At 55.6% G+C, this 68,020-nt stretch overlaps 3 protein-coding genes and 1 long non-coding RNA gene across 8 annotated transcripts; 1 reads left to right on the forward strand and 3 right to left on the reverse strand.

Moving 5' to 3' along the window:
• Positions 1-3,261: 3,261 nt before the first annotated feature.
• CPLX3 (complexin 3) lies at positions 3,262-7,574 on the reverse strand. The gene is made up of 3 exons (XM_003986946.5): positions 7,300-7,574; positions 6,035-6,122; positions 3,262-4,364 (listed from the first exon to the last, which is right to left on the reverse strand). Exons 1-3 carry the CDS (start codon positions 7,461-7,463, stop codon positions 4,140-4,142), a joined length of 477 nt encoding a protein of 158 aa, XP_003986995.1. The 5' UTR covers positions 7,464-7,574; the 3' UTR covers positions 3,262-4,139.
• A 526-nt stretch (positions 7,575-8,100) lies between these two features.
• On the reverse strand, positions 8,101-24,289 carry LMAN1L (lectin, mannose binding 1 like). Of its 5 annotated transcripts, XR_006599004.1 has the most exons (14): positions 20,054-24,289; positions 17,081-17,235; positions 16,856-16,963; positions 16,696-16,754; positions 15,244-15,343; positions 14,729-14,849; positions 13,825-13,880; positions 13,091-13,223; positions 12,635-12,786; positions 11,452-11,519; positions 10,477-10,600; positions 9,724-9,851; positions 8,474-8,659; positions 8,161-8,295 (listed from the first exon to the last, which is right to left on the reverse strand). XR_006599004.1 is itself a non-coding variant. In XM_045059019.1 (13 exons), the coding sequence occupies exons 1-13, from the start codon at positions 20,457-20,459 to the stop codon at positions 8,101-8,103; spliced, it is 1,836 nt and encodes a 611-aa protein (XP_044914954.1). In that variant the 5' UTR covers positions 20,460-24,289. The 5 variants fall into 5 exon arrangements, 4 of the variants coding, with proteins under 4 accessions (XP_044914954.1, XP_044914956.1, XP_044914955.1 ...); XM_045059019.1 differs by lacking the exon at positions 12,635-12,786 and having other exon boundaries at positions 8,101-8,295; positions 8,474-8,656; XM_045059021.1 differs by lacking the exon at positions 8,161-8,295 and having other exon boundaries at positions 8,371-8,656.
• Positions 8,384-14,521, forward strand: LOC123385855. Its single transcript, XR_006599005.1, has 2 exons — positions 8,384-8,521; positions 11,466-14,521. It is a non-coding gene; the product is annotated as an uncharacterized LOC123385855 (long non-coding RNA).
• A 1,170-nt stretch (positions 24,290-25,459) lies between the features above and the next one.
• On the reverse strand, positions 25,460-43,821 carry CSK (C-terminal Src kinase). Its single transcript, XM_003986947.5, has 13 exons — positions 43,564-43,821; positions 30,487-30,566; positions 30,032-30,145; positions 29,797-29,909; positions 29,202-29,421; positions 28,248-28,341; positions 27,995-28,060; positions 27,812-27,911; positions 27,620-27,710; positions 27,086-27,159; positions 26,795-26,990; positions 26,596-26,682; positions 25,460-26,332 (listed from the first exon to the last, which is right to left on the reverse strand). Exons 2-13 carry the CDS (start codon positions 30,499-30,501, stop codon positions 26,150-26,152), a joined length of 1,353 nt encoding a protein of 450 aa, XP_003986996.1. The 5' UTR covers positions 30,502-30,566; positions 43,564-43,821; the 3' UTR covers positions 25,460-26,149.
• Positions 43,822-68,020: the final 24,199 nt, after the last annotated feature.

The raw sequence follows: 68,020 nt of genomic DNA on the forward strand, positions 1-68,020 counted from the left end.
TTTAGAGGGAGACCAGAGGGGGAGACACACAATACATATGTATATATGTGTGTATATATATATATATATATATATAATTTTTTTTTCCTCCTAGGAGCAAGTTTCCACTTCTCACCTTTATCAGTTTGAAAGTGTGCAAAGCAGGGCAGACATGCGCCAGTGTCTGCGTGCCTCACTTTGCCCTGTCCTCCCACCTCCACTTAGTCCCCCGAGCCCAGAGCCAGCACCAGGCCAAGCTGGGGGAGCACCTGAGCCTGGACCCCTGTTTCCCAAGGAACCAGCCCTGGGAGAAGCAGGTGGGCCACTGGAGCAGACTGAGGGACCCAGGTGTCCCTGGGCCCAGCCTGCCCTGTCTTTTGTTAAGCAGGGACATAGGGCAGGACATCGAACCTTGGTCCTTGCAGGAGGTCATCGAGAAAAGCTCTTGTCCCCAGAAGCCAGCTGCTGTCCCAGCCGCCCTCCCCCCTCCCCACCTGGGAGATAGCCCAACCCTAAGGCTGCTACATGAGGGAAGGGCCATATCACTTTCTCTACAGTAACTCATACCCACACTTGAAATCCCACAGACACACAAACACACACAGACCCTAACAGGCCACAGGCAGCATACAAAAATAACAAAGCCATGTTCAGGTTAACAGAACCATGCAGACCCGACATGGATTTATGCTCATGATCACGCACACAGAGGCATAGTTCCTGCTGAATAAGGCTGAGGCAGCCTCAGTGCCACTGCTCCCCCAGATCAGCCCACCCTGGCCCCCTTGCTCTCCCTGTCTTGCCCCATAGGATTCTGGGAACAGCTAGGCCTGGCAGGCACAGGGTGAGAGGGAGGGGAGCAGGCTCTGTGGCTCCCTCCTGCTCCCCTTGCACAGCTCTCCACCCCCAACCCAGCCTCAGGCATCAGCTGGGTCAGTAGGCACGGCCAGCCTCTCAGGCTCAGCAAGTGAACATTCCCCCAGATGTCCCCAGTGCGTGCCCGGGGGCCTCCATGTCTGAGGAGGTACCATCTGGCCAATGGGGGAAGGGGAGGTCCTCTGAACTCCAAATCCCCTCACCCTCCCAACTTCTCCCTGGAGACCAGCTGGCCTCTGGAAAGTCACTGCTTCCCTCTGTACCACTCTCCCTCTGAGAGCTAGGCCTGAGCTGTCTGGGTGGGTAGAAGGCAGAAGAAAGGGACTGGAGTTGGTCAGGGATCACCAATCTTCCTGAAATCTCCAGTATTATGGGGCCAGAATCAGGAGTCAGGGTGAGGGGAGCAGGCCGGCCATCTTTGCCATTGCTTTCTTCCTGAAAGCGTGCAGGGGGGTGGCAGGGGCTGTCTCGTCCCCTTTCAACATCTCCTGTATCCTCAGACTGCCTACAAGCATGAGAGGAAAGAAGGAGGGAAGAAAAACAGGAGAAAGAAAAAGGCCCAGAGAGGTAAATGGTTTACTCTAAATGGTGGTGCCGTAATGGCAGGGTTTTGCTTGCTATGAACAGGGAAGTTTGGGGGCAAGTGGCTTTCTTTGTGGCCCTCACATGACACCAGGTGGGCAGACCGGTCATGGACCAAGTGACTGAACAAGTGGAAGCAGAAGCAGGCTGGGAAGGGAGTAGTCACGTAGACAGGCGCTGAGGGCTTGGGAGTGCCGGCAGGTACAGAGGAGGCCCCAGTGTGGCTGTTAGCCCCCAGCTGAGGGCATGGGTATAGACAGGTATGAGCCAGGGACGAGGCAGAAGATGGGGAAGACAGAAATGACAGGGACATGGAACTAACAGAGAAACCCTGAGAGCAGGGGAGGGAAAGTGGGGAGGCAGGGAGAGGCCAGCAGTGCCTGGGGGCCCCTTAGCCTGTCCTCCTCGTCTGTCTCTGCCTGAGCCCCAGAGCTGGCTCCTTTAGCTCCAGAGCCTTCTGCCCCCATTCCAGGGACACACAGATACATCAGGGCTTCCTGGGGTTCCCAGGCGTGAGGAAGAAACCAGTGTGAGGGCTGAGCCCCCTCCCGCTCCCTGACCCTAGGCCCCAACCAGCTCATTTTGTGAGGGTTCAGTGAGTGCTAACTGCCCACCTCCGCAAGGCCTGCCTCCCTGCCTCTTTCATTCTGGGTCCTGGAAACCACTGAGGGAAAAGGGGTCTGTCCAATCCCATTAGGCAGAAGGCCCCTGGAGGGTGGAGTGCTGACGTGGGCCTGGCTGCTGATGCTGCTGAGGAGGCCCCCCCCCCACCCCGCCCTACATCCAGCCTGGGGCCCCAGCTTGGGTCTCCTCCAGCTCTCGGAAGGTCAGGATCGGTTTTTATCCAGAGACTACCCCCGGGGCCCAGGCCCCTTACCCGGAGATGCTCAGGAGGGAAGGCCCAGCGTGACAGCCCAAGCCTTCCTGTCCTGAGCCTGCGTCCCTCCCTCCCCCACCCTCCTAATTCCTCATCCTCCCTTTCTTCTCTCTCTCCCACCTGCTTCTCCCCACATTACCTACTGAACAGGCTTTATGTTTCTTGTCCTTATTTTACAAAGGACACCTAATGGAAACTGCCCTTGAAACCAAACCCTCAGACGGCTGTTCGGTCTCTAAATCTTGACTAGCTTCCCCACGGGCTGGTGCAAGCAGGGGCACCTGGGGCTAGCCTGGAGCATGTTGGGGCTCAGGCCCCTTGGGCGGTCTGCTTGTGGGGCCTCCTGGTTGGTTTCCTGGACCCCCCACACGTAAGTAGCATGAGATTTGGGCTCCTCATTTCTTTGTTAAGGAATGAGTTGTCATTTATTGATGGTCTGCCATGTGCCAAAGGCTTTCCAGACGGCTTTACAACATGTATTATTATTTAGGGAGGCGGTGGTTCTTCATGTCACAGCAGGGACAATAGGCTCCGAGAGGGAAAGGGGCCTACTCTAAGTCACACAGCAGTGCCAGGACTGGAAAGCGGTTGCCCTGCCTTCTTTTTGTTATACCTTCCATCTCCGAGGTGAGAAGGGGGTATAGGCGCAGGCGCCAGAGACAGCTGTGATTGAGCCACAGCCCCTCCTGTGGTTCCAAGTAGTGGCCCGGAGGCCTGACCTTCTCCAGGTGCATCCCCATCCGGCTGGCTGCCACATCCTCCTCAAAGCCCAGACCTATTCTGGCCCCGGGCTGGACTTGGTGCTTGGGCAGTGTGGGGACCCCGCTCTTGCCCAGGGCCCCCAGAGGGTAGAGCTTGCTGGCATTCCTATGAAGCTATGGTTGAGGAGGGTTGTGGGGCTGTGAACCCCAAGACTCCTGGAGGTCCATAAGAAGTGGGAGGATAGGTACATCTTTTCAAATTTTTATTTTTCGCTGAGTGGAGAGAAGAGATCCAGCTATGGAATCCGGAGAGAGTTCTATGGGAACAGAACAGAAATTGCCTGGGCCTGGGTCCAGAAAAGGCCTAGAGCCGCCTGGGCTACCGTTCAGTGCCAGCTTCGTCCTTGGCACTCGGCCCCTCACACAGCATCGCTCAGCTCCTGAGAGCCAGAGCCCACAGTACAACAGCAGCCACTAGAGGCTACGGCTACAGCTGCTGTCCTGCCCAAGGAGTGGTGTGGGGTTGGCTCCGAAGGCCAGGGAGGCCAAGCCAGAAAGTCTTAGAAGTGAGCCAGTCCATCGCCATTTTAGAGATGATGAAATGAGACCCAGAAAGAGCAGTGGCTTTCAAGGAGAATGAACGTGGAGGCTCAACCTTGGGCCTCTTGTCTCCTGAGGGTATCTGCCCACAGACCCTGTGTATGTGCGTCTGTGCCAGGGTGTGCCAGGGTGTGCCAGGATGCAGCTGTGGCATACGCCTCTGCACATACCACAGCTTCTATGTCCCTCTGTGGGTCTCTCTATGCATGATCCTGTGTGCAGGAACTTAGGGCAATGGCCAGAGAGGGATGGGCCTATTCCTACAATCTTAGGAGGCCTCTCCAGGCTGAGTAGAGAGGGTGGGTCCTGAGGAGAAGGGTGAGGAATGGGGACTTTGTTCCTAGTGGAAAGAGAAAGACCGGAAGGCAGACTTGGGCCACAGAGGGGAAGGGTCCTGAGCTAGCATGGGACAGGGGGAACAAAACTAAGATGGGGTATGGGTCCCTGAACACTGGGACATGCTCTTAGCCCTCATGTGGGCCCAGCCCTCTGGTCACCCCAGCGGGCAGCCCCAGAGGAAGTAGTCACATGATGTAGCACTTCTCAGCTGATTGCTTGAGGTCCCCCAATGTGGCCTGGGCCTTGTCCTTGAGTGAGCCGAGGTCTAGGCCAGGGAGACTGGCCAACTGCCCGAGGACGGAGGCCTTCTCCTCCTCCTCCTCTGTGTCCTCCTCAATCATCTTGGCCAGCTCCCGGGGCAGCTCCACGTCTCCACCTGCCATCTGAATCTGGCTCTCATCCGTCTCGTTCTGAAGGGAAGAGGGGAGGGTGGAGTGTGGTTGGAGGTCCATGAAGACCCAAAGTTGAAGGGACAGGGAGGAGGCCTGGACTGGGCTCCCAGCCCCTAGATTCTCGAGCCACATGAGAACTCACTCTGGTGAGTTCAGCCACCCACTCCCCCACCCCCATCCCAGGATCAAGCTTTTGACACTTGGACATGGAGACCTTGCACTTTTATACCACCTTACTTCACTCTGAGATATTGAAGACACCAGCATAGTGAATAAAGCAAAATGAAAATACTTAGGAGTCAAACTGTGCTAATCAGCCAAGTCACATGCTGACTATCATTAACTACACTGGAGGACGTTACTGATAATAGTGATGGGTACCATTTATCAAATGCCTACTGTATGGCTGACATTCAAAATAACCCTGTGAGGTGGGTATTTTTATCTGTATTTTACAAGTAAGGAAATTGAGGTGCAGTTTAAGTAAATTACTCAAGTAAGCAACTTGGGCAAGGTCACACAACTAGGAAGCACAGACGCTGGTTTTAAACCTACATCGTGGATTCCAACATCTGTGCTCTCTTTGCACAACACCTACTGACTGCCATTGCATTTCTCTTTCCCTTTGGGAACCCTGGGGCTTTCCACTTTATGTCCTACTCAGTTACCGCCAAGTCTTCCCTCTTCTACTAGACTCAGAGTTTCCTGGTGGCAGGAGTTGTTTCTCTTAATGTGGCTCGTGCAAGCATTTGAGGAATGACTCCATTCCTGTTTTTTTTTTTTTTTTGTTTTGTTTTTTTTATGACTCCATTCTTAGCTGGGTTTAACTCAGTAGCTTTCTAGGCTTTCTGGAGTGGTTTTCCCTCTGAGAGACTTCCAGAAGGCTGGTGCCCTGTGGAACGTCAGAGGCAGCCAGGGGATCAGTAAACATTTGTTGAATGAGTGAATGTAATGTTCACATGTCTGATCTTTCAATTCAGGTGGAAGATTCTAGGCACTGGGAGTAGCTTGTGCCTCAGTTCTCTCCTTAGGCAACACTTACATGCCCATGTACTGCTGTAGTGCCTATGGGAGACGTCTTCCTGGCTGCTTGGCCAACCAAGGGGCATTTTGCTCTCTGCAGACACCACACCCTGGAAGCTAGCCAGGAGTCCTGGAGCAAGCTGAGGTTCAGTATTCACAGGCTTGAGCTCTGACCCCAGCTCCATTACTAGCTGGTTGTATGGCCTTGACAAGTCCCTCAACCTCTCTGAGTCTCAGTTTCCTTATTTGTAGTGTGGGTGATAGCTACCTGGAAGTGTTATTGAGGGGTTACATAAGGGCATGAAGGTCAAGGGCCTGGCACACAGAGGGTGTGCCTTCTCTACCCCACCCTCCATGGGTGTTCAGGAGCTCGGAGTGTACTCAACCCTGGGGTAAAATCTACTGCCTTCCACTTCTTCATCTGCCTGGGCTTGACTGGGGGTTGGGAGAGTGGTAGGTGGGGGAGAGAAGGGGCCTGAACTGGCTCCAGAAACACAAACCTATCAGCCTTGGGAAGACTGGGCTTTGAGTCCGAGAACGAAGAACTCGTCTCCATGAGTTTTAGGAGCTGAAAGTTGTGGTGCCCAGCTGTGCTGGGAGAAAGAGTGGGGAGCCCCAAGCTCAGAATCCCAGATGTACTTGCCAGCCCAGGCTCGTAAGCTTACCTTGGGCAGTCGGTATTTATCTCGGAAGTGGCTCCGCAGCGTGGCCCGCTCTGCCTTCCTCTGCGTGAACTGCGCATCCCGCTCCATCCTGCGGGGGCACCGGGGCGGAGTCATCTCAAGGGCTGAGAGAATGGGCGGGGTCTGCGAGGAAAGGGCCGGCGGGGTCTCCGTGTCCCGGCGCCGACCGCTTTGCTCCAGCCTGTTAGCCTGTGTGTCTGACCTGGCGGGCCTCCGTCAGTGTTTGCTGCCTCTCTCCCATCGTAACTGTCCTTTGTTGCCTCTGCACCGGCCACTGGACTATGGGGCTGGAGAGTCAGCTGGTCTGGCTCACTCTGCAGACCCTAATGGGTGTCTCTCGCGGCCTCCAACTCCGTCTTGTCTTTTCCCTTCCTGATAGATTGTGTCTTGTGGGGGAAAGTATTCGGGGCAGACTTGGGTTTGCGTCCTGGCTGCACTACCACTTTCGGTATGTCTTTGGATAAGTCACTTATTTTCCTCTTTTGCAACTTACAAAAAAACTGTTATCAGGAGTAAGCAAAATAATAGCTAATATTTAATGCTTTACTATGTTCCAGGCACTGTGCTATGAAGTTAACATGCGTTAAATAATTTAATTCTTATACATATATAAGGCATGCTTTATGATTACCATCACCATTTTACAGAAGAGGAAACTGAGGCACAGAAAGGTTTAAGTAACTGGCTTAAAGTCATCTAGCTAAACAGACACAAAACCTGGATCTAAACCTAAGCAACCTAACTCTGGGGTCCAGCTCCTTATCCCACCCCAGCTGCCTCTCTGTCCCAGCACTGCCTGCACACAAGAAGACACTGAGGCTCAGTATCTATGAGTGCCCCATCTCAAGATCTGTCTCCGTGATTTTGAGCCCCCTCAGATTCATTACTTTTCTCGGAGCCTCAGGCTTAGAGGAGCTCCAGTTGGAAGATGCAGACGGTTAGGACCAGATCGGATTAAGGGATTACTTGTTTCGTCAGAAATGCACGTGCCCCCACCCCATCCCAGGTCCCTATTGCCCCTGCCCCCACTCCCTCTGAGCCCTGAGTGCGAAGCTGGGGCCGGGTCCTGGGTCTGAGATGGGGAGGCTCTGGGGGCAGCCTAGAAAGCACAACCCAGCCTCCTACCGCATCTAGAAAAGTAGGGTGAGAGGGCTCGGGGTCTGAAACCGCCCTAGAGGTGGCCCAGGTAGCTGGAGGGGGTGGGGGTGGGGGGAAGGTCGTTGGAGCCAGGAAGGGATCCCACTCACTTCTCTTCCACCAGTTGCTTCTGATACTCCTCATACTCTTCTCGGCTCATGCCTTGCGCTTCGGCCGCCGATTTGTCCCCGTCCCCCTTGTCCTCGCCGCCCCCCAGGCTCCCGGTGAGGTTCTTCAGCTGGCCGCCCACCATAGTCTTCACCATGAACGCCATGGTCTTCGCTGGCCCTGGCACCGGGCGCCGGGCGCCAGGCACGTCCGCACCTACTTCAGCACTAGGTCTCGCGGACAGCTCCTGCCGCCGGCCCGCGCCCCACGCTCTGAGCCTCCCGCCGCCCGCCCCCGCCCAGGCCCGCCCCCACCTCCCCAAACCCCTCCTCACGGGGGGCGGGGGGCTTGCACGGGGCTGAGGAGGCTGGACCACGTGCCCGCTCCGCACTCCCGCCTCCCCCACGTGCCTCCTTCAACGCCAAGCTCCGCCTGGGCATTGCTAACAACGGATTAGGGCCTGCGCGGGGTGGGGTCGCTCCCCAGGGAAAGGGGCTGCACTGATGCGCGTCCAGACCCTGTTTCCTACTCTCCCCCCACTTCCTCCTCTCCCAGGTCGCTGATAGCCAGGATTTCAGCTGGCAGATCCAAGTGGCAGCAGGGGGCAAAGATCCAGCCCTGGGCCCTATACCATCCTCCCCACCCCGCTGCCCCAGCAGCTGCCCAAAGAGCTGGACGCTGGGAAAGGGAGACCAGAAAGCGGGAATCCCAGTTATGTCTCCATGGGTTGCCTCAGAGTTCTCCCTCATATGCCAGCTCTGCTGACCCCTAGAGCTACAGGAAGTGGGGAGGGAGAGAGTTGTTCATGGTGATGCTGGCTGGGCTGGGCCAAGAGGGGCACCTGGAGATTCCACTCTTTGTTCTGGGGACAGAATTACCACAGTTGTGACTCCCTCTCGATCCATAGTCCAGGGCTCGAGGCTTGTGGGGTATCTGGTCTTTTGGCAATCAGACCAGTCCTTGATGTCCTTGCCCGCTTGGAGCCCACTCCCAGCTACCTATCCAGAGAAGGTGAAAACCTTCAGAGAAATTAAGGTAAAGCCAGAAGGTAAACGAGCATATCAAACAAAACGTGGGGAGATGGAAATCACCTTTAATAAGATTGGAGCTACCCAAAAGCTAAGGTGTGGGCAGGAGCTGGGAACCCAGAAGGAGAAGTACGGGCCAAACCCTCACCCCCTGGACACCATCCACTTCCTGGGGAGATTCCTTCAGGGCTTTGAGGTGAGTCATGCGTGTATGCTGGAGGAGAGAGGCTGCCTCCTCAGAATCCCCAGGGCGCCAGGAATGCGTGGTGCAGGACACAGAGGAGGGCTGCCTGTGGACAAACAGTCCTGAAGGCTCTTGTCCAGCTCCTGCCTACTGCCAGGGAAAGGAGAAGAAGGTTACTTGGATCTCTTCCTTCAGGGCTCTTGAGACCAGGCTTCTACATTCACCTCTCTACCATCTCTCCATTACAGCCTCCCTTGTTCTAAGACCTTCTATGGCTCCCTTGGCCTGCCCCATCAGGACCAGACTCTTTCCTTGGCATTCAAGGCCTGTCTAGGTGGCTCCAGCCTTATGTCCACCATCGAACTCGTACATAATGCATAAGCTTGTCATCATTTCCACTTGGTACCTTTGCTATTTTTACCTGGAGGCTGTCCCTCCTTCTACTCTGCTTTTAAAGCTCAGCACGCTTCACTCCTCCAGGAGCATCCCAGACCACACTGATTCTTCTTGTCTTAACATTCCACCAATAAGGACTGTCAGTCCGATTTCTGAGCACCTTAGCACACTCACCATCTCTAAATGTTTCATTCATTCAACAAACACCCGTCAAGCAGAATTAGTGACCTCCTTTTTATCCTCTTTTAAATTCTCTTTTAAATTCTCCTTGCCCAGTTTCACAAACTGGTCCCACCTTTTGCTTTGACACTGAACTTGACACTTTTTCTCCAGAATATTGTGCTTTTTTTCATGCTTCCATGCCTTTTCTTATCCTGTTCCTCTGTATTGATGCCTTGACTTATCTTGTCAGGCTAGAAAACTCCTAGTTATCTTGACCCACATCCAATGTCCCTTCTAGTCAATTCCTTGATCTCCCTAAGCTGGGTCAAGTGCTTTTTTCCCATACTGTTACAGCCCCTGAGCTCCCTGCCATTGTGGCACTGACCAGATAGGGTGTGACTATCAGTTACTCATCGGTTTCTCACATTAGCAAGTGAGTTTTGTGAGGGCAGGACTTAGATGGGACAAGCGGTTGAGCAGACGGCCAGTAGAGCTTGTTGGAAAAATGGGTCCTAGCCTGGGTGCTGCTCCTTGCCCCTGGTAGACCAGGCATGTTACCCCTGGGCCTCAGTGCCCCATGTCCCAATCGAATGGCTATGACCCAGAATCAAGAGATGTCAAGTAGTATAGCATGTCTCAGTCATGGGAAGACCCACCTGAAGTGCACGTAACAGAAGAAGCCTATAGTCTGAATGAGGAGGAAGAACAAGAAGATGCTGGGCCGCAGGCACGAGGAGGCTCCTGGGGGTTGGCCAGGTGGGCGGCGGTTCTTGGCTGCCGCTTTCTGAAAGGGGACATTCTAAGGTCTTGGATCGGCTTCTTACCCAGAAGGAAAAAGGGGACCTGGAATCTGGGCCATGTGTGGGCTCTATTTCCCTCCCCCAGGCTTGGGGCACCCTGGTTCTCATCCAGGGAGCTTGGAGAGGAAGCTACTTCCCCAACCCTAGCTCCCCTGGCTCCATCTGTGGGGACGGCTGGGAAGGCCTGGGGCCAGGGATCACCAGGGGTCTGAAGGCTCTAGAGATGAGAAAGAAATAGAGTGAAAGACAAGGTGATGGTGAGGGCCAAGGTAGGAGCAAGATGGGCCAGGGACACAGGGAAGAGAAGGTTCCACCATCGATCTCTAGTACTGCCATTTCCCTTCTGGTCACTGAAGGGGTTGGACCAAATGGTCCCCAGGGCCCTGCTGCCATTGAGAGTCTGTGGGACTCTCCAGAGTGCAGAGAGGGCAGAGAGAAGGTGAGATCTGTATCACAGACACAGGCACAGATACAGGTGTGCCTGTCAGCAGTCCCGGGAGGGGAGTGCAAGGGCAGAAGGGGCCTGGGGACGCAGAAGTGCTGGAAGAAGGGGGCTGAGCCAGAACCTCAAGGATGGGGCCCCCATGGCACCCCTTCCTTCCCCCTTACCAGTGGGCCCCGAAGGTCCTTCTGCAGGAGGCCCAGGATCTGGGCCAGCTCTGAGAAATGATGCTTGGTGCCCACAGGCAGATAGAAGAGCTGGGCTTTTGAGACCACGTGGGCAGCTGCATCCCTGGTGGGGGGTGGAAACCAAGGGAGATGACTCATTATCTCTTCTGGTTGCACCCAGGCCTCCTAACCATTTCTCACAATCCCTGACGGCAGCACCTGGGGGGAAACAGGCACCATCCATAGGGCTCCTTCTTAGGGGCCGGTCTTACCCCAAACCTTCTTCCTATATCCTCAGACAGCTTTAGCTCAGAGAAGGGTCTTCCTAACGTTGTCTGTTTCAACTCCAGGCTCCCTGAGCCTTGTTTTCCATCCCCAGGCCCCAGGGGATTTGGTTCCTCTCCCTCTTCCCATCTTCCCATCCCCAAACATCTAGATGTGGGTGAGGGACCCAGAATCCAGCACCCAGCCTGAAGCTTCCCTGCTCTGTCACATCAGGGTGACTTCCCTGTCCCCAGAGCCCCATGGGTAGCTCCCTGGGCTTGGCCTAGAGTGGGGTGCTGGGAGGCTGGAGGGGGCAAAAAGAAGTCAGGGACTGCCCTCTTCAGCTCGGCCTGATCTTGGTTATGGTTCCTCCAAGAACGCCATCAAAACATCCCCTCATTCCAGGAGCCATCCCTGAAGGAAGGCTCAGATTTACTAACTCTCCCTGGGGAGGGGGTTTGTGTCCCTCTCCAGGGAGAGTTACTTTTAAATTAGGATTTTCAAAACTTTAAACTTGATTCAATTAAATTCAGGTCAACTGGACAGACTTAACTCTGCCCCCGCCCCTCCCTGTGTGCCAGGCTTTGTGCTGGATGCTCAGGAAGTGAGGAAAGGAATAGGGGGCCAATGGAGGAACTTGAGGCTGAGCAAGTGGGTGGAGCCGGACTTCTCTGCCCCTCCCCCAGAACCCCTCCTCGCAGGTGCCCTTACCTCATCTCTTGCAGGTCCTGGAGCAGAGACCTCTGTCCACGGAGCAGGGCGCTGACCTTGGCAGAATCCTGCAGCAGGGCCAGCCTGTTCTCCAGGGCCCAGGCCACAGCCCTTCTCTTCTCAGAGTCTACCTTCCCGGGGACACTGTAGCCTCTTCCTTCTGGAACGCCTTACCACCTCACCTGGCCCTTCCTCAGTTTGGATATTATCTGACACGTTGAGTTTATCCCCTGTGCATCTGGGCTTCTGGATTCCCCCTCTTCTCAAATCCCTCCCCCTGAGGGTCATGGGCTTCCTCCCCCTTTCAGAAGTGGTTCTGCCCTTAAAGGAGGCAGAGGCCCAGTCCAGTCTTCTACCTACCGCCCCCCTCTCCCCGACCCCAACCGCAGGGCACAGTCCAGGATGGGGCCAGTGCCGAGCAACTCTCAATGCTTAGGCCTCTGTCTCGGTGAGTGGCCTGGAGAAGTGGCTGCCCCTCTCTGGGGTGGAGAGAATCTGGCAGCAAGAGTTCTGGGCCTGGAAGTAGGATCATAGAGGCCTAGCCTTGGAGTGTGGCCCCGTCCCCACTCCCCCACTCCAGCAGCCCAGCCTCAGCTGCTCTGGCCTGAGGACACAAGATGCCAGAGCTCAGCAAAGCCCACAGGAGCCGCCGGCTTCTTCTGCCTGGCATCTAACAGCTTGACTGAGTTCAGCTCTCGGGCCCCAGGCTGGGCGTGCCACGGGGCATGACTGTTTGGAAGAGAAGCCAGGATGGCAGTGGAGATAAAAACGAGGATTCTGGTGCGTCTGAGCATTAAGCAAGCCGTATGGGAACCAAATCACATGTGGAGCTACATGCAAATTAGCACCCAGTCTATTTCTGGCGCTTGTCTACAGACCCGTGTCCAAATACCTGGCATCTCCTCTCCCCAGCCCCGGCCGCGTGGATCCGTGGGCATTTGCTCGTGCAGGGCTACCCTCCTGTATGCTCCCCCGCCTGGCAGGTCTACCCCCTCCTGCAACCTGCAGCACTGCACCCCTGCCCTCCTTTCCCTCCAGACCTTGGGGGAGACTAGATCCTAAGTATAGTGCTTGCTCCTCTTTCTGGACAAAGGGAGCTCACCGGTGCCAGGAACCCAGTGGCTAGGGAGCTTGCTTTTCCAGGCCTGCAGGCAGAGCCTTGGGTGCCCAAGGGGCCACTCACCCAGGCTCCCTCAGGCCTGGCATGGCCTGGGGTCCCCAGGTGCTTCTTCCACTGCCTCTCGGCCTGGGCCAACTGTCTGGAGAGACCCTGGAGAGCCTGCAGGATCTGGCGGTGTCTGCCCAGCGTCTCTTCCAGGCCAAGGATCCTTTTCCCTGGAGATTGGGGCAGAGCTGGGCCCGGTAGCCCACTGCAGTGGGGTAGCAGATCCTATCTTTTGGGGCTTATTGGAGAGGAGGGGCAGAAAGACATGGCTTCTGCCTCTAGCTCACCCCCAGAAAGTTGTGTCTGGGTGGTGGGGTGGGGATCGGACAGAGCCTGGGCCCCGGGGTCTGCTAGATATGGCCTCCTCGAACCTTCGTCTCCCGATTGGTTAAAGCACTCCTGCTTCCAAGGGAAGAGGATCCTGTGATGCTCAAATGGACCCCTACTTCCCCTGCCTGCTCCCTGGGTCCCTACCCTCTTCCTGGACTTCGGAGCTCAGCTTTGGGATCACATCCTCCCTGGCGCCCAGGGCCAGCCTTGCCCGAAGCCCTGCCAGCTGCTTCACCAGCCGGAGCTGCTCCATCTCCAGAAAGGGCGGTGGGGGAGGCTGGAGAAAGAAGACCAAACTCAGGCCTGAGACGCCTGGGAGAGCTGCGGGTGAGGGGAGCCTTCCCACGGGGCCTCCACAAGTCCAGTCCCGCTCCCGGACCAAACATGCATCCCACCCAGGGAAGACGCACCCCGGCCACCAAGCCCTGTGGTTTCAGGCTCTGCTGCTGCCGATCCCCCACACTTATGTCTCCAGCTGCCGCCCAGGCCCCAGCGGCTCGCCCAGGACTCAGACCTTTGTGCTGCTCCTCCACTCAGCTACTCTCTCTGCCCTTTCAAGCTCATGCCTTCCAGGTGGCTTTCCCTGCTCCCCTGGCTGGTCAGGACCCGTCCTCTGTGCTCCCACAGCCCCCTGACGGCCTGGGAGGTGCTTCAGGAACGGGGCCTAGCCCTAGGTCACCTCTGGCCCCCCGCACTGCCCAGCACAAGGCCTGGTCTGAGCAACTCAGAGAGAGAGAAAGAGCGGGAGAGATCAGTAGAGATAGCGGCTCGAATGACAGGGCTGAACACATCATGACATAGAAGCATCTGGGGCAGGAAGGGGTCCCTGGACTGTCTCCCCCAGCAATCCCTGAAGGCTGACCCAGGGGTGGCATCACCTTTGGATCCGGCTCACTCAGACTGAAGGTCAGGAAGGACAGGATGTCATGGTCATCTGGAAGGGGGGGCAGAGAAGGGAAGGTAAGACCCCCGCCCTTGCCCAGCAGCCCACTCACTCGGCCCTCACCCCCCCCCGCCCCCCCCATCCCCCCGCCCGGCTCTATTATATTCCAGGCAGGCAGGAGATCTGGGTGACTCTGGGCCTCTCTAACCTTCGTCTTGCTCACTTCATGGGAAAGGTGTGAGGGGCAGACAAGCAGATGGGTGGACTGTGAGGGTTGACCCACACGCAGAGCCAAGGGTGAGCCCACACTGAGTGGGAAAACTGGATGGTCCTGGGCTACAGCCATGGCAACAGAATGAGTGACACCCTCAGGCCCCAGAGTGGCAGAAGCAACCAAATGACGGCCACCTCCTCAGCATGGCTCTGAGACCGTGTCACTTTCCTCCTTGGAAACCTTCCACTGCTCCCTAGTGCTCAGAGTCTAAAGACTAAAGTCCGAGCCTTCAAGAACTCCCACCCTCCAACTGCACCCTGCTTGCCAGCTGTGGGTCCCTCCGTGGACTCTTCATTATGTTACACCCCTTTGCGGTTTCCTCAATGTCCTCATGGCTGTCCCTCTTCTACTTGCCCCACAGTTCCCAGCTTGGGGCACTTATGGGGCCATCACTGGAATAAAAGCTTCTTGTGCTTTATCCTATTTGAGACTTTCAGCAACTCTGCAAGGCAGACATGACCTTGCCCCGATGGTAACAGAGGCCCAGAGAGGGCTCATGACTTGCCCAGACCACACAGAGAGGAAGTGGCTGGCCCCACACCCAGAGCTCTTTGGAAGGTGTGCTCAGGGTGTTTCATTAGGTACCATTCCTCTGCTCTCACCTGCTCAGAAGGAAGGCCCTCACCTGCCAGGGTGCCCGTGGCTGCCGAGACCCCAAAGAAACCTCCAGGAGCCAAAAGCAGTGGACCCACGTCAACACAGACCTCATCTAAGTCGTTGGGAGTGAGGCCACTGTTCAAGGACACCTGAGGGGCACAGAGGAGTGAGCCCCTCGCGGTTGGAACCCCCCACCTCTCCCCTGACCCCGGCAGCGGGTTGTCATCCCCACCTTTGATTCACTGGCTTCCCTGGGTTCTAAAGGTGGGCAAGCGGCCACCCAGCTTGGTGTCAGCATGGCATGGAGGGGCACGCTTGCCTGGTCTCACGCTAGCCCTCGTCAGTATGTGCTCTGGGATTAGGAGTCTGTGCAGGGAGGAGGGTCCCGTGTGGGTGCCACCTGTATGTGTCGGGCCCCTGTGTGGTGTCACAGGCACGGGTGTGTTGGGACCATGGGCACTCACATAGCAACCCTGTAGCTCTGAGTCCTAGAGTTTGCACTCCCTGCCCAGGGAATCTGAGAAAGCAGGAAGGGCTACTCACCCGCAGCCTCTGCCCCCAGTAAGTGATCCGAACTCTGAGGGGGTTCGGCAGGTTACGGAAGTCCCGGCGGCAGGAGCCCAGCACCCCGCTGGCTGCATCCCTGTGGGCACTTGGAGTTCAGCCAGGCCACACAGGACGCAAGGCCTGGACAGTGGGGGTCGTCCCAGGGGCCCTTCGGCCCAGGCCTACAGCACGCCCCCACCCCCCCGCCCCACGGGTCACTTGGGGGGTCACTGTTGTCTAGCATGAGTCTCCCTTGCTTCTTTAGCAGGAGAGAGGGGAGCTGGAAAGCAAGCCTTGCCTGGCAGAAGACGCCAGGGCCTTCCTGTGACTCTTCCCTAGGGGGACAGAGCCTGGAGCAGCACTGGAGCTCTGCCCTCAACCCCCCAGGCCCACCCCCTCCCCCACTGTCCCCCCCCCTCCCCCCCCCCCCCCCCGCCGCCCCAGACTCCTCGTTCCCCTGTGCCTCTGGGGAGGGCTCCTCTTTCCTCTTTTTTTCTGCCAGGCTCAGACTGCAGCAGACAGACTCAGGACAGAGGACGGGAGCCGCGTTCTGTGGGCCCGAGAGGTCCCAGGTTTCTCTGGGCACACAGACAGACAGCGCTTCCACCTGCGGCTAAGAGGGAGGCCGCACAGAGCAGGGAGAAGTCAGCTCTGCGATTTGCACTCTAACTGTGTGACCTTGGGCAAATGACCACATCTTTCCAAACTCGAGCTTCCCCGTCTTTAAAATGAGGATAATAATTGGAACTAGCTCATAACATTGTTATGAGGGTTAGCTAAGACAATGAATGTAAAGTGCTTGGCGCTGTGCCCCGCAGACAGGTAAGCTCTACTTCCATAAATGCTAGCAATTATTCTAATTGTTATGAGCTAAGGGATGCGTGCTGGGAGACACTGACGACGGGCCTGGGTGGGATGGGAAGCCTCGTCATCGTCATCGGGGAGAAAGGGAAGGCTCTGGCAGGCAGGCGGCTGGCTCAGGGGAAGGGCGGGGACCATCTGACCTCAAAGCTCAGCTCTGCCAACGGCTGTGTGACCTTGGGCCATTCACTCCACCTCTCTGGGCCTCAATGCCCTCACCTGTAGTTGGGGACTAATGATCTCCCCTTCTCAAGAGTGTTGCTGATCAGATGAGACGGTGTGAGTGGCAACACTCAGTGCAGGCTACGCCCTGTGTCGTTTCATGTCCCGCCCCCCCAACCTGGGGTGTTAGGTTGAATGAATTGAGGACTCAGTGGGGCAGTTCCTGGGAAGAGCACGCAGACTCTGGTCCCTGTCCTAGAGGAGGCACAGCTGGGACAAGCGAGAGGCGGTTCCAGGGCAGCAGCCATCAGCTCAGATGAGTCCCCGTCAGAGGCTGGGGCAGGGGCTTGTGTACACAGTGTGGGTCACCGCTGAGGCCCTTGGGGCCCAGGAATGGGGTAGGGGTGTGTCCGGACAGGCCCTTACCCACGCGGCTCGTAGCGAGTGTGCGCATCACTGGCCAGTACACGGATGATGGGGCTGTTCTGCATGGGAGGTGACGAGCAACCTGAGCCCACCTGAGCCGTGGGCACGGGGTGGAGGGGGAGGGGGAAGGGGGGGAGGGGGACAGGAGATCACTACTCACCTGGGTATCCTCGGTGGAGGAGTCGAAGAGGATCCCGATGCCGTCCCACGAGGCCAGCCCCTCCAGGACAGAGCCTACTTGGCCCCTGCCCCGGGTGTACCACACGGCCTGTGGGTCCCCAGCTGCTCAGCCCGGGGGGGGGGGGCTGCAGGACACTGAACCTCGGGCTCACCACCCACCTCCCTGACTCACCCTCTCTGCCGGGTGTGGTTTGGGGCCACTCACCATGCCCTGGGCTCCCCGCCGCCCTGGCCCGGTCACCCTCATCTGCACATGCACCTCCCAGGCAGAGAAGGGGACAGGGGCCCTGCTCCACACGGCGCCGCTGCGGTTCCGCATGGATGGGGCCAGCCGCACTGCCTCCAGGCCCAGTATGGCATCTGTGGACGGGGGCAGCTCAGGACCAGGGCCCCACCATCCCCTACGCCCCCAGCAGTCTCACTCACTGGCCTGGGCTGGGCTCTGGGGTAGGAAGGAAGTAACATCAAGGCTTGCCATTAAGAGGTGGGCAGTCAGACGCAGGAGAAGTGGGACACGGAGCCCAGCAGGGCTGGCAGGGCCTTTGCCAGGGGGCGGATGCCTTCTCACATAAGCCTCACCACAAATCCGTGCCGCCTGCTTTTCTAAGACGCCACCTGACACATGAGGAAACTGAGGCTCAGAGAAGTTAAGGAACTGAGTGGATTGGAACTCAGCTCCATCTGATTCCATAGCTTTGAATGGCACGGGTCCACTTCCATGTGGAGTTTTTTGTTTTGTTTTGTTTTGTTTCGTTAAAAAAAAAATTTTTTTTTACCTTTATTTATTTTTGAGAGACAGAGAGACAGAGCCCAAGTGGGGAGGGGCAGAGAGAGAAGGAGACAGAATCCAAAGCAGGCCCCAGGCTCTGAGCTGGTCAGCACAGAGCCCGACGCGGGGCTCAAACTCACGGACCGTGAGATCATGACCTGAGCCGAGGTTGGACGCTCAACCGACTGAGGCACCCAGGCGCCCCACATGTGGAGTTTTTTTTCGATAAATACAGTACGATAGCGTAAATGTATTTTGTCTTTCTTAGGATTTTCTTAATAACATTTTCCTTTCTTCTCCGGCTTACTTTATACCGAATATAATACATACAACATAAAAAAAAAAAAAAAAACGTGTTACTCGACGGTCTATGTTATTGGTAAGGCTTTGGTCGACAGCAGGTTGTTAGCGGTTAAGCTCTGGGGGAGCCGGGTTATTATTATGCTCGAATTTTCCACTGTGTGTGGGGTCGGCGCCCCTAACCCCTGCGTTGTTCGGGTGTCAGCTGTAACACGTTTCTCCATCAAGAGACATTTGCGTCCACCCCTTTCTGTTTCTCAGGGGAGGAAACAGGCCCCGTGAGGGAAAAGGACACGCCCGAGGCCACCAGACACAGGAGAGTACTTTGCGAGAACAACCACGTTAGGGTTTAGGACTCCAGGCTGTGGAAGCATGGAGAGACTCCAGTGTGGCCCATTGAGGCGGGGGCGCGGGGTGGGGCTCCGGGTGCAGGTCCCCAGGGGGCATTCCAAGGTGAGGAAAGCCTGAAAGCAAAGGTGACGACTGGCTGACAGGACTGTGAGGAAAGGGAGTGTGTGTGAGAGAGAATTCACAGAGGCCGGGGGTGGGGGAGGCGAAGGAAAGGGGAGAGAAACTGAGGCAGGTTTGGCAGGAATCAGAGGGGAGATCAGAGGCTTCACCCCAGCTGGCTCCCCACCCCTCTGGTGCCAGCCTGGAACCTGGCCCAAGGCCCAGTCCCTGCCAGGACTTTCCGGAGACTGCTAATCCAGGCTGTTTGCTCAGCAAAGGCCAGGTTTGGGGGCAGGGAGGCTCGGAGGCTGCAAGGCCAGGAGTCCTGGGAGGCCTTAGAAGCCACCACTGCCTCCGAAGTGACTTGTGGGAGGCAAGGATTGCCCACTGTATACTACACTTACGCATTCAGCTCTATGTGGATCGTTCATGAGGCCTCACCCCAAAGTGTGGGCTCCCTGAGTCTGACTCAGCCCTGTGTCTCTGGCCTGGGCACAGAGGGGCATGGTGGTAGAATTCTGGCAAAAGGATGAGTGAATGAGTGAGTGAAGGAATGAATTGAATGGACGGTAAGCATATCACTGAGTGATCTTGGAGAATGTGCCTCTGCTCCCCGCTGTGGTCTGTGACACCCCAGACTTGACAAGGCCCCCGGGAAGTGAGTGCTGTACAGGCCCTGCCATCCTAGGCTTGAGGCAGGGCCTGGCTTGGTGCTGTGAGAATCAGCCCCTTCCTTTGTTTACCTCCTGTGCCTCTGTGAGGGAAGATTGGGCCAAGACCCAATCAGAAATCATGCCGTTCTCAGAACTTACATCTCACAGACACAGAAACACATAACGAATCTGCTTTCTCTTTTTGTTTTGCCCGCTAGGTGGCTCTGAACCAGATCCATGGCCCAACTCTGAAGGGTGGGCAGACCTCACAGCATATTTTGGCCATAAACCCTGTTCCTGGATTCATTTCATGCCTCCGGCCCTAACCCTAAATCTCATTCTTCTTGCTCATTCCTAATTTAAGCTCCTTTCTACTGCATAGGTCCTTGTAAGTCCTCAAAAATCGTTAATGAACAAGATCAAGTAGAAGACAGACTCCTTGTAGGTCTGGGTTTGGAAGTTCCTGAAGTTAAGATGCTCTCGTGCCTGCCTCCACCCAGCACACACACAGGGCAGAGCTGGTGCCCTCTCTGGCAAAGCAGCTGGCCGCGAGGGTGCCTCCCTTCGGGCAGTCCCCCCGTTCTCGTGGGCAGCAAGGAGCAGGGAGAAGGGAGGTTGGTGCTGGTCCCAGCTGCCTTGCGTCTGCGCGTCTGGGACTCAGCACGTGAGCATGTGTGTGTTTACGGGTCCAAGGGGCAGAGGAAGGAGAGGGGGTCCAAGGAGAGGCAAAAGGAAAAGAGAGAAATCCTAGGGCAGAGAACGAGAGAGGCAGAGAGGAGAAACGGAGACCGGTAGATGGGGTGGGATTGTGGTGGGTGGAACGGGAGACAAGCCTGGGAGGGGTCCCGGGGCGAAGGTCCTGCCTGCCCCAGGCCTGGCCCCGTCTTGGGCAGAGGCTGGTACCGGCAGGCCCACTCTTCCCCAAGTCACAGCCACCCAGAGCTGGTCAGCCCCTCCAGCACTATGAGGGACCCTGGGCATGGCTGGTCTCCACCCCACCCCTCACCTCCATGATGGCTCCAGAAGGGTATTCCAGCCCCAGGCAACGCCAGTCTTGGTCCTTTGAAGCTGAGCTTATACTCAAACCTTCTCTGAGGAGGACTGGCCCCCACGGGGTTGTGGGGGCCCACGAGCAGGAGGAGGAGAAGGCAGAACAAGGGATCAGGGCCCCTGATCACCAGCATTGTGAAGGGAACTGGTGTCTGGGCCCCTGAGTGGAGCCGCAGCTGGGAGGCCAGGGGAGGGGCCCTGGGGACGGGGCCAGGTGGGGAGGAGCTGGGTTCTGTTGGCACTCCCCTCTCTCCCTTCAGCCCCAACAGACATCCTGTTCCTTCTAGGCCTGACCTCAGGCCCAGCCCCTTCCTCATCTCCAGCCTGACCCCTGACCTGTCGCCCACCTGGCTCTGCCCCATTCCTGGGCCCTGGCCATCTTTCCACCTCTCTTCAGCTCCGGCAGCCGTAAGGCCTCAGGGATCATGAGGACAGGCCCCAGCCCTCAGCAGCTCTGGCCTCTCCCCTTGCTCAGGACGGGCCTCCACATCCTGCCTCCTTCCCGTAGCTAGGTGTCCCGACTATCTGGTCATCGTCCTGCCAACCCCGGACTTCCCCGTCCTGCTCGCTCCGCTGTGGTGCCCAGCTCTGTCCCACATTCCCAAACACACATGCCTCCGGGCAGCCCGGTTTCCTCAACACGCAAATGACACGAAGAGAAGAAAGGGAGTCTTAACAGACAGAGCAAATAAATGCCATGTGTGGACTTGTTTGGAGCCTAATTTTAACCCACCAACTGGGGGGGGGGGGGGGAATCGAAACTGTTGGGGAATCCGAACAATGAATGCTTGATTAAATTAAGGAATTATTGTTAAAGATTTTAGGCGTGATAATGGTATTGTGGTCACGGTTTTTAAAAAAGGTTTTGTCTCTTAGAGAAACGTACCAAAGCTGTACAAATGAAGTGATAAAATGTCTAGGGTTTGCTTCCAAGTGTCCCAGAGTTTGGGGGCAGCGGGGTGTGGAGGGCACAGGACTGGTCTGGAGCTACTATTCACGTGGGATGGTGAGGATGTGGGGGTTCATTACAGTCTTCTCCCTACTGCATATGTTTATGTGATTATATCCATACTAAAAATGTTTTTAAAAAGAAATCTTATATTTCAAATCTTTTCACGCCAATAAATGTTCGTTTTCCTGAGTGGCTCGTTTGCCAAGAATTCTGGCTAGCTGAAGTTTTACTGTACTTTGTAAGTTCCCAGTAGGATGGAGTTACCGAAGCTCTACCAATTAATTAAAATCAAGGCTGTAAATGGAAAATTTTAGGACATGCTAAAGGCAAACCTTCATTTCTCAACAGTAAGTAAGCCCTCAGCCGCCTCCCCCCGCTCGCCCCTCACCTCCACGGCCATGCTGCGGAAAGGCAGGCCCCAGTCTGGTCCCGCTCCCTCACCTGTCACTCAGTCCCCTTCTGGCTCCGGCCCCCACTGCCCCATGAAAACCACTCCAGCAGGCCTGACGGTGACCCTGTTCTTTGTTTCTAGTGCATACTTCTCAACCTGTCTCTGCAATGAGGGATGACGTGAACATCTGCTTCCTTGTCTCCCCTCCCCTGTGCTCTGAGAAGCCTCCTCGTGCCCCGCAGGACTCCCCTACCTCTGACGGCCCCCTTAGCTGCTCCTTTGCCACTGCTCTTCCTTCCCGGCCCCACACACCGGGGCTCCCTGTGTTTGCACCTCTCTTCACTCTCCACGTGCTCCCTGGCCAAGTTCACCTGCGTCCATGGCTTCTAGCCATGGATCCCCAAACCTCTTACAGTCAACCCGGCTTCTCCCAGAGCCTCAGGCCTGAATGAATGTCTAACTCTGCAGGGGACCTCTCTGCTTGGATGTCACAAAGGCCCCCAGACAACATGTCCAAATGAAACTCGTGTTCTCCAGCCTCTGGCCCATCCTGGTCCAGGGCTAGGGTCTCATGGATGGCAACCCCCACCTTGTCAAGCCTGAGCAAGCTCTTCAATTTGTTTTTGCTACTCTTATATTGCCTTACCTGATCCTCTAATCCCCAAGCCTTTTCTTTATCTGTACAATGGGGCCCCGAGAGTCGACTGGAGGGGTACGCGAGACGGTATGTCTAATGTGCTTAGAACACAGGGCCTGGCAGACACTGAGCACTCAGCTCAGTAAAACGTCAGCTGTGTTCACCTTCCTTCCACCTCCTATGGCTTCCCCAGTCCAGGCCACCACCAGTCCCCTCCTGCCTGGCCACCATAGCCTCCTCGCTGTCTCCCTGTCCCCCCTCTGGACGCTCCCACCCCCAGGGCCAGATTATAACCAGAATTATTTTTCTAAAATGCAGATCTGACCACACCACTCCTTGCTTGTCCCTGAACACAATTGCTCCTGGCCACCTTTGTATGAGGTTAAATTCATGGGGCCTGCAAAGCCAGGTGGGCCTGGGCCCTGTTCTCTCTCCAGACTTACTTCCTCCCAAAAGACCCTCATTGGCTCCTTGGGCCCAGCCACGCTGAAGCACGTCATCTGGCCAGGGCACCTCAGCACCTTGGCCTGGGCAGTGCCCCTCATTTGCCAGAAACACCTCATTCTCTGTCCCTGCCTGACCTCTGCATGTCTGAGAAGCCACCTAACGCCTCTCGCCTCCTCCACCTCACCAGACCTCTGGGCACCAAGTTGAGCCTGAGTGGGATCCCTACTAGTCACGAACAACTTGAGGGTAAGAACTCCATTTTGCTCGTCTATGATACGCCAGCGTCCAGCGCAGAGCGGAAGAGAAGGATGGGAGAAAACAAAGGAGGGAACAAAAAAGCCATAAACCAAGAGAGAGAAAGGAAGTAAGGAAGGGATGGGGAGGACTCATACCACCAGGCGGAAAGCTTGGGAGCACCTGGCTACCTGGGCCTGCGTTCCCGCAGCCCAGCATCTGCTGGACACTGCCCCTTCCTGCCCCTCCCTGCTTCCTGCTCCTGATCCCGTGGCCCATTGCAGGTTTCTGAACCCGAGCCAACGGTCAAATGTGCCTCCAGTGAAGTCAGGTTGGGAGCTTGACATTGGCCGTGGTGAGAGTACGCCACGGGGATCAGCAAACTCCAAACCAGAACTCCCTGCCATGCCACCCGGGGTCTGATTATTATTGTCACCGGGGCGTCGCCCATGGGTCCCTCTGTCCTTCATCAGGACACGGGCTCCCATTGCAGGCACACGCCCTTGTGCTCTAAGGAAGGCTCCCCTTCGATCATCACCATCCCTGCACCTCTATCTTCTCTGTCTGCTCAGCACATGGGTGCGGCCAGAAGGTAAATGTCATTTCCTTTGGCATCGGATCTGCCCACGCCTCTGCCTCCTTCCAATCTTCTACCTCATCCTCTTTCCTCTTCTTACAGCTGGATCTCCCCAAACTGGCGACCTTCCCACATCGCTCACACCCTCCTCTAGTGAGGCCTCAAATCTGCACCCCTGCAAACCCAGGTTTTGCTGAAGTCACCGGCAACCTCCTCATGGCTAACACCGGCAGCGGGCTCCGGTCTTCTGGGAAGAGGGGACCTGCTGGCTTGTCGCTCACCTGTCACAGGGCACTCTGCTGCCTTCCTCTCTGTATCTGGCCTGGTCAGCCTCCTCTCCTAGGCCTTTGAATGTTAAGCGCTCCCCCAGGCATGGTCCTGGGACCTCTCCTCTTCTGCACGTCCTCCCACAGTGACCTCCTCCTTGTCCATGGCTTTAGATCCAAGCCACACGCTGATAACTCTCAGATTCCCCTCTCCAGCCTCTGGGTTCCAACAACTTGCTCATTGCCTCTTGGCAGTTCACAGGCACGCCTGAAACTCAGCACGTCCTGAACAGAACTCAAGATGTTTCCTCCAGAAGAGGAGTCTCCTGGTGCACCCCCCACCCCCAGCCATCCTGCTTATCAGGGGTCACAGTGGCTCCTCTCCCTCCTTCGCCTACATTATGAATCCATTGGCAAGTTCGCTCAGCTTTCCCTTATATCCCTCTGGAGGCCATCCACTCCCACCGTCCTCTCCCACACTGATCAGTCCTCACTGTGCTCCCTGGAACTTCACCAGGAGCTCAGAACTGTCACGGGCTCCCCGTGGCTCTCAGTGTGATAAAAGCCAAACCCTTGCCCCAGCCTCCCTGTCCACCTCAAGGCACCGCCCATCTTCACCATCTTCCCGGAGACCTCAGAACAAGCTGTCCTGCCTCCTGTCCCAGCCTCTCTTCCTGGAATGCTGCTGCCCAACCCCCCTACCCCCCCCCCCCCCCCCACCTCCTGATCATCCTTCTGATCTCAGCTTACGCGCTGCCCCTTCCGGGAAGCCCTTCCTGACCTACAGACAAGATCTGACCCCCACGTTATACATGTCTTTTTCCATAGCACGCTATCAGTTTGTAGTTGTCTGAGTGATTGTCTTCCCAACTGGAAACTCCACCAGGTCTATTTTGCTCATTGCTGCATCCCAGTCCTGGCACAAGGCAGGTATTCAAATGTCACTGAACGAATGGTCTGGTCTTAGAAAAACGAGCCTCGCGGTGTGCAGAAGGGACGGACTGGGGGAGGTGAGGAGGCTCCTGCTCTGGGCTGGAGGGCAGGGGTGGGGGCAGACACTGGCGGCTGGGCTGCAGGGGGCTGAGGAGCAGACACGAGGCACACTACAAAGTCAGAACTCCCTGGATTTCAGGTCCTGCTGGCTGGGACAGGGCTGAGACAGGGTCAGAGCCTCAGCTGCCAGTCTCAGGGAATGAAATGAGCCTCCCCCAACCATTATAGCTTCCGCACTGATCACAGCACCCGGGGAACCTGAGTAAGGGGAGGAAATACGGTGGCTGGTGCTCATTCTCCATCTGTGGTCCCCCAGGTGGGGTGGGGAAGCCCCCCCCCCCAACCTCTGTATCCTCAGGCACGGGGCTGGGCACACGTGAGGGGACAGGGCAGCGCTATTACATCGTAGGTGAGTCGTGAGAACCACCGGCAGCTCAGAGCCTCCCCCTCCCTCACTCTCCAGGGTCAGGAGACATTTGATGCAGGAGACACGTATGTTGCCTCCTACCAGGGGGACCCCACTTCCATCCAGTCAGGCTCGGCTTCCGCCCTCCTTGTGCTTGAACAACGTGGCAGCCGAGGTGGCTGGGACCCTCAGACCTTACCCTGTGGACCGGGTCCCAGCAGGACGGTGGGGGAGGGCGGGTGGCGACAGCTCCCCCACGGCAGACACAGGACACTCGCTCGTGCAGCTGACACAAAGCGGCGGCTACATCTCCCGGCCGTGCTCCCCACCCCCCTCCACTCCCAGGGCAAGCACAGCCCCGCTCACAGAGACAGGGGGATGGACAAGATGGCACGGGGACAGGGGGCCGGGCGGGACGGGCAGGCTCGGCGGAGGAAGCGCCGAGGCCGGGCAGCGGAGTCCTCATGGAGTGGTTTATTACGATTCCATCTCACAAGGCAGGTGGGTGGGCGGCAGCGGCACATGAACGAACTCCAAGCCCCTGACAGACGTCTGCCTCGGGCGCATGCAAACAGTGCAACATGGTCAAGCGCAAACACGGGCGACCGAGGCGACACGGGACACGGCACACGGAATGGGGAACAAGGCTGGGGCGATGGGTCCCCAGAGAGGGGCCTGGTCTCCCCAACCCTCGTGGGCAGGACAGGAAAAATAAGATTCGTACTTCTTGTAAAATGCCCATTTGCTGGGTACTTTCTTTCTCCTTATCTTGAAAAATAATAAAAAATAAACACGCAGGAAAAAAATCTCAAAAAAGGAAAGGGATAAAACTCTAAGAAGGCGAGAGATGGGAGGCCAGGGGGAGCCTGACCGCGGTACGGGGGGCGTCTGCCTCACGCTCCTCAGCCCCCTCCCTTCTTGGCCCCTTCAGTGGGGCTCCGGAGCCCCACAGGTGGGTCCATGAGAAAAGGTGCCAGGCCCAGGCGGGGTCTCTGGGAGGCCAGAGGGGGCGCAGGCTGGGTCAGAGGAGAGAGGCCCGCCGGCCCGCTGGGCTCAGTTCAGGCTCGGGCCCGGCAAGTGGGGGCACCGGGTCCACAATCTATCCAGGTTCAGTCCCCGCAGGCCCGAGACCTGGGCGGCGGCTGGCGGTCACAGGTGCAGCTCATGGGTTTTGATGTGCTCGAGCTGCTCCCGGAGCTGCAGGAAGGAGGGCCGCGTGGCGGCGTCCAGGTGCCAGCAGCTCTTCATGACCTCGTAGACCGCGGGCGGGCAGCCGTCCGGGGCGTCCATCTTGTAGCCCTTCTCCACCCGAGGGACGACGTCCTTCAGGGGCTGTGGGCGGGTGGGTGGTATAAGTCCACATGGGGCCTCACCCCCAAGAGGACCCCTACTCAGCTTCGGGGATCCCCTTCAGACCTGGGCCTCAGAGCCTGGCCCAGGAGGTCACCTGGAAGGTCCCAAGGGCAGGCCTGTGGCTTCTAGGCCTCAGAATGGGAGGCAGGGCCCGGAAAGGGCCCCCTCCCCTGCCACCCCCTCCCTTGCTCTAAGCCTCACCCTCAGCCCCAGCCATGCCCTGGCCCCAGCGCCCAACTCACAATTCTTGGGTAAGGCACTCGCCCAAAGGAGTAGATTTCCCAGAGAAGGATTCCGAAGCTCCACACGTCAGACTTTGTGGAGAATTTCTGCCACGTAGATGGGAGAAGCAGTGTCAGACCCTGGGAGGCTGTGGGGGGAAGGGGTGACCCAGGACCCCCGTCCACCGCTCCTCAGGCTCTGGGGAGAGGCCCGCTTCACCTTCTCTCTCAGGGCCTCTGGGGCTGTCCACTTGACTGGTAGCTTGCCCGTGTCCTGGGTGCTGGAGGCCTCCTTGGTGAGGCCAAAGTCGCTGACCTTGGCCACGTTGTCCTCAGACACCAGCACGTTGCGGGCAGCCAGATCCCGGTGCACGAAGTTGTTGCCCTCCAGGTATTCCATGGCCTCACAGACATCTCTGGGACAGAGCCAGCCACATGTCCCCTCAGACAGGGCTCCCACGGCAGCACGGGGTCCGCCCCCCGCCCCCCCAAAGGGTGCTGCTTCACTCACAGTGAGAACTTGAGGAGACAGTCTCCGCCCAGCACCGACCGACCTCTCGACCGCAGATAGTCCACTAGGCTTCCCTGGGGCGGGACAGACAGACCAACCGGCCCCACAGGTCAGACTTGCCCTCCAGCCCTCTGGCATTGTGGGCTGGGGCTGAGTAAGCACTTGAGGGATATACGAGGGGAGGGAAGGAGCAAGGAGGGGTTGGGGTATCACTTCTGAATATCAGATTCTATAAGCTGGACACTGCACTCAGCAGTTTTCATGCATAAATCTCTAAGGTAAACTGTGTTACAATCTCCACTTCACAGATGAGGAAACTGAGGCTTGGAGAGGTGACACAACTTGTCCAAGGTCATAGGGAATAAATGATGAGTCAGGACAAAAGCTGAGCCCTGCCTGGTGACTTCAGAGCTCAGTTGTGGAGAGGGGCCTGGGGGAGCAGGGACCAGAGGGCGTGGTAAGGGGTTTGGGGCAGTTGGAAAGCCCAAGTGTTCGGCTCCGGAGTGGGGATGGGATCTCGGGGCAGGTGCACACCTTGGCCATATACTCAGTGACGATGTAGAGCCCGCCCTTCTCTTCCACGATCACGCCCAGGAGCTGTACCAGGTTGCTATGCCGAAGTTGCCTAGGGCAGGATGGCGTGCTCAGAGCCTGCCAGTCAAGCCTCCCCATCTCTTCCCCATCCCGGGGAGGTGACCTCCGCACCCACCCTCGGCCCCGACTCACGTCATGACCGAGGCTTCAGCCAGGAAGGCCTGGGCGGTGGCGTCGTTTTTAATGCACTTGACAGCGACTTTGTTCCCTCGGTAATCACCGAGCATCACGTCTGGGGGAGGAAGGTTGGAGCTTGTCCCCCAGACTCTCCACGGGCCCTTGGCCCTCCCAGGGCTGCCACCCCCTCCCGCTCACCTCCAAACTCCCCCTTCCCGATGGTCTGGAGCAGCTTCAGGTCCTTCATGTTCAGTGCCCAGCCGCCTGGTGGGGGGGAAGGGTGTCAGTGAGAGGTGAAGCCAGGGCAGGGCCCACGGCAGACACAGGTGGGATTACGTGTGTGGAGTGCCCTGGAGGTATCCGGAGCCTCTGGGATGGGGGCAGTGCCAGGGAGCCCGGGTGGGAGGAGGCAAGCAGGCCAGCGAGGACTGGGAGCAGGGATGGCACTCACTGCGGAAGAACTCATCCTGGGCCGCCACCGTGCCCTCCATGACTTTTGGCTTGATGAGACGAGTACAGAGTCCATCTGCGTCTGAGGTGTAGTGCTGCGGAGGGCAGGACAGGCACTCGAGGGCCAGCCCACCGAGCGCCAACAGCTCACATGCACTGCCCGGCTCTGACCACCAGAGGGCGGCGGAGGCCGATCCCACCCAGCCTGGAGCGGCTTTGCGTTGGGAGGGCTCATTTCCCACAGGGGAAGGGACGAGGGCGGCCCAGACTCAGATCCGTGACCCATTCATTTCCCATGCCACCTCACATCCAGGTGCTGGACAGATAGCGGGCTGCTGCTACCACTCCGGGCCTCACCAGCATCCCGAGGCAGAAGGTAAGCCCTGGCTCAGTCCATACATACACTAGCCTCTAGCCAGATGTGGCCAGGACCCTCCCAGCCACAGGCCAAGCCAGTCTAGCAGGGGGAAGGGAGCTGAGAGTGCACGCAGGAGACATCTGGGAGACTTCTGGGGCTACCAGAAGCGAGCTGTGGCCTGAACACGGCTAGGAGAGTGGGCCTTGGGAGTTGCAGGGACACGTGGGCACATCCATGTAGGTGTAGGAGCCTGGCGGACCCTAGCCATCAAGGTGTAGCTCATGAGGACATGCTTACATACACATACTTGGGCATGTAGTTCGGACTGCCTGGAAAGAGGCCGAGTTCTGGGATTAGACAGACTCAGATTCTAGTCCTGGCACCTCTAATTTATAACCATGTGACCCAAAGCAGGTCCCTTAACTGCTCTGACCCTTTGTTTCCCGGCCTGTGAAGTGGGGACAGTGCCACTCTCCCTGTGGTGGCATCGTAGCAGGTGCTTCATCAAGGCGTGAGGAAACACAGGCTCTCAGAGGCTGCACGTGCCGAGGCCACGTGGCCAGAAGCGGTGGTGCTGTGCCGGGTGCCCTGGCTCACCTCCACCAGCTGCATGAGATTCTCGAAGTACACCTCCTCGTCAATGCTGAGCTTGCTGGCGTGGTACATGATGCGGTAGTGCTCCACCTTGCCGTCACAGCTCACGCACAGCGTGTAGTCCCCGGGGTAGTTGGTGCTCTCCCGCACCAGGAACAGACCTGTCTCCGGTGGGCACAGCAGCCGCTCTGCCTGCTCCCGTGTGATCTTGCCATGGAACCAGCTGCGGGAGGCCAGGCCAGGGCTCGTGGTGGCTCAAGGGTACTGACCCCTGCCCCACACATCTGCCGGGCTCCACTTTCTGAAGGCCCCCGGCTCTGGCTGACACCGCACCACGGCCCCCACCGGCTCAGTCAGGTATCAGAGGCCCTTATGTCCTGCCTCCCACCCTTCTTCCTTCAGTCCTCCTCCCGGGCCTGCCCCCCGCCTTTGAGGTCCAGTACCCACACCCTTCCCCTCATCTTGAGAAGCCTTCACACATTCCCTCCCCCCCCCCACTCTTGCCTCTGTTTTCGTGAGTCTTCTAGGGGAACCAGGCCTTCTTGCCCTCCTTCCTCCCCAGACTGGGAGACCCCAACTCCTCCTCAGCAGTACTCACGGCATGAGGCTGAGCTTGGTGCCTGCCTTCACACCCTCCCGCTTCTGGACGTAGTTGGCTGGGATGATGCCCTCACGGCCCACCTTGTTCTTGGCTTTGTACCAGTTTGGGTCCTGGAGAAATGGAAGCCCAGACACACTCTCAGGCCCACCGTACCCTGCAGGGGAGCCCGGACCCAGCAGGAACACCCGGAGGTGGGAGGGGGTAGGTGTGGGCACGTGAGGTCCCTCATTACCTTGGTGACGGCCACAATGGTGAGCACGTCTCCTTTGCAGAAGGGAAGGTCCTGCTCGGCAGTGCCGTGGAAGTTGTACTTGGCAATACATTCTGTACCGGACGGCCAGGCGGCCTGCGGGGCAGGCGGCAGGTGGGCGGGTGGATGCAGCCCGGGGCCCACCTCCACCCACTTGCCCACCCACTCTTGAAGTCACAGCCTCCTGGTTGGCCTCTGTGAGCCTGAGTGAGGTGCTCCTCCCCATGAGAACTCGGGGGGCCTTCCAGCTGAGATTCCCCCATCTCTCCCAGATCTGTACTCCCATCTTCAGGGTCCTGGGTCTAACAGCGCACCCTAGAATCTTCCCTTGTTGAAAGCCAGGGTTGGGAAAAGGGGAGCAGGTCTATGTGAGCCCTCATTCTCTCTCTTCTGCTCAGCACGCCCTCAACTGCCCTAGACCCCTGCCCCCATGGTACCTGTATTGCTGACATCTTCTCAGAAGATCTGGCGTCCCCGTGTCACAGGAAGGCCAACCTGTCACTTGGTACCATGAGAGCTGCAGGGAGAAAGGGAAGATTGAGGAGGGGTGTGAGGAGCCGGTCTCCCCGACTCACGGAGCTCCCACTCCTTCCCTGCAGCAATGTGAACAGGTACCAAAGGCCCCCAGAGCCGGAAGCTGGGCCAGGGCCATCCTCTCCAGTCTCAGCCGGCTGAGCGCACTGGATAGGGAGGAAGCAGGAGCACAAAGGCGGAGGATCCTCAGGGACAGAGGGGTCACCGACCCTAAGCCCACAGGGGCCTCACAGCCCAACTGAATGGCCAACACAGGCAAAGGAAGCTCAGAGGTGAGCAGCACCAGTGCCACCCACCCCACGAGCCCCAGGCCCGGATGTGACTTATGTGGTCTGTGGGGGAAGGGAGCCCAGGGCAGCTGTGTGAACCTGGGGAAGGTGCAGTGCAACCCGGGAAAGTCACTTGTTCTCTGTGGGCCTCATAGTTCCTCTGCCTATAAAAACGTGCCCGGGCAGTACGTCTACAGCCAAATGTACATCCCAGTCGCCCCGCATCTAGGTGCACCCACAAGAGAAAACAGGGCTGGTGTCCTCTGAGATAGGCACGAGAGTGCTCACGCAGGATGACTGTAACCAACCTCACGCTGGGAACTGCCCAGATGCCCATCAAGAGTCAGATGGGTAAACTGTGGCACGGTCACGAGTGGGGCGCCGCATAGCAGTGGACGTGGATGTTCAAGAGCACAAGGACAAACTCCCGAGTAGTAGTAACCGAGCCACCAGACTGAAGAGGACAGACCGTGTGACCCCGTTCACAATGCATATGCCACATCCACGGTGCACCATGGCGAGTGCCCTCGGGAGGGGGCGGCGTGACTGGAGGTGGGGGAGGGGGGTTCGCTCTGTGGCACCCTTATGATTGGCGCACTTTTTGGTGTGTAGGTTTACTTCAATAAAGTCAAGCCCCTCCAAAAAAGCTACCCCAGCCAATGCATACCCCAAGGGCAGTAAGCTAATCCGTCCCGCACATACTTTGCGGCCCCTGCTCCAAGCTCCCTGGCCTGCTGGCATTTTCCCAAAGCCCAGAGCCCTTGTGTACCTGTCTCAGGAAGTAGACAGGCTAGGGCTCCTGTTCTCTTTTTACAGATGGGGAAACTGAGGCAACTGAGGTGTAGACAGGGCCAGTGACTTCTCCGTGGGTACAGTGTGTTAGAAGAAGAACTCCATGAGCCCTGTTCCCAGGCTCATTTGACAGGATGGACCAGGTCTAGGGCCGGCTGTAATACCACCTTCCCCAGGCCAGGCAGTGGGAAGAGACGCCAGCATGCACACATCTCAGAGGGGTTGGGGTGTGAGGCAAGGCCTGCAGGGTGTAGGCGGGTTTCTTGGAGCCCCAGAGCCGAGCCCTAAAGAGCGGAGGGCTTAGACGGCAAGAAGGCTGGCCGGAGAAGGCGCCCCTCCTTGGTGTGACAGCTGAGCAAGGGTGTCCAGGCAGACAGGGACAGCCGTGAGGAACTGGCCTGGCTGCAAGCTCGTGGGGAGGGAGGGTGGGAAGCAGACCCTGACCATCTGAGCACCCTACCAGTCTGCTGTCAGGAGACGGTTTGGAGGTGGGCCCGCCTGGCATAAACCCTGCAGGGTGGCAGGAGCTTCAAATGACAATGTGAGGAACCGGGGTTTGCTTCTGGGGACCTCAGCCGAGAAGCGCGCGGCTGAGGAGAGCAGAAGCCAGGGAGTGCCACCACCACTCCCAGGCCTCACTCCTGCTTCAAGTCAGGCAGACCTGGCTCTGTGGAGCGTGCAACTCAGAAGAATGACTCAACCCTTCTGAGCCTCAGATCCCTCGCCCTGAAAGGCCTCCCCTGCAAGCAGGCTGTGGAGGGAGAGAAGGAGAGCCCTGGACTGGGAGGGTCTGGCACAGGGCTTGCCATAAACCCCCTCCCTCTCCTCCAGACAAAACGGCTTCCCTTCCTCCCAGGGTACACAGTGCTTCTTGTCCCCGGACGCCAGCCCGTCAACCTCTGCTGTCAGCACAGGGAGACGGGGGCCCACCAAGGCTGAGCCTAGACACCTCCCCCCAGCATCAAACAAGTTCAGGTGACTGGGTTGGGGTCAGGAACCACCCGCTGGGCTCCACAAGCGGTGGTGAGCCGTGAGCTTGTCTTACCCCCGTTCTATAAAAGCGGAAACTGAGGCTCACAAGGCTGAACACCTTGTGTGAAGTCACACGGCTAGTTACAGGCGACAGGGTTCCACTGGGGTTGGCTGGGTCCTCGACCTTCAGGACTCTGAACACGGGCTCTGCTAGCTTTCCACATCCCCATGCCTCCTCTCCCTACCCCACCCCCCCTCCAAACTCGCCACCACTACGCCACCACAGAGGGTGTGGAGACTGTGGCACCGTTAGTCACCCTCCCTGCTGTCAGTTTGCAAACACTCCCTTCCCGGCCTGCAGCTGCTGCTGCCGCCTCCCCACTGACTTGAGGATAATAATAAAAATAATAACGGGCCCTGTTTTCTGAGCACTTATTCTGTGCCAGGCCCTGCCCTTGGCACATAATGGCTCATCAAATCCTCTACCAACTGATGCTATTCTTACCCTCATTTTACCTACGAGGACCCTGAGCGAGGTCAAGAGGCAAGGTGGCCTTGCCTGAGGTTTATACCTCCAGTAAGCATCCTGCTCTGCTCAGATGTCAGATGCCCGAGCCCCTGCACCATGCCCTGGGAGCATCATGCCCCAGGAGCACCATGCCCCGGGGCCACATTGGCCTAGAAAAAGGACAATGCAGGGCAGAAGAGAAGCCAGCGGTCGTGCCCAGAGTGGGGACAAACCCACCTAGAGTGGTTGGGGGCGGGGGGCGGGGCTTCCTTGAGGGGCTGGGCTATGACAACCACAGATCTGGAAAGCAGGGGGAGGAACTGACTCCTCTCCCCTTCTCTATGGGCAATGACTTTGGGACCAGTTTTTCCATCCACGCACTGGGGTAGTGATAACCCTGCAACACCTGGGGCTGCTCTGAGGACTGGAGCTGCCGGAACCCACTGCAAGCCGTGGGCTCTCTCTGACAGCTCCTCTCTGGTGAAGTCACAAGCCCAGGGTGGCTCAGTAATCTCCCTCCTTAAGGCCCCGAGGGTCCAGGGGCCATCCTCCTCCAGGTTAGAGACTAAGAGCCAGAAGGGCTGGAGGAACTATAAGGAACCTAGGCTTCTAGTCTGGCCTGGGCCGGGCACACAGGGGTCCTTTCTGGGTTATGTGAACCTGCTTTCAAGCTACTTTGTGGAGTCAGAGGCTCTGAGTCCTGGTCCTGGCTCTGCCACCAATTTGCTATGTGTGTGACCTTGGGGGAGTCACCTGGCTTTTCTGGGACTTGCTGGCTCTCCAGCACCTCCGCCAGACCCGTGTCCCACCTGCTGTTTCCACCTCCCTGCCTATTGCTCCCTCTCTACTCCTTCTCTCTTCTTTGCCCAAGGAACCTCCTCTCAACCTCCGGGATGCAGTTGAGGAATCGCTTCTGTTTCACATGTGCCTAAACATCCCTGTGGAACCGTTTGTGGTAGCAAGAGACTGGGAGACAACCTTTCATGTTCATCAGTAAGCGATCAAGTAATAAATGGCCCGATATCCCTAAAACGTAACGAAAATTCCAGCGGTGACAGGACCCAAACAGAGTTTCAGGTGCTGACACAGAGCACCCCCCAGTTCAAGTCGCTGAAGGAAAAGCTGCTGGGGGGAGCGAGACAGTGACACGGCTTCCAAAGACCACTCCGCAGATTAATCGAAGGAAAAAGCACCTGCACAACAGGTAGGTCTGACAGACACCTTGTTAACCAGGCGATCGAATTAATAAGCATCACCCACACTGAGAGGAACGACACGGAGTGGAGCGCCCCCTGCTACGACGAACGGAGGAGGGCACAGGGTCCCTGGGCGGTATTCTGGCAGAGCCGGCTAACACGACTCACATCAGGAAGGTGCAGTCAGGCACAGCCCCAGCAACTGGCTTGGACTCTTGAAGTAAATGTCGTAAAAAACAAAACAAACAAACAGAGGCTGGGGAATGTTCTAGATTAAACAGAACACTAAAGAAATGGGACAAAACAACAAAATGGTATTCATGTGAGGTGAAGGAGGTGTGTTAACTAACCTTACTGTGGTTAACTGGTTAGCAATACAGGTACACCAAATCACCACACCTTAAACTTATGCAACATCTTAAGTCAGTTACACCTCAGTCAAGCTGGAAGAAAAGGAGAAAGGAACATGACAACAAGATTCAATGAATGATCCTGAACTGGATTCTGGCTCAGAGGGAAAAAATAGTAGCTATAAAAATCATTCGAGGACAGTTAGGAAAATGGAAATGTTAGGTAATATTATGGAATTTTAATGTTAATTTTCTTAAGTGTGATCATGGTGCTGTGATTATGTAAGAGGTGCACGCTCAAGTACTTAGAAATGAAAGATGATGCTCACGCTAATGCTCAAACTGGCAAAAAACCACATATACTCACATGTGTAGGTATACAAAAGAGGTACCGAGCACAGCAAAATGTTAAGACTTGGTGAATCTGGGTAAAGGATACACGGGTATTCGTTATACTATTATTTCAGCCTTTTCTTTTATTATTATTGAGTTTTTGTTAAGTCATCCCTACCCCCAACGTGGGGCTCGAACTCACAATCCCGGGATCAAGGGTCGCGTGCTCTACTGACTGAGCTGGCCTGGGGCCCCTACTTCAGCTTTTTAGTAGGTTTGGAACACTCCACATTTAAAGGCTGTGACAAAAGGCAAGGGGCAGGACACCCATCTTCCATGTTATGTTAAAAGTTGTGTTTTTTAAGGGGACACACAAGTCATTCTGTAAGTCAGACATGCACAGATTATCTTTGAAAGAGAAAACGGGCAACAGCAGTTGCCTCTGGGTAAGAAGGGGGGAGTCAAGTTTAAGGGAAAATTACTTTTACGGTGCATTTGCTATTTTGTCCTTCTTGGTTTTTTTTTTTTTAAACCACATGTATCTATTACTAACTTCCCCCTAAAAGGAAGATTGAAAATAAATCACTTTTTGAAAACCACCCCTGCCAGGAGCATTCCTTAGTTCCCCGGCTGTGCTGGCTGCTCCAGGCCTCTGCAGCCTCTCACACATCCCTGCGCTCCAGTGAGAAACTCACTGATCCTGGCCTGGGAGCTCTGCAGGGGGAAGGCCGGGAGCTGACTCATGTCCCCAGCAAGGGCTGAGCCCAGAGTGGCAGCTCAGTGAATGAGTGCTGAATGAATGAATGAACCAACAAAGGAAAGGAGGAAGCAAGGCCGGCTGCATCACACCGAGGTCCCATAACTGACGGGACTATATTTAACCCCAAAGGGACAGCAGCTGTCACCACACCCACAGAGGACTAGGGGACAGGGGGCTTGGAACTCTGTGAAGTCAGCGTTTCACGCTGACTTCCTGCCCCAAACCCTGCTCCCAGCAGTCCTTGTGCTGGGGTCCCGGGAACAGGCCGGGCATTATGCCCAAGCACTGAGGTCAGCGGCTGCAGCCTCAGGCAGGCCTTTCTTGGTCGCCCAGGCTGGTGGGGAGGGGAGAAGAAAGGAGAACTGGGAGCCCAGAAACTCCCCGGTTGCCCTTTCCCTGCCCTGGGGGCAGCTGTAGCCCTCACAGTCTATCATGTGTCCAAGGCCGGGGCAGGTCAAGGGGCTCCTTGCCCTGCCCCCCTCACCAAAACTCCACTGCCTAATGGGGCGTGGGAGCCTTCAGTAACTGTTTACACCCATCTAAAAATACCCACCGAAAAGGGAAGTGCACAAGGGACCCTGTGGCCCCCAGAGACTTCGGTCCTGCCACAGGACCCAGCTGGAGTGTCTGGGGGGGCAGGGGTGGCCACCAGAGCAACAGGCATGTTCACTATGCCTTCTCATTCTTTGAGCCAGTGTTTCAGGAGCCTCCCTGTGCAATCAGCCCCTTGCTTGGTGGGCCAGGATGGACAGGAGGAGGAAAGGGCCCATGAGACGCCAGGGGGCTCTGAGAACTCCACTCATCTGTCTCTCTTCTGTGTCCGGCCCAGGGCCACCACCAAAATGCAGTCCTGCTTCTGTCCTCTTGGCTACCAGACGATCACGGCCAGGTATGCTCAGTGACCCAACAGACAGGAGAGACAGGGGCAACCCGGGAAGGCTTCCAGAAAGAAGGGGAGGGGAAGTGAGAGGATTTCAGTGAAAGCAATTGGGAAGGGGGGTGTGCTAGACCAGACCAGAATTAAGCTTCCAAAACTGGGATACGGAGGGAGTTAATTAAGGCAGAAAAAGGCTCAGGGTGGGGGTCCACATAGGCTCTGAACCAGCCCGGAAGTTCTGATCAGTCACAGGACAGATAATAAGTAAAACTGAATTTCCGATGTGGGCACGCCCCTCTGAAAGAGCAGTGCACCTGAGGAGGGTGGGGCACCGCCAGCAGTCAGGCTGGTTTGGCAGCAGTAAAATCAGCCCCACCTCTAGTTCTGCAAAGGACACTTGGGCTGAAGGCACTGTGATGCTCTCCCCCTCCCACCCCCTGCCACACACCAGGCTGTGGGGCTGGAGGGCTCCCACTGACCCAGGCAGGCAGTCCAGAGTGCTCAGCATACCCACTGCCCGTCTCAGGGTCAGGCACTGCAGAATTGGGCACAAGACCCTTGGAGATGCCTAAACCTCCTGGGGGTCAGGAAAGGGCTGAAAGGATGGCCCCACTTCGACTCCAGAGTGTGCTGCCTGACCCTCCCTCTGCCAGCCACGGGCCTCCCTCAGCCTTCAGCACCCCTGCCCCAAGGGTAGGGGTGAGTTTAACGGCTGACAAATGTTTAAAACTAAATTACAGCAACTCACTGGCTTTTTCCTGCCTCCAGTGGCTTGTGGGACCGGAAATCCCATCTAGTGGTTTGGGAGAGGTGGGGGCTGGAGTCACAGAAGGCTAATGGGGAGCCTCCTCCCCCAGGCACCACTGCGGCCTGAGGCTGACACTCTTGGCCCAGAAAGGTTTCTAATTACCGCTCAGGAGCCTAATTACCTACATGCACTGGGCAGCAGGGACTTGGGGCTTCCCCAGGGCCCTAACACAGGCCTCTGTTCTCCTGCCCCCAGCATAGGCTATAGCCTTTGCGTGTCCATTTGCCTACATTTACGTATAGCCTCTCAGCACTGACCTCCAACAGACACTTAACAATGATGAGTGTTAGGGGCCCCTGGGTGGCTCAGTCAGTTAAGCGTCCAACTTTGGCTCAGGTCATGATCTCACGGTTCGTGGGTTTGAGTCCTGCGTTGGGCTCTGTGCTGACAGCTCAGAGCCTGAAGCCTGCTTCAGATTCTGTGTATCCCTCTCTCTCTGCCCCTCCCCAACTAGCACTCTGTCTCTGACTCCCCCCTCCCCCCAAAATAAATAAAAACGATAAAAAAAAAAAATGAGTGTTGGCCCCTACCTTGAAGCCTCCTATGCACATTACAGGTGGGGGGGACTGAGGGCCAGAGGCCCAGGAACTAACAACTTTGGCCCCCAGATTCTTGGTCTCTCCATCTCAGAACTGGGACCCACAGAACACAGAACTCAGAAGGTAAAGCTATGGGGGCCCAACGCGAAGGACTTCCGGTCTTGCTACCCACCTGAGGAACCTCCTCCCCTAGCAGGATGGGCTGTAAAAATGAAAGTATGAGATAAGAGCCCACTGACCCAACCCTATGTTACTTACTTAATCCTCAAAAACCCCCGTGAAGTTTTACTGTTGATCTCTGTTTGATAGAGGAGGAACCAGGCTGACAGGACACCCACCTTTCAAGGGGTAGAGCAGGGATTTGAACTAAGATCTGTCTGAACTTGGTCAAGAGAGAAACCTCCAGCCTTTCCTTGGGTAGGACGGATGACACTCGGAAAAAGGGCAGCTAGGTGAGAGCGGGCGGCTGAAGGCAGGTCTGCCTAGAGCTTGGCCCTCCTGCTCTGGAAGCAGAAGTTACATGGGTGCCCAATCCTTGCTCGTCTGCCATATCCTGCATCGCACAGAGAGGCCAACAGTCTGTCCATAGCCACAAAGCAACTAGGGAAGCCAACAACTCTAGGGAAGGCAGAAGCTCCAAGCGAGGAACTCAAACACTTCTTGATTTTCATGGCCTTTCCCTTCTAGGAAGCCCTCCTGGCTGCTGCAGCCTACGCAGCTCCCCGGCTTCCGAGCTCCCACCAGCCCTGCCAGGAAGTGGAACCACAGGCCTCCCCTGACTCCTCTCTGCGTCTCTACTGGCCAGCAGGGGGGCTCTCAGGGTTTTCTTCATTCTGCCCTCCAGTCTCCCTGCAGCGTGGACGGCACGGGATGACAGCACAGGATGACAGCATAGGATGACGGGGCCTGGGTAAAGACCAGGTGTGGGGCTGGACAGGGCTGAGAAGCAACAGCCAGGGTGGGCAGGCGTCAGATGACACCCAGGTTCTCACCCGCCCACAAGGCTTCCAACCGTGCAGAGAGCAGCACAGGCAGGGGGGCGCCTCTCTTCTGCTTGTTCCTGCAGCTCTGGGCCCAGATCACACGGAAGGGGCGGGTGTGGGGGGGAGCAGGGGGACGGAGGGAAGCTGCGGTTGGAGGCCCAGCCCCGCTGAGGCGTACACAGCTAGTGTGTGATGAGAAGCTCCTCTCATCACAGTACCTCAAAACCAGGAAGAGAAACTGAGCAGGCAGAAAGGGCAAGCTAGGCTGTGTGGGGCCCTCAGGTCCCTGGGGGGCTGCCAAGGGGCGTTCCGGGACAGTGGCTGGACAAAACATTTCCCCTTCTGGGCCTCAGTCTCCCCACAGGAAAAATGAGATTCTCTCCCTGGTCCTGCCAGCCTGCCTGATTGGTGCAGGCTGCATCATGCCGATAAGACAGACGCCCCCCGGTTGGTGGAGGACTCCTGATCCCCCAGTGGGCTCTGGCCTCTCCTGGGAAGCAGGGGCTTGGCCTCTGAAGCTAGCCTCGCCCTGCTCACTTCTCCCCTCAGCCACACAGGGAGCACACTAGCTCTTCCTTCACCAGCTCTTTATTTTTAGGTCTGAATTTGACTTTAATCATTACTTAGCGGATTCTATTTCCAGCCCTCGAATGAAGGGACCCACAGGAGAGGAGGAAGGGAGGCAGTGCTCCCTGCCTGGCATGGGGGGCAGCCTGCTCCTCCACCCATCCTGTCCCCAACGAAGGCAGGGGGGAATGAGAAACACCCAAAGGGTTTGCCCCAGCCAGGCCAGCATCTTGCAGGGGACCCCACCCTGTGACCTCATCCCAGCCCAAACTGTGGGACAGGAGGGCAGTTGTAATGCCCACTTCCCCTGAGCCAAGACCGGGGTGGAGGGAGACATTCCACAGGCAAAAAGTCTAGTGGCTAGAATCTGAGGTCATGTGCCTGGGGATCTCTGTATTGAATGGCTCACCTGGGGGAGGGCCTCCCGTGAGTATCGGGCTGCCTTAGGGTCATCTGGGACTATGGTCTCTTAGGCCCAGGAGTGCCAGGTTGAGACTGATTTCCTCCTACTGCCCATGGGGTGGCCCCAGGAGGGTATTCCCAGTTACTCTGGTCTCCACAGAAGCAGAACAAGGGGAAGCAGGGGGTGTGCTCAGGTCAGACCCAGAACACCTGCCGAAGAGGAGGCCGCTAATGCACGAAACTTTCCCAGTGATTTGTGGACCATCCATGTTCCCTTCCAACTCCCATCTGGGAGACTGGAATCCCTGCCCCACCCCCACCTCCAGTTTTCTTCCCTTCCCCCCACCACTGGGAAAGGGTAGGGAGACGAGGCTGGCATGCTGTCCCTGGGTTGGGGCTCAGGATGCCTGGGCTCCTTGCCCAAGTTTTGGTTTTCCCAGGGAAAGTAGGCCTCTGTCTCCACTGGGGGAATTCAGGGGTGGCCTAGGAAGCAGCCGAAACCAGGGGCAGGCAGCGGCCGGTTTCTCAGAGGATAGACCTTGTCCGGTCAGCTCTGGTGCTGGCAAAGGGGGATGGGGAGGGTCAGGCCCCAGAAACCAACCAGCAGCCCATCTTCCCAGGGTCAGGTCCATGCCCAACCATAGCCCAGTACCTCAGGAACAGAGAGTTTCAGAAGGGTTCCATGGGCAAAGCCTCGCCCTGCTGGGTGGACCCACCAGCCAACTCTGGCCCAGGTGTCATCCCCACACGTTAAGGCAGCCTGCACTTGGGTCCCCTGTGAACCCTAACCTTCCCTTACAAAGTGCTTATTGGGGGCCCGGGGCTGCACCAGGTACGTTCTAAGTACTTCGGTTAGTTCATTCACACTCTCCTCAGATTCCCGTCTGGCCCAGGTAAAGCCATCCTTTTGTGTACATAAAAGAACCCCATCTCAGAGGGTGACCTGTCCAAGGCCCCTCCGTGCTGGCCTAAATCGCGCAGCTGGGCGGGGAACATCGGATGGGTGCCAAGCTGCCCACTCTTTCCAATACCCCAGGCTGCTTTGGGGCCTGTAGTAACAACAGCTATACCAGCGACAGATGGGAACAACAATGCGCGCGCTTAGTACGAGGGTTTGGGTGACGCTGCTGCAGCGGAGCTACTTGGAATGCGGTGTAGCTTCTTAGAGGTGAAGTTACACAGACTGAGAAAATGCCCAGAAACACAGAATGAAGCGAAAAAAGGTGTCATGGCGCGCATACTCAAATGACAACAGAGATGAAGTGTGTGTGTGTGGGGGGGGGGGGTGGAATCAGGAAGAGACAGGCAGGGAACTCTAAAATGCAAACGGTCACTGCTGGTGAAGAAATTGTGATTTCTGTTTTGTTTTCTAAGTCTTCCTATAGTGCTGCTTTGTTACTTTATGCATTAAGAAAGTAATCCATATGTAGTTTTCCCATGAGATCAGACTTGGTTCCCTGGGACCCATCTGGCCCCCAGCTCTGGCCCTGATGTCTGGAACATCTTCTACCGTGGGATGGCCTTTCTGATATGCAACAGCCCCTCAGGCACCTCAGGGTCTCTCCCTACCTTCTCTTTCCCAGACCGAACACCTCTTTCTTTGGGGACTATGTGTCAAGGCTTTCAAATGCCTCAAAAGGTGGGGCCCAGAACTGGACGCAGGCCGTTCTGCCCAATCAGGCCAGGTGGCAGCTTGTTTGGGTGGCTGGATCACACTGTGTATCCCGGGCCTCAGCCCCTGCCTGTACTCTGGGCTGCTCAATGGTAGCTCAACCTCTTGGGGCCTGGTGCCCTCGGCAGTGGCCCCGGAGACTATCATCTGGTCCTTCCTTGCCCCTGACCCAACACAGAGAAAAGAGCAGCCACTTCTGAGAGGGAGGAAGGCACTAGGCTCACCAGATAAAAAACACATCTCTGCACATGTGCTAGCCTGAAGCCAGAACCCTTTTCTACAAAGGCCTTGGGACCCTGGAGCTGCACCCACACAGCTCACGGTTGGTATAAAGTGCCCAACAGTCAGGCCTCAGCCCCAGGCCCTCAGGCTGCAAAGGAAGTTTAGGGCTGGGTGGGGGGCTGGGTGACGGGAGTCTCTCAGGCCCACCACCTCTGGGTCCCTTCCACCAAGCATGTTGGGGCAACCGTTAAAAAACCCTACATCAAGAGCAGAGTCCTGAACAGGACGAAACCACCGACGGCCCCAAGGGGGCCCAGACACAGCTCAGCATCCTCCAAGGAACCTCCTATCCCTCCAGGGAGCAAGAGGATCCTGCCACACTCCCAACCTTCCTCCTGCTGCCTTTGCCCTGTTCCTGCTGGGGCCCCTCCAAGAAAAGACACTGGGATCACCAAAGTGTGGGGGGCTCGAACAGGCCCCCTGGGTGTCCCCACTCTGACAATGCTCCTATGCCAAGGCTGTGGAAACAGGGCTCTCACCTTCCCCATCTGGATCCCATTCATGTTCTGAACTTGGCTGCTTCTGTGCCAGCTAGACCACATGTGTGGGAGGCTTGGGTCAGGACTGACTACCAGGTTGTTTCAACTTAGCGCCAGGGCCACACCAGACAAGGTGCCCCTCTCCCACCACATCCTGTCAGTGGGACCCAGCCTCAGGCACCAAGGGGAAATCCCATGGGCAGTGCTGATGCTGCCTGAGTCCAGACCCAGGCAGAGCTGGGGCCGGAAGCCCTCTGCAGGGAAGCACGTGTTCACCCCACAAAGTCCCTTGGGTCAGGCTGGGGGCCTGGGTCCTTGGTGGGTGAAGGTCCCTGCCTGGTTTCCCTCCATCCACAGGAGTCCAGCTCTGTAGAGCAGAGGATGAACGAACAGACAGCCCGGCCCTGCTAGAGGCCTAAGGTAGCAACTTCCCCCTTTGAGCTTCAGTACCCTGGTCCACAAAATGGGAGGGGAGGTGAACCCCCAGTTAAGCTCCAAGGATCTGGTGGCTGGACACGCCTCTTCCTGACACCCGGCCTGGGCCCTGAGAAGCCTGGGAGAATGAGTTGACTAGGCTGCCAGGAGGTGGGAGCATGGTCCTGATGCCCAGTGTCACGTCCACCCACACAGAGGCCCTGCCCAGTCTCCCCACCCAAGGGTCACAGGTCCCTTGGCTTAGGCCTTGTCTTCTGGGAGGCAGACAGGCTCAACCTCTGGCAGGCTCCAGGGAGGTGGCTGGGCCCTGGACTTCGTAGAGCCAGCCGGCTCCTCTCAGTGGGGGGATGAGGGAAGGTGCAGGATAAGGCAGGCCAGGGAACCTGCAGGGAGGGCCCCGGCAGGGAATGGCAAAGTGCCCACTCTCCAGGGCCCTGGCCCATGCTGCCCCTCCTTCCAGGCTCCAGCCAGCCCCAACACGGCGGGGAAAGGAGGGGACAGACTCGGAGTGGCCTGAGACAAGTCTGTGGGGCTCACAGGGCAGTACCTCCCTGGTGAGCTCCCCTCCCAGTCGGGCTGACATCGACTCCCGGGAGAATTCGAACCCGGGAAGGAGGGGGTAAGGGAGGTGGGGGATGGGAGTGGACGTGACCGCAGCTGCAACGGAAGCAACAGAAGCGGGACGCGCGACCTCCACCCTCATCCCCTCGAGAAGCACTTGGACGCCCACCTCCTCCAGGCCCTCCAGGCACTCACCTCTCTCGGGGCACTGCGGTCCGGGCCACCTCGCTGCGGGCAGCATCAGCGGCCTGCGGGACGGTCCATGCGGCCAGGGGGGAGGGGAGGGGCGCAGGGGTCCCCGGGGGGTGCGGTACAAAGAGGTATTGGTGCGAAAAGAGGGGGAGGAGGGACGGCCAGACAGAGGCAGGGGGATGGCCGCGCGGCCCGGGTCGGGGAGGGAAGAAAGGCGGGGGAAGGGGGGCGGGAGGGAGTCGGGGGGAGGAAACAATGTAGCCGGCGCGGCCCCGGCAGAGTTCCGCTTCCGAACGCCGCCACCGAGGTTCGAGTTTGGAACGTCGCGCCGGCTGCCGGGGGGCTGCCCCGGACGCTGGATCGGGGGCCGCGGGGGCTCCCCGAGCTCCACGCCCCGGAGGCTCTGGCGGCCACAGGCTGGCTGGGGCGGGAGGGACGGCTGGCCGGGGGACGGCCCCGACGGCGGCGCGGCCGGGCGGTCGCCCCGCTCGGACCCCACCCCGGCAGGCCCCCCGGGCAGGGTGCGGGGTGGGGCGGGAGCGGGAGGACGGCGGCGGTGTCTGCGGCGGCGGCCAAGCTCCGTTTGCCCGGGGCTCCGCTGGGAGGAAGCTCGCAGGCCTGGCGAGAGGAAGCGCGGCCCGGATCCTCCGCCCGCGGCAGCGCGCCTGCGCGAGGGGGCCTGCCCGGCGCGCGGCGGGGCGTGGGCCGGAGGAGCGGCGCCCCCTGCCGGGCGCCGGGGGCACTGCGGGGGGTGTGTCCGCGCCCACGCCCTGCCCCCACCTGCCGGCCAGCGCTGAAGTCTCCCCAAGGTCCCTCCCAGAGGGCTGACCCGGCCGTCGTGGAGCCTGCTCCGAGCTTTCTCTGGGCGCAGACTCCCCCGATGTAGCAGCAATTGAGGCCTGACCTGGGCCTGTCTCCTCGGATCTCTTTGTGGAGAGTGGGCCTCCTTCGCAGCAGTAAGCATTCATTCAAAAACATTTCCTGGCTCTGACAGCGTGACGGGCTCTGAAGTCTACGAGTAGGGCCACTTGGTTCCTGTCAGGGAGTTCTCCGTGGGATAACTCACAGGCCAACACACAAGTGCAAAGAAACAACTGATAGACGTGGAGACGTGGTACAAGGTCCACAGAAAGCAGAAAAGAGGAGAGGGCTAATGGGAAGACTTCATAGAACTGGGACCCCAGGCAGGAGAACTGCATGAACAAAGGCAGAGAATGGTGAGAGCCTTGACGGCTCTGGGAACTGAAAATAGCTCAGTATGGCTGCAAATTGCAGTGTGGCCTCAGGAGAGTGGTGGGAGACGGGGTCCCTGCAAGGTGCAGGGACGAGAGAGATCCAAAGAACTTTGTGGGACTTTGTTGCGCTTTGTTTTCAGCCTGGAGGCAATGAGGAAGTCGTCAGTAGCTTTGTGACCTTGGGAAAGCTATTTAAACTCTGTCCTATGGTTACCAAATGGGGAAAATAATAGCACCAATTTCTTAAGGTTCTGTGGTGAGGAAATGAGTTAATTCATCTAAGGTGCTTAGTATGCAGCGGCTGGCACCTGATCAGCCCTCAGTTAAGTATCACTGTTACATATCATGGTTAATGAGGAGCAGGGAAGTGGTCTGCTCTCAGCTGCGGGAGCAGACCGTGTGTGTGTGTGTGTGTGTGTGTGTGTGTGTGTGTGTGTGTGTGTGTGTGGCGGTGGTGTGGGGGGAGGTTAGTGATGGAGGAGAGACCAGAGACTCGGGTGTAGGTCGGAGGCATCAAGGCACTTCTTAGGGACGGGGCTGGGTGGGCAGAGAGGAGGGGCACTGTCTGGTGGGGGAAATGAGGTATACTGACAAAGGCTAGTCCACCCAGACCTACGGAATGGGAGGGACAGTAACGGGCCCGTCGGAGAGTGGGCTGGAGAGAGTGTGGCTGCAGTTTGCATAGAGCCTCAGATGTCAGGAGCAGGAGTTGGGTGTGACTCCCCAGACAAACCACAGGCTGGCTCTGTGACGCAGTGCACCCCTGGGCCAGCTTCCCAGTGAGGGACTAGCTCCTCAAAGGAGGGAAGAAGTAGTCCCACTCCTACCCTTTGAGGAGACATCAGGTCCCAGAGATTGCTATGGTGTAATGCAAAAAAAGCATGGATTGGGGGTTCAGATCTCAAAGTTCAATCTCAGCCGGGCCACTTACTAGCTGTGTGACCTTGGGCTAGTTACTTAAGGTCTCTGAGCTCAGTTTCCTCTTTTGTAAGATCAGGCTCAAAATATACTTCTGCTCATGAGAGATGCTGCAGATTCAGCAAGATAACAGCTCTAGGGGTGGGGTTGGGGAGGGTTCTCAGCTCAGTTGGTTTCCCTTTCTTTCCTCTGAGGTCAAGATGGAATGATAAAATAGTGCCTGATGGGGCCTTCTCTCAGCCTAAAGGAGGGCCCTTCAATAGCTCTGCAAAGGCTTCTGAAAGGGAGAAGTTGACATCTCCCCTCCTCTGATGGAGTCGGCTGGCAAAAGGGGAAGGGACTGTAGGCATTTGGGGGAAATGCTCCAATTCCTGTCCCAGTTTGGTTACCGACCCATCTTCCTTTGCCTGCAACACATTTGACTTCTTCCCCTGGTTTGCTGTGGCAAGGAGTGTGAACTTTGGAGTCAAACAGAGTTGCATTTGAATCCTGGCTCCACCTCTCCATAGCACAGTGAAATGCGTGTTTTAACTTCCCTGAACCCTAGGCCCAGGAGGCAGATCAATAAGTACTCTGCCCTATTAGGTGTCCTCTCTAGTGGAAGAGCCAGTCAATGTTCAGTCACTTATTCATTCACAGACTCACTCAACAAACACTTATTGAGCACCTACTAAGTGCTAGCCGCCGTCCTGGATGCCGGAGATGAAGGTGTAGGCAAGGCCACCGCGGTTCTTGCCCAGCAGGATAAACAAACAGGGCGATCAGACACTGTGGCAGGAAGGCAGTGAATTCTGGATGGAGGAGAGCAGGCTACGGGAGCCAGGCACACAGGCTCGGCAGCTTCAGGAACAGTCAGGAGGCCAAGGTGGTGAGGCCTGCAGGTCGGGGAGGGAGGTATTCAGGGGAGGGGTCAGATCCTGGGGGCCCTTGGGGGCCAGGTGTTTTATGACATGAGTTTGGATTTTATTATATGGCCAATGGGGAGCCAGTGGTGATGGGCTTGGGCTCCTGTGGACAAAGGTGAGCCATGGGACAGCTCTTGTTTAGGTGCTGTTTGTGGGGAGTAAGGCCACAGGAGAAAGCAGGGCTGATCTTTGGGTGTGGCTGGAGCATCTGGGCAAATAGCCAGGGAGGCTCCTGCTAGCTGTCCCAGGATGGGCTACTTGTCGCCACCCTGGAGGGAGTCCAGAGAAGAGAGGCTGGAGACTCCTGGATGTGGAGGGTGGAGGTCAGGACTTCGGGCTGCACTTAACAGTATGAGCTAGACCAGCGCTATGCACAGATGGGTAGGTCATTGGTTGCCAGAAGTCCAGAGCTTAACCACCTTTATGGGCAGACTGCACTGTGTTCCCAGGGTCGGTCCCTTGGGAAGGGAAGGGTCTCTCTCTCTCTCTCTCTCTCTCTCTCTCTCTCTCTCTCTCTCTTCCCTCCATCCTGCCTCCTCCCCTCCCCCAGCCTCTTTGCTCTGAGATGACAGTTTAGAGAAGCTGGTGTGAAATAGTTTGAAACTCAGAACTTCTGGGCGGTCCCACAGGGCAGAAAACAGGAAGCCAAGATTAAAGGCAGATTTCCAGCAAAGTCCCCTTGCACTTCCTGCGGAGCAGGTGCTCAGGCCAAGCTGACTGTGAGCAGCTGCCCTTGCTTGACAGCACCTCAGGTGGCCTCCTGCTTCGGGAATATGCTTCGGCCTTGTCATCACCACCCCCACTGGGGAGGTCCTGCTAGGCCCTTGGGGAATGAGCCTCCTCCAGAAGGAGGCTGTGGAAGGTGGAAGGGGCGGTCACTGGGAAAGAGGCCGAGTGGCACCAACAGGAAATAGCACCTGGGGACACCTGGGCAGCAATGAGACCAGGTGGAAAAGGCATGGCTTTGGGGTCACTCAGGCCTGGTGTGAATGCCACTGCCCTGCTGCAGGGTCTCGCAGACCCGAGGGCTGGGTTGAGGGGTGGAAGCAGTAGACGGGGGCTTGAGGGAAAGTGACCAGGGAGACCAGACCAATGGCAGCGGCTCGGAGTACCTAGAGAAGGGCAGAAACCAGGAGAAAGCAAGAAGCCACAGTGGCCTCTGATATCTCAAAGCCAGGGGCTGCTTGGCCGGATGGCCAAGCTGATATCCATAGCTGCTAGAAGCTCAGGGAACCAGGGGCCAGGATGGGCCTCTCCTGTGGCCTCTTTCCCTTCCTGACCCACAAGGGAGCAGGCTTCCATGGGCTCCATCAAGTCACAAAGCTGCACCTGCCTCATGTAGGCCTGAAGCCTTGGCTTTCCAGATAATCCCTTGTGCCTGAACCTGAACTCCCACCCTTACAAAGCTGTCCTTGAGAGTAAGCAGTGTCCACTTGAATCTAGAGGTGTCACACGTTGAAAACCTCCATCCTTGGGCTGCAGAGTTTATCATGAGGATGAGGTGCTGGCCTGGGAAACCCAGGCTCTAGGGACAGATCTTGCTTGCGACTTTGGGCAAGTCCTCCCTGTCTAGGCCTCAGTTTCCCCACCTATGTGCTGAAGGGCTACATTTGGGGGTCTCCTACAGGTCTGACTCCTTGTGCAAAAGTGTAGGCCCTGAGGATGAGGGGAGGTGGCTGCCGATTGCCTCCAGCTGGTGACCCCCTGGGACCAGAGAACTACCGAGCACCTACTATGTGCCAGGCACTTCATTATCATTACTGATGACGACAGCTAAAATTTACTGAGCACTTACTATGCACAAGCATTGCTGATGTCAGATAAAGGTCTCTTCCCTTCACGGCACCAGTTTGCTCAAGGGAAATGTCCTAGGAAGTTAGTCTTTGTTTCTGACATGATGGTGGTAGAAGTCTTGGTGGTGGCAGTTTGGTGGCTTTGTGGCTTTGGCCAACTGAAAGGCCAAAAGGCTGGGGAGTTGGAGGACCCCACTCTTGTGACCTGAGTCCACCCACACACAGGTCCTCCCCCGCTATACAGGGGTTAACTGGCCAGTCCCCTGACCGCAAAGGTCACAGGTACTGGGCTGCCTGATTTAAAAAAATTTTTTTTAATGTTTTATTTATTTTTGAGGCAGAGAGAGACAGAGCATGAACGGGGCAAGGGCAGAGAGAGAGGGAGACACAGAATCGGAAGCAGGCTCCAGGCTCCGAGCCATCAGCCCAGAGCCCGACGCGGGGCTCGAACTAACGGACCACGAGATCGTGACCTGAGCTGAAGTCGGACGCTCAACCGACTGAGCCACCCAGGCGCCCCTGGGCTGCCTGATTTAGAACGTCCCTGAAGTGGGAGAATGCAGAGCTAAGTCCATGACGTGAACTGGTCAAGATTACTGTCATCCCTGCAAGCCGTCTCGGTGCCACCCTCATGGCACAGATTTCTCTCCTCCTCGGTCCCTGTCTTCTTGGAATGTTCTGGTTGGGGGGGCACACATGTTGAGCAAGGTGATGAGCGTTACCAAGAGGATGTGCAGGTGTGCCGTGGGTTCAGCGCAGAGGAGCCCTCCTCACCTGAGTGTTCAGACCCAGCCTGGGGGGAGGCAGAGGGGATAACAGGAGCAAAGGCACTGGAGCTGGAAGGAACTGAACTTGAGAGGAGGGGAAGGAGGCCAGGATGGAGTGAGGGGCAGGGCAGGGTGGCCGAGCCCTAAAGCAGAGCAGACCTTGAGAGTCTGTGCAGCTCCTCCCCAGGTAGAGACACTGGGCTCTTTGAGGGTTTTACCATGGTCCAGCTGTGCATTTGTGTGTTTCTGAATATTTTATTATTTGTTTATTTATTTATTTATTGTTCTTAAAAAAAATTTTTTTTAATGTTTATTTTTGAGAGAGAGAGAGAGTGATAGAGTGTGAGCATGGGAGGGGCAGAGAGAGAAGGAGACACAGATCCGAAGCAGGCTCCAGGCTCTGAGCTGTCAGCTGTCAGCACAGAGCCTGACTCAGGTCTCGAACCCAGAAGCTGTGAGATCGTGACCTGAGCTGAAGTCGGACACTCAACCGAGCCACCCAGGTGCCCCTATTATTATTATTATTATTTTTAAGTAGACTTCAGGCCCAGTGCGGAGCCCAGTGTGGGGCTCGAACTCCCAACCCTGAGATCAAGACCTGAGCAGAGATCAAGAGTCGGGCACTTAGCCCACTGAGCCACCCAGGCGCCTCTCTGCCTTTGAATTTTTTTAAATTTACTTATTACATTTTTTAAATGTTTACTTATTTTTGAAGTCTAGAGATAGCGTGAGCAGGGGAGAGGTGGAGAGAGAGAAGGAGACACAGAATCCAAAGTAGGCTCCAGGCTCCGAGCTGTCAGCAGAGCCTGATGCGGGGTTGGAACCCAAGAGCCACGAGATCATGACTCGAACCAAAGTCAGACGCTCAACCCACTGAGCCACCCAGGCACCCCTGCATTTGAATTTTTAAATGACACTCCTGGGGTGCCTGGGTGACTCAGTCAGTTAAACTTCTGACTCTTGGTTTCGGCTCATGTTGTGATCTCATGGTTCATGGTTCATGAGTTCAAACCACACATCTGCACTGACAATGTAGAGTTTGCTTGGGATTCTCTCTTTCTCCCTCTCTCTCTGTCCCCTCCCCTGCTCTCACATGCACTCTTGATCTCTCCAAATAAATAAGTAAATAAACTTAAAAAAAAAAAAAGAGAGCTCCTCCTGCTTACAGGTGGAGAATTTGCTTTCTGTCCTACAATGACCTTCTCCAGATCCCAAGGCTAGACCACTCCCCTCTGCTGGGCCCCTCAACAGGCCCTGTCAGCACTCACTGACTGCCCCTTGGTGGGGATTTCCTGATCTGCTCTTGGAGGCTGAAATGCAGTGTTCTCAGATGTTGGTGGGATGAATAACGTGAATTTCAATCAATAATAATTAAAAAAGCCAATAATGAGGCATCACTAATATGGGGCTGATAATGTGCCAGACAATATCCTAAGCACTTTACGTGTCCTAATAGTCATTTAATCCTTGCAATATACTCTTGAAGTAAGTATCATCATTATCTCTGTTTTGCAGATACAGAAACTTAAGAGGGATTCTGTCAGGGAACTCAGTCACCAGATCCTGGGTAGGGGAGGAAGGACCCAGAATGCCACCGCATCATTATCACCCAATTTATTTTAACAAGTCTGGGTTAGAGTCCTGGCCTCACTCCTGCCCAGCTGTGTGACTGTAAGCAAAGGTCACTTAACCTTCCTAGCCTCAGTTTCCTCATCTCTAAAATGGGGATGAGAGGCCCACCTCACAGGGTACTTGTGATGCTAACGGGAGACGATGTAAAGCTGATCATTTAGCACCGTGCTTTGGCACAAAACATGCTTTCGCTCACTGGCAGGCAGAAGAGAGTTTTTGCTCTGAGTCCCAAAACAGGCTGTGTAGTCCTGGCCCTCTCCTGTTGTCCTGTGAGTATTCAGTGCACCTCCCTGAGGTTTTTGTCTGTGCCTGTCCCTACGGTTGGCTACAGAGTGGCTGATACATTCAAACCCTCCTTCATCCATTCACCAAATATTGAGGGTGTATTTACTCCTCTCCAGGCCCTAGAGCCCCTGGGGTTGGGCAGGGCCAAAGCTTCCTGGAGTGCTGGGCTCACAAACCCTCTTACAGGTTGATGCCTGCCCTCAGTGCTGCCCGGAGAGCTTCACCTGCCAGGTGTCATCTTTGAGCTGAACCAACCCCCACCCAGAAGTGCCCAGGCTCTGCCTCGCAGATTGGAAGCCCCAGTTGGTGCTGTTGGGGCTTCTTCATGGGAACTGTTTGGGGGAAAGCAAGAAAAAGCATCCTGGGGTTCTCTGAGGTGCAAAGGTTGGAAACGTGGCCCAGGGTGGGGACTGGCAAGGAGAAGGAGCAGGAGGTTTGCCTGGCTTGGGCAGCAAGGTGAGAGCAGCTGGGGGTCAAGCTTTTGCAAATCACATGCAAATCCTCCTGCCCTGTTGCACCTGTGAATACACCTGTGTGTCAACACCTGTCCCTGTGGGAGATTAGGGGAGCTTTGAAAAGACCCCTCTTTTGGTTGGGAGTGGAGTGGAGCTGGGCAGGGAGGGGACCCTCCTTGAGCTGAAGGAGGTTCTAGAAGCCACCTGAGTCAGGAATGAGGCCTGGAGGGCCCTTCTTTTTTTTTTTCTTTTTTTTTTCCAACTTTTTTTTTTTATTATTTTTTTTTTAATTTTTGGGACAGAGAGAGACAGAGCATGAACGGGGGAGGGGCAGAGAGAGAGGGAGACACAGAATCGGAAACAGGCTCCAGGCTCTGAGCCATCAGCCCAGAGCCTGACGTGGGGCTCGAACCCACGGACCGCGAGATCGTGACCTGGCTGAAGTCGGACGCTTAACCGACTGCGCCACCCAGGCGCCCCTGGAGGGCCCTTCTTCAGTGGGCTGCAGGGAGCCTGGAGGAAAGTGTTCCTTCCCTCCAGTTGTTAAGCCCCCAGAGTTGAGTTCTGGGTTGTGGGTGTCTTGGGGACAGGTGAGCTCTCTGAGGACAGGGGCTGGCTTTTTTCCCTCTGTCTGTCCATGGGGGGGCACAGTGCCCATGGCAGGCCAGTTCTGGTTGGAAAGATGGCCCTCTTATTCCCCAAAGACCTCCCCCCGCCCCAGGGGGCCATGCAACTCCAGTTCCTCAGCAGCTAGGGTGTCGCCAGACCTCGATCCCCAGATCCACTGGCCAGTCAGCAGTGAGAGTGGCAGCTTTAGAGAGAAGTCAGACCTGCCTGAGTCTGGGAGCCAAGGTCCTTGGTGCTCGATGTTGACAAGGGACCTAGTGGTGGTTGAATGAGTGAAGGATTAAGCTTGGGGTGAAAGTGACCAAAGCTTGGCAGGAGCTGGTTGCTCCCCTGAGCTGTGGTGCAGAGAACACCAGACCTCATGTCAGCTAGGGTGAGGGTGGGTGACAGAAGGATGCAGTGCCACAAACACCAGCAACCCTTGGAGATTATTTTCAGTGGCAGCTGGGAGCCGAGAGGCCGGGGGCAGCATCCTGTTCAAACCGCACTGAGAGCCTGATCTTAGCTGTCTCCTTGTGGCCGTCTTCCTTGGATGACTGCCATTTCCCCTGCGTGTTCTGTCTCTTCTGCTACTTTTGTGAACAGTACGTTTATTTTTTGCTTATGTGAGCCAGAGGTCAGTTTCCGTTTGTCACTCAGAACCCTCCGCAGTCACCCTGAGCCCATACCTGTTGTTGTGGCAGGAGTATGAGGTAAGGTCCTGCGTGGGAAGTGTCAGATTCATAACAGTAATCAGACAAAGGTCATTTTCTTCCCCTTGCACTCCTCACAATGACTTGCCTTCTGTTCTCTTTTAGAACGAGTTTGATCTCTGATGGTGCTGGCCTGTGGTCTCATCAGGTCTGAGAGGGAACAGCGCCTCCTGGCGGCCAGAGAGGAGATCCCAAGGGAAGGGGAAGGTGGAGGGGCTGGAGGGGCAGGGCAGAGTCACAGGGCTCTGGCCAGCAGCCCCAGAGCCACGTCTGGAGAGCAGGTGCATGTCTTTTCTGGAAATAGTTGTCTGCTAGGAGCCTGGAGAGGACCCTGTCCCGGACTCAACTAGGGCCAGAGCCAGAGCTGACCCTCTCCAATTGGGAGTGTTGCAAGGCAGATTCTGGGCAAGGCTGGCCCGTGTAGATGAGGGAAGGGAACCAAGGGCAGCCGGAAGGGGAAGAGATAAGGTGACTTCCGGAAAACATGGGTGGGTTGGTCATCCCTTCACAGAGAGGCAGAAGTCAGCCCTTCAGAGAACCACTCCTAGCCATTCTCCATCTGGCTCTGGAAGGCCTTTTTCCAGATGGGGTGCTAGTGAAGGACAGCCGGATCAGCACCAGGCTGCTAGGATTCCCCAGGGTCCCCGACCTCGGGCTGCTCTCTGATTCCAAGGCCACCACCACACTGGCTCTCAGGGCATCTGGCCTGGCCTCAGCATTGCTGACATCACTGGAATTCTCCCGAATAACAGGAGCAGGGGTGCCTGGCTGGCTCAGTCGGAAGAGCATGCGACTCTTGATCTCGGGGTTGTGAGTTCGAGCCCCACGTTGAGGATAGAGATGACTTAAAAATAAAATCTTAAAAAACAAAACAAAACAGGAGCAAGGGAGGGTGAGACAGAAGGAAGGCACCGTTTCTGGAACACCTATTGTGTGCTGGGTGTTTGCACACTCGATCTCATTTCCCCTCAAAGGGAATAGTAGCATCTCGATCTTATCTGTACAGCAAAAGAGAGGCTCACAGAGGTGATTTGCAGAACCATCCCAAAGCCTGGGCTCTCTCTTCTACCCCATGAGAGGCTCTCAGACAGCGGTTCCAGAGGCCGGCCCCACGTCCTAGGTTTGTTTGGCGGTGAGCTGGGGGAGATGTTTACACCCCGCCTGCCAGGCCTCCCTTGAGGAAGAGAGGAAGCTGCCGCTTCAGAGCCATCTCCTGCCAGAAACAGTCCAGGTAGGAGTGTCTGGGTTGAATGGTCCTGGGCCCCGAGATGGGAGGCAGAGCTGGGACACTGGGGGAGGCAGGGCTGGGATGGAGGGCGTGAGGGGACAGACGGGGGTCACTCGTGAGCTTTCCTAGCATGCCTGGTGTGGGCCCCGGGGGCATGCTTTGGTGCAAGGACTTCTGCAGGAGCTGCAAGAGTCACAAGCAAAGCTGAGGTCAAGTCTGACTCTGTAAGATGGCTAGTGGTGTCATCCTGGGCAAGGGATCTCCTCTTCTGCACCCAGCGGGCATGAGCACCCTGCCCTCACAGAGTGCCGTGAGGACCAAGTGGGCAAAGAAAGCAGCAGGAGGGACCTGGCAGAAAACAAGTGCTCAGGAAACTCAGGCGGATTCTCAAGCAGAATCAGGGGAGCATCTGGACATCTTCCAGATTCTAGCATTTAACCCCTTTGGATAGAAGATCTCTGAGAAGAGGTAGGTGAAGGTGTAGGTCCCTGTAGAACAGGCCGCTCCCGTCTCTGGGCCTGTCAGTGCACCTGTAACCCTCATTTGCTCACCTGTTGCTCCAGTAAGTAGCAGTGTGAGTCCCTGGAAGTCAGGAAGGGTCTACACCATCAGTGTTCCTGGTGTCCCCAGCACGGGAAAGATGATGGGTCAGCCTTGGGGGTAATGATTCCCCGAACCTGGAAGAGAACAGAATTGAACTCCCGGCAGGGAATTGGACGAGGAATTTCTACTTCAGGCAGATCTATGTAGATCGTGCCAGGAATGATGGAGGAGGGGGGTAGGGGGAGAGCATCCTCTGACCATTCTTTTTTTCTAGAAAAAATTTCTAAATTTGGGTATTTTTTTTTAATTTTTTTTTCATCTTTTATTTATTTTTTGGGACAGAGAGAGACAGAGCATGAATGGGGGAGGGGCAGAGAGAGAGGGAGACACAGAATCGGAAACAGGCTCCAGGCTCTGAGCCATCAGCCCAGAGCCCGACGCAGGGTTCAAACTCACGGACCGCGAGATCGTGACCTGGCTGAAGTCGGACGCTTAACCGACTGCGCCACCCAGGTGCCCTCTAAATTTGAGTATTGCTGACAAACAATGCTACGTTAGTTTCAGGTGTACAGCATGGGGATTTGACAAGTTCATACATTATGCTGTGCTCACAAATGTCACCTACAACACGACTACGATATCACTGACTATATTCCTCATGCCATGTATTTTATTCTCGTGACTTACTCCCTGCCTGTAGGTCTGTATCTCCCGTTCCCAAACCTCACCCATTTTGCCCATCCATCTCCCCCTCTGGCAACCATCCGTTTGCCTCTGGCCATTCTTAGTGGCTTCTCCAGAATTTCTGAGTGGGAAGCGCTTGAGACTTGTCTTGAGGCTGCGTTTGCAAAATAAACTTGCTTTTTCTTCGCTTGTCCATCCCGGACGGGGTCGTCAGGGCTGCCCCCTACCTTCCGCGGCTTCGGGACGCCTGTTCTTCTCCGAGTGGCCACGAGGGGGCGGCCCAGACTGCATTCTCGCTGCGGCAGCTCCCGGCAGGGGTGAGGGGGTCAGATCTAAGCCTGAGAGCTGAGAACCTGGCTGGGGGCAGGAAGAGGGCTACCGAGTTGGACAGCTGCCTATGCGGGGATGCAAGAAAGGGCCACTCGCCTTCCTGCAGCTCACAAGGCTGACTTTTGGGGGCGGGGCAGGTGGGAAGATCTCCTTTGAACAATGAGCCCTAGTGCTGGAAAAAGCTAACAAATTTTGAAGACCACTGTTGTGGCAAGCTTCAAGGAAGCCTGGGCATCTAGGAATGGATTACCCTTCCTGTGTGGCAGGGAGAACAGGAGAGTGTGGCTGCTGGGAGTGGGGCACAGGAGGAGAGGACCCCCCCCCCAACCAGGGCAGTGCCCACACCCAGGTGGGAAGCATAGAGGAGGGGGACAGCAGGCACAGAGGTGAGCTGGTGGGGAGTGCCTGGAGTGCCTCTCATCATCCCCTGGGTGGGCAGACCATGGTGCTGGCTTTCCAGTCTCCTGGGCTTGCATATCCGGCTTGCAGACCCCTTGCAGAGAAAGGAGGCTGGAAGGGGTGCTGGTGTGCGGGACTGGTCTTCCCAGGTCGCTCCTCCCCTGGGCTCCACCCCGGCTTATTAGCACAGGCACAGCAGTGGGTAAGGCCTCAGGATTCCACCTCCCCCTGAGAGTGGGGCTGGGACCCTCTCTGGGAAAGGAGGTGGCGGGGAGGTGGGGGGGGGCGTGGGGGGGGGGTGAGTAGCTTGAGGAGAAGGCAGCTCCTTGTCAGATTCACCAAGTATAGGTCAGAGAGGGCCAGGACCTTCTTGGGCTCCAAGTTGGGGGTGCAGGGCAGGGGCCAAAGAGTCCAGCCAGACCCCAGGATGGCAGATAGGAGAACTTGCCCAGTCCCAGCTGGGGGAGCCTGGCAGGAGCAGGACCGGAGCTGGCAGCGCCGGCGCTGAGAGGGGGCTATGCTGGGCCGATTAAAATCCAGGTTTTAAACCTTGCCCGAACGCCAGCTTCCTGGGTGCCTATCTAGACCTCGGTTTCCTTATCTGTGCCATGAGGATCACCTATTAACTTATTCATGGCACGTTTATTTAATGTTCAATTAAGGACGGGGGATTTGCCATCCTACCTCCCTCTGTTTGACTCTTTCCTTTGCCGCTTTACTTGCTGGGCAATTTATGTGATGTCTCCTGGGCCTCAGTTTCCTCATCTGTAAAAAGGGGTAAATAATAGTGTGTGCCTCATAGGATTATTATTAGCCAATGAGAAAAATGGGGACTGGTTGCTGTCCTCAGTATAAATACAGAGGGCTGTGCACATGAATTTGCATAGCGATCACTCATGTGAACTGAGGTTTATGTACAAAATAAGCAACACCTAAAAATTTTTTTAACATCTACTTATTTTTGAGAGATAGAGACAGAGAAAGATAGAGTGGGGAAGGGGCAGAGAGAGAGGGAGATGCAGAATCTGAAGCAGGCTCCAGGCTCTGAGCTGTCAGCATAGACCCCGACGCGGGGCTCGAACTCACGGACCGCGAGATCATGACCTGAGCTGAAGTCGGAGGCTTAACCGACTGAGCCCCCCGGGTGCCCCAGGCAGCATTTTAATAGAGGCACATTTCAGAGACTGGGGCAAAGTGGGGGAGGATCCAACTCCGGGCCTAAGATGGCCATAGTAAGTCAGCAGCTTAGCTGTCTGAGGGCTGTGGTCAGTGCTCATGACGTGTATATATGCTTGTGCATACATGCCTGTCATTGTTCCTCCCCCAGTCCCTGAGATGGTCCAGGGTGGCGGTGGGAAGGCAGGGCAGAGCCAGGGGAGTGGCAAACTTCTTCCCCTCTTGATCTCTGCTCCTGGTTCTGTGATCCTGCAAAAGGTCCTCAAATGCATGGCCAGAATAGTACTGAGTCTATGGACTCAAACATCTAGGTGCTAGTTCTGCTCATCAACTTTTCTGGGGAAGCTGTTTTCTCCTCTCTGAGCCTCTGTCTCTCCATCTCTAAAATGATAGTCTACAGGTCACACTATGCCTTTTCTGAGAGGAGTGGTAGGGTAATTTGCCCATAGGAATAGAGTAAACCCTTTCCTGCCTCAGGACTTTTGCACACATTGGTCCCTCGGCCCAGAACGTCTTTCCTCAGTTCTTCCTATTTTACTCTACCTACCTCCTCTGAGAAGCCTGCCTTGATCAATCCATCTAAAGTCATCATCCCTGGGGGCACCTGGGTGGCTCAGTCGGTTAAGCATCTGACTCCTGATTTCGGGTCAGGTCATGATCTCACAGTTTGTGGATTCGGACTCTACACTGACAGCACAGAGCCTGCTTGGGATTCTCTCTCTCTCTCTCTCTCTCTCTCTCTCTCTCTCTTTCTCTCCCTCTGTCCCTCTCCTACTCTTTCTTTCTCTTTCTTGAAAATAAATAAATAAACAAAAAAAGTCATCCCTGTTTGTCTTTTTATAGCACGCTTGCTTCTTCATAACACTCATTATAATTTATAACTGGGTATTTATTTGTATGTTTACTTTTTTAGTATCTGCCTTTTTAAACACTTTTTTTTTCGACGTTTATTTATTTTTGGGACAGAGAGAGACAGAGCATGAACGGGGGAGGGGCAGAGAGAGAGGGAGACACAGAATCGGAAACAGGCTCCAGGCTCTGAGCCATCAGCCCAGAGCCTGACGCGGGGCTCGAACCCACGGACCGCGAGATCGTGACCTGGCTGAAGTCGGACGCTTAACCGACTGCGCCACCCAGGCGCCCCAATATCTGCCTTTTTAGTAGATAATAAATTCCATGAAAGCAGAAGATAACCATGCTAATCTCGTCTATTTTGGTCTCTCTACCAGCCAGCATAGCACCTAGTAGTACATAATAGACGTTCAATCAATACAACATAAATTCCTTTTTTTTGAAATAGGAAATCTATATACATAGTACGAAATCAAAAGTTACAAAAGGATGAAATCTCTCAAACCCATGTCCTCCAGATGTGTGTTACCTTCTTTAGAGAAGAGCCTTACTTGTTCTTTTACATCTTTGCAGGACACTCTCTGCACATATTAGTAGACGGTTTTTATTTTATTTATTTTAATTTTTAAAATTATTTTAGTTTATTTTTATTATTTTAATTAATTTATTTTTTTTGAGAGGGAGACAGAGAGCAAGAGGGAGAGGGGCAGAGAGAGAGGGACACACAGAATCCAAAGGAGGCTCCAGGCTGCCAGCACAAAGCCCGATGTGGGGCTCGAGCTCACGAACTGTGAAATCATGACCTGAGCTGAAGTTGGATGCTCAACTGACTGAGCCACCTAGGCGCCCCAGTATACGTTTTTTTTTTTTTTAATTTTTTTTAACGTTTTATTTATTTTTGAGACAGAGAGAGACAGATCATGAACGGGGGAGGGGCAGAGAGAGGGAGACACAGAAGTGGAAACAGGCTCCAGGCTCTGAGCCATCAGCCCAGAGCCTGACACGGGGCTCGAACTCACGGACCGTGAGATTGTGACCTGAGCTGAAGTCGGACGCTCAACCGACTGAGCCACCCAGGCGCCCCAGTATACGGTTTTTAAAAACATAAATGATAACAAAACTAGATATTCTGTCCTGGAGAATCTTCCATATCATGCATGTTGTCTTGTATGGGTCTATTATAATTTATGTAGTCATTTCCAGGTTATTGGGATTAATGAGATGCTGCAAAAAAAATCACTGAACATACTGTCATTTGTGTCAGCTTAACTGAAGCATGAGTTTCTAGAAGTGGCATTTCTGGGTCAAAGGTATACACTTTTTTCCCTAAAGATTTTACTTTATTTTAATTTAATTTAATTTGTTTTAATTTATTTTTTAAGTTATCTCTACACCCAATGTGGGGCTCAGACTTACAACCCCAAGATCAAGAGTTGCTTGCTCTGTTGACTGAGCTAGCCAGGTACCTCCAAAAGTATATACTTAAAAATTTTTTTTTAAGATTTTTTTTTTTTTTTGTAATCTCTCCGCCCAATGTGGGGCTCGAATTTACAACCCTGAGATCAAGAGTTGTATGTTCCACCAACTGAGCCAGCCAGGTGGCCTTATGCTTTAAAATTTTTGACAAATACTGTCAAAATTCATTTTTGGAGATTTATTTTTTAACTAAAATTCACTTTCACCAGTAATGAATATGAGTGACTTTTAATCCCGTGGCCAACACAGTGTTATCAAATATTTCATGTTTGCCAATATGATTGGGGAACAAATGTCGGTCATTTTAGGGTTTTTTTGAAGTTTTATTTACTTAAGTAATCTCTGCCTTCAATGTGGGGCTCAAATTCTCAACCCAAAGATCAAGAGTCGCATGCTCTTCCGACTGAACCAGCCACGTGCCCCTCTGTCATTTTTGTTTTAAGTTATATTTTTGGGGGCACCCGGGTAGCCAAGTCAGTTAGCGTCCAACTCTTGATTTTGGCTCAAGTCACGATCCCAGGGTTGTGGGATCAAGCCCCGCAGTGGGCTCTGTGCTGATCATAGAGCCTGCTTGAGATTCTCTCTCTTTCCCTCAACCCCTCTCTCCCGCTTGCATTTTTTCTCTCTCTCAAGTAAAAAAAAAAGTTATATTACAGGTGAGGCCAAGTATCTCTTTATAGTTTAAAATTCATTTGTATTTTCCTGTTCTGTTAACATTTCATGTTCTTTGTCCATTTTTATTAGATTGTTGTTTTCCTGTAGGAACTCTTTGCATATTAAGGAAATTAACCTTTTACCTATGTATCATGTATGTACCTAGGTATCATGTACCTATGTATCATGCAGGGTTCCGACAGGAAACAGATGGCATTCTTTTTTTTTTATTTATATAAATAGATATCTATAGATCTATATATATATAAAGAGAGAGAGAGAGAGACAGAGAGAGACAGGGAGGGAGGGTGGAGGGGCAGATAGGGAGAGAGAGAACCCCAAGCAAGCTCCACACTGTCAGGGTGGAGCCTGATGTGGGGCTTGAACTCACAAACGGTGAGATCATGACCTGAGCTGAAATCAGGCGTTAGACACTTAACTGACTGAGCCACCCAGATGCCCCCAGATGGCATTCTTAAATAAGTTTAATTTGAGGAAGGTTTAATACAGGGATTATTTACAAGGGCATAGGCAGGGAATAGGGAGGAGTTCGAGGGATAGTTCAGTTGTCTGAAGGACGCTGCTGGAGAGAACAGCTGAGCCCCAGGGAGAGAGCTGCATGGGGAGGGAGGTCTGAGAGGACATATCCCCCATCTTCCATTACAGCTTAATTTCCATGTACCCAGCTAGAAAGCAGAGGGCAAGAGAGCCTGTGGGGGAGGCTCCTGCAGGTCGCCTTCCCATGACAAAGAGCAGCGTAGAGAAGGGTAGAGAGGGGGATCTGCAGGGGCAAAATGGAAGACACATTCATTGCATGCCTTTTGACTTTATGATTCATTTACATGCAGAAATGATTTACTTTGGGGGCGCCTGGGTGGCTCATTCAGTGAAGCGTCTGACTTCGGCTCAGGTCACGACCTCACAGTTCATGGGTTCGAGCCCCGCATGGGGCTCTGTGCTGACAGCTCGGAGCCTGGAGCCTGCTTAGGATTCTGCGTCTCCCTCGCTGTCTCTCTGCCCCTCCTCCGCTCACGTTCTGTCTCCCTCTCTCTGTCAAAAATAAATAAACATTAAAAAAATTTTTTAAAAAGAAATGATTTATCTTTATTGTAGCAGAATCAATCTTTTAGAGCTTTTGGACTTGTGTCAAATTTAGAAAGGCTTTTTCCACTCTCAGATTATTTTCAAGAATCCATTAATTCCATTTTCTTTCGGCCTTTTACGGTTTTATTACCAACATGTAAATTTTTGATCCGTTTGAATTTATTTTGGTGTTAGGACAGAGGGAGGTATCTGGTTTTTTTCAACATCATTGATTCAGTGGTTGAACCATTGATTCCCACACTGGTTGGAAACGATGCTTTGTTATTACAAACTTGTATGAATGAGTGAATCGGTAGTATTGCTGAAAGCAAAAACTCATTGTTGTATCACTTGCTACACAGCGCTAGACCTCCGCCATTATCCCTTGGCTCTCTCTGGGGTTCATCTCCAAAGCCCTTTTACACCCCTAGTGTCCTCTGAACCTCCAAAGTGGACATAGCGTGGGGTCCACAAGAAGATGTAGGTCCGGGGGTGGCCCAAGAGCACCAGTGGGCCAGTGGGGAGTGGCGGTAGGCGTGGGCACGCCTATCGAGCGCTAGTCCTGGGGGTGTGTGTAAGAGGCTGCGGATGGGGTGGGGGGCACCTGCTCTCGGTGGGTGGGTACACGCGGGCGAGTGTGGGCCTGGAGTGGCCAGGTAGATTTGCGTGCGTGAGTTTGCCAGGTGTGTGTTCAGGTGAATCTGCACACCAGCCAAGTATGTGCGTGCTTGCAGCCAGGCGTGTGTTCGCAGGTGTGCCTGCCATCTCCTGTGCCCTCCGGGCCACGGGAGCTGCCCGCTCGCGTGCCTGAGTCCTTGCCTTGAGAATCGTGAGAATCAGGAATCTCTCAGTCCCCAGATTAGCGCTTCCTCCGCAGTGGGGGTGGCCGTGGGGAGGTGGCTGGCAGGGTAATTAGGCAGGTTTGGGAAGTATGTGTTTGCTCCTCCTGCTCACAGGCAGTGGTCGCACCTGAGAACCTGGAGACCTGGACCTGTTGGCCAGGGGAGCTGAGACCCTGCCCAGAGCTCTGGGCGGGGGCGACACGGGGAAAACAAGTAGCTGGGGCGAGATCCAGGCGGACCTCAGCTTCCATCGCACATCAGACAAGGCTGCGCTCTGGGCCGCAGCATCCGCACACCCAGGCCAGGAGGGCCCCGCCGCAGGGATGGTCTCATCCAGTCCACACCTCATGCACACACGGCTTCTCGGTGGGGAAACCGGTGCCTAGATGGGGGTGCTGTCCAGAGTCTCAGGTGGCTAGCCCCCCTGGTGTGAACCCTCTGACACGTGCTGCTGGGTATGGACAGGCAGAGTGGGAGAAGAGCGCCCCCCTTCCCTCCACCCTCCTCCTTGGCCTTAGAGAGCCCCTAGTCTGAAGGAGGAGGCACTGGACCCACCCGGAATGAGGGGGATGTGTGTGAGAAAGTTGGGGTTGTAGGTGAAGGAACTGCTCTACAAATGAAACCCTGTATGGTGGAAGGACTTTTGAGGGAGAGCGAGAGCACCCTTGGCCCCCAGCAGTGGGCCCTATGCTCTCTCGAGGGATTTCTGGGGCCCTGGCCTCATCGCTATCTGCAGTGTAAGTTCTGGCTGAGCTGGATCCTTCTCTCTCTCATCTTTCCTGGCTCAGCCCTGGGCCCCCAACTGTCCCTGGACTGGCTTCCTGCACTCAGTCGCTCACTTAGTTGGTCAACACTCATGGAGACTGCTCCAGCCGGGCCACACACTAAGGGACACAGGGATGAATGACAACGGAGTCCTGGGCTCCTGTGGAGGGGGGCAGGGATGCCTTGGCCAGAGCAGTACAGGAAGCCAGTCCAGGTGGTAGGGACAGAATGCACCCAGAGGAAGAGGCCTGGAGCACACAGAGGCCCTCCCCTTGAGCAGCATGGGGGTCTCCAGGCTTCCCTGGAGCAGGCGTCAGGGTGGTGGCGGCCTGTCCCACCGGGAGGTGAGTTTCCTTCCGGCAGCTCCTTCTCACGCAATGGGCCGGAAGGGGTTGGGGGCCTATTGTTCCCTGGCACGCCAGCACCCCCAGCCCTTCCCAGCTTCTGGGCGGGGGGGGGGGGGGGGGGGGGGGGGGGGGGGAGCAATGGAAGGAAGTGGGCTGAGCCCAGACCCTGGCAAGACCCCAGTGAGAGGGTGTAGGGTCCCGGGAATGCTGGCTCACACATGTGTGCCTGGCATACGCACAGCTGCAAATGCGGCATGCGTGTCATGGTTTTGGTCTTGCCCCGAGACCTCACTTCACAGCATTCCTCGTGTGTGTGTGTGTTTGTGTGTCTGTGCTGAGCATTGACCTAAATAATACCTGGCACTTTACCCACTCTATCTCATCAAGCCTCCCAGCAGCCCTGTGGGGTAGGATTGTCATCCCCAGTCGCACCATGGGAAAAGCTACACTCAGAAAGGTTATACAACTGGCCCAGGGGTGAGCTGGGATTTGGACCTCTCCTTGTGAGCCAGCCTCCTGCCTTATCTCCTTTCCCTTTCCCAGGCCCTGCTGGGGATTGGACTCCCATCGTCAATTACCTGCCCAGAAGGAAGTGGGAGGTGCAGACATGAAGGGGCAGTGTGGGGAAACGTATCGAGTATCACTGTGTTATCCTTCTAAAACCAGAGAAATCTGCTGGCCCCCAGGGCCCCCAGGGAGAGTGCAGGTGGCCTCAGAGAGGACCAGAGATTGCCCCCCTCGTTAGTGCAAGGTGAGGGCTTTGCACAGGGCAGTCTCCTTCCCTCAAAGTTCTACCCTTGCACATCTTTGAATTTTGGCCCCAACTCCAGGGGGACCCTGCGAACCTGGTGTTATGTCATGGTAGAGGCCTGACCAAAGTGCAGGGGCTTGGGGGCTAATTTTGAGGGAGGGCATCATTGCAAGGTGGGGCACTCAGGTGAGGGTGTGATGAACTCTGCTGGCAGCCCCCTCTCGGGCACAAGAGCCAATAGCAAGGATGAGGCGGAGGACAGACTCGGGGACTGACTTTCTGAGCCAGATAAACTTTGGAGTAGGAAAATCTAGCCTCTGCTTGGTTTCCCAGACGTGCACCCACCAGCCTGGTTTCAGTCTGCCCTGTCCCTCAGATTTCTTTGTCAACTGGAAAATCTTTCCTTGGGGAGCAAGTTGCCTTAGGACTGAGACTTATCTGGGCAGATCTGGGTTCATTTGCATCGGGACCGAGGGGATCCTGGGAGAGAGGTCACCCTGCTGACAAAAGGATCAAGGCAGGACCACCTGGCTCAGCATCACTATAGCCCCTTCAGAGATGGGTTGAGCTGCCTTGGAGTAAGAACAGGGATGGTCCTTCTCCTTTCCTAATCAGAAGGCCCAGTCTTGGAGTATCAAGGAGAATATGGTTGTTCTGCGCTGAGGGTGTGAGGAGGGGTGGGCCAGGCAGGAAAGTGACAGGTGGGAGTTCTTGTGCCATCGTCTCTCCAGCGTGCTGTGACCACTTGGATCAGACGTGAGCAATTGCTCCAAGGTGACCCAATCACTGGCTAACCTGTGACCTCTCACCCATAAGGCCTCGGTGGAAAAGATGGCTTGAGCCCATCACATTCCTCTCCAAGAACATGAACTAAGACCTAGTAGGTGGATACTTGAGATAAAAGGAGTTGGGGATCTGACTGGACATGCTGGGAGGCCGAGGAGTCATTTCACTTTCCCCCTGAGGCAGAGGCGGGGTTCCCACTGTGTTCACCAGAATTAGCCCTCCCCTGTGCACTGCCCCTCCAGGTGTGCCGGAGCCTCATGGGATTTTGCCCACAGCCTGAAGTGAGGCTGGCAGAGCAGGGATATTGTTCTTGGCCCTGGCTTCAGGTTTACGGTGCTGGAGAAGACATCAGAGGTGGTTGAAGACAGGGGTCTGAGGCCCAGAGATGGGGAGGGACATGCCCAAGGTCACCCACACCTGGAACCTGAGCTCAGGGCTCCCAACCGTCCCACTGAGTGCCCTTTCCAACTCTCCACGGGGTTCACTGATCAAACCGCATTTCGAGAGCCACCCTGTTCCAGCCAGACAGTCCTGGCTAAGGGGGGGGGGGGGGGGAGGAGCAGGCAGGGAAAGAGGCTCTGCACAGGTGACACAGCCCTGAGTTCCTCCCCCACCGGTTCCAGCACATGCTTTCCCAGGCGTGGACTCCTTGTCTCCAAGCAGGGTATAATGGTGCCTACCTCCTAGGGTTGAGAGAACACCCTGCGGTGATGTGTGTCCCACACCTGCCCGGGAAGGGGCAGGACATGACTGTTCCAATCGGCCTCCAGCCTGCTGTGGGGGGCAGGGATGATTAGCAGGGGTGAGGGGTTGCGGAGTCTCTATGTCTAATCCCTCCAACTTTGGCTCTGGCCAGAGGTGAGCCCTAGGCCAGCCTGGGTGAGTTAAAGATTGGCCAGGCATGCGTGAGAAGCTCAGGCCAACTCCTGACCACAGGGAGCAGGACAGGGTGGTGACCGCTGAGTGACCTGTGAACCTGAAAGTCAGCTGGGACCTGGCTGGAATCTCAGATTGGCAAAGTATGGCACTGTTTGTTGCTTGATGGGGTCTTCACGTGTGCCACAAGGGTGCATCCATGGAGTTTTCCACGAGGGAGAGGATCTGAAGGATTGGACCATGTTCCCCTCAGACTGGGGCTCCCAGAACAAGGCAATGTTTCCTTCTTCAGACAAGGCCATGCTTCTTGAGATTCCAGGGCTGGGCTCCACCCAGAGTGGAGGAGGGAAGACACAGCCCCCCCCCCCCCACTGCCCCCCGGGGCTGTGTCTTCTCCCCTCAGTTTGGGATGTCCAGAAAAGTCTCAAGTCCCCAGGGCAGGACTTTGTAGTCCTCCTCAGGCTGGTGTTCCCTAGGGCAGAGCTGTGCCTCTTCCATCTGATAGGTGAACTGAGTTTTCTCTCAGATGGAGGTTCCTTGGAGAGTTTGCTTTAGGTTTGAGGACAGGTGTGGGCACAGTTGGCTGGAACCCAGGTGGGGTGCATCCTCCCTTCAGGCTTTTAGCACAGACTCCAGCTGATTTTCCTTCTTAAAATGTATTAACCTTTTCAAAGCTACAGATGACCACAATTGTTTCCAGAACGTTGGGGGCCGTTGTGCCATTGGATGAACACTTCAGAAATGAAGGTCTGGCTCATTTTCATCTCGTCTCATCTCGGAGAATTGTAATTTGTAGGACAGATGAGGCTGAGTTTATTCCAGAAAGCAGGGGGTCATAATAGCTGGAGGGGCACAGCCATTCTTTCTGTGTCCGACCTCCTTCAAGGGCCCGCCCTGAGGATTCCTCCCTGATTTTCTCTCTTCCATCCCACTCACACCTGGGTGGGTACTCTGGAGTCAGTTGGTCCCTTCAGGCATAAAGGCGTGTCCCTGGAAAGAGCCTGGGGCCAGAGGGGCATTAAAGAGTCAGGTGGCCATTCAGGTGTGTGGGGGAAGGGGGGAAGCCCAAATCTCAGCATCCCCTAGTTTCTTGTTTCTGTTTTTCAATGGGGAGGGGATAAGAGATGATCAACAGCTTTCTCTTTTTGTAAAGAACAAAGCAAACTTCTTATACACTTAGAACCTAGGGCTCTTATGAGATCAACTAATCCAACTCTGCCTCCATTCTGCAGGTGGAAACACTGGTGGTGAAATCAGGGGGCACCGGAGTGGAAAATGGGGGCTCCACCCCCAGAGCTATGTGGAGAGATGGAAAGGCCTGGACCTTTGTTTAATGTTCTGGCAATATATTATTGTGTTATTTGTCTTTTTTTAATTGATAAACTTTCATTTTTTTATTTCAGAGAGAGAGCTGAGAGGGGCTGAGAATCTTTTTTTTTTTCTTTAAATGTTTATTTTTGAGAGAGAAAGACAGAACATGAGCAGGGGAGGGGAGAGAGAGGGGGAGACAGAATCTGGAGCAGGCTCCAGGCTCTGAGCTGTCAGCACAGAGCCAGCCACGGGGCTTGAACTCACAAACCATGAGATTATGACCTGAGCCAAAGTCGGACGCTTAACCGACTGAGCCAGCCAGGCGGGGAGAGAGAGGGAGAGAGAGAGAGAGAGAGAGAGAGAGAGAGAATCTTAACCAGCCTCCATGCTCTGCACTGAGCCCAACGCAGGGCTCAATCTGGGATGAGCCTGGGATCATGACCTGAGCTGAAATCAAGGTTGGAAGCCCAACCAATTGAGCCACCCAGGTGCCCCAGATAGGCTTTAATTAATTAATTAATTGATTAAAGCAGTTTTAGGTTTAGAAAATGAGCAGAAAGCATGGAGAGTTCCCACATACCTGCTTGCCCTGCTTCCAGTTTCCCTGTTATTAACATCTTGCATGAGTAGGCACATATTTTGCAATTAATGAACCAGTATTTATGCTTATTATTAACTAAAGTCCATAGTTTACATTAGGATTCACTTTATGTTGTACATTCTGTGAGTTTTGACAAATGTATAATGCCATGTATCCGCCATCATAGTATCACATGGAATAGCTTCACTGCCCTAAAAGTGCTGTGTTCTACCTGTTCATCTCTCCCCCACCCCCACACCTCATCCCTAAACTCCTGGAAACCACAGATCTTTTCTTTGTCTCCACCATTTTTCCTTTCCCAGGATATCATACAGTTGGAATCATAAAGTAGGTCACCTTTTCAGATTTGCTTCTCTTAGTGATAGGCATTTAAGCTTCCTCCCTGTCTTTTTGTCACTTTGGTAGCTTATGTCTTTTTACTGCACGCAATATTTCATTGTGTTACTT

The sequence above is a fragment of the Felis catus genome, chromosome B3, assembly GCF_018350175.1.
Source record: "Felis catus isolate Fca126 chromosome B3, F.catus_Fca126_mat1.0, whole genome shotgun sequence".
In the NCBI taxonomy this organism is placed as follows: Eukaryota; Metazoa; Chordata; class Mammalia; order Carnivora; family Felidae; genus Felis; species Felis catus.

Bases quoted from the DNA above. Each gene is read 5' to 3' on its own strand.
- LMAN1L (XM_045059019.1), bottom strand. From the start codon at position 20,459: ATGGGGCAGAGCCAGGTGGGCGACAGGTCAGGGGTCAGGCTGGAGATG. The intron at 11,520-13,090 runs GTAGGGACCCAG...GCCCTGCTGCAG, and splicing joins CTCCGAAGTCCAGGAAGAGG to GATTCTGCCAAGGTCAGCGC. The intron at 9,852-10,476 runs GTAAGGGGGAAG...GTCCCCTTTCAG, and splicing joins AGGACCTTCGGGGCCCACTG to AAAGCGGCAGCCAAGAACCG.
- CPLX3 (XM_003986946.5), bottom strand. From the start codon at position 7,463: ATGGCGTTCATGGTGAAGACTATGGTGGGCGGCCAGCTGAAGAACCTC. The intron at 6,123-7,299 runs GTGAGTGGGATC...GTGCCCCCGCAG, and splicing joins AAGCAACTGGTGGAAGAGAA to GATGGAGCGGGATGCGCAGT. The intron at 4,365-6,034 runs GTAAGCTTACGA...TCTTCCCTTCAG, and splicing joins ATAAATACCGACTGCCCAAG to AACGAGACGGATGAGAGCCA.
- CSK (XM_003986947.5), bottom strand. The intron at 27,912-27,994 runs GTGAGCGGGAGG...TTCCTCCCCCAG, and splicing joins CGGGAAGGGGGAGTTTGGAG to ACGTGATGCTCGGTGATTAC. The intron at 27,160-27,619 runs GTGTGCACCTGC...GTCCCGCCCCAG, and splicing joins TCACTGAGTATATGGCCAAG to GGAAGCCTAGTGGACTATCT.